The sequence below is a fragment of the Medicago sativa genome, chromosome 6 (assembly GCF_051527215.1).
Source record: "Medicago sativa cultivar Bolivia chromosome 6, Bolivia_mono, whole genome shotgun sequence".
Taxonomy (NCBI): Eukaryota; Viridiplantae; Streptophyta; class Magnoliopsida; order Fabales; family Fabaceae; genus Medicago; species Medicago sativa.
In genome coordinates this window covers 38,460,881-38,532,969 of record NC_140754.1, presented here as the reverse complement: position 1 = coordinate 38,532,969, position 72,089 = coordinate 38,460,881, and the positions used below count along the sequence as shown (strand labels likewise).

At 33.7% G+C, this 72,089-nt stretch overlaps 1 protein-coding gene, 1 long non-coding RNA gene and 1 pseudogene across 3 annotated transcripts; 1 reads left to right on the top strand and 2 right to left on the bottom strand.

Annotated features, from left to right (window-relative positions):
• Window positions 1-33,735: 33,735 nt before the first annotated feature.
• LOC146915004 (kunitz-type trypsin inhibitor-like 2 protein) lies at window positions 33,736-34,644 on the bottom strand (annotated as a pseudogene).
• Window positions 34,645-60,102: 25,458 nt separating this feature from the next.
• On the top strand, window positions 60,103-62,715 carry LOC146915003 (uncharacterized). Of its 2 annotated transcripts, XR_015014460.1 has the most exons (4): window positions 60,103-60,467; window positions 62,071-62,133; window positions 62,221-62,334; window positions 62,490-62,715. It is a non-coding gene; the product is annotated as an uncharacterized LOC146915003 (long non-coding RNA). The 2 variants fall into 2 exon arrangements; XR_015014459.1 differs by having other exon boundaries at window positions 60,116-62,133.
• A 4,917-nt stretch (window positions 62,716-67,632) lies between these two features.
• On the bottom strand, window positions 67,633-71,069 carry LOC146915002 (transcription factor bHLH18-like). Its single transcript, XM_085717589.1, has 4 exons — window positions 70,931-71,069; window positions 69,981-70,484; window positions 69,513-69,881; window positions 67,633-67,960 (listed from the first exon to the last, which is right to left on the bottom strand). Exons 1-4 carry the CDS (start codon window positions 70,991-70,993, stop codon window positions 67,880-67,882), a joined length of 1,017 nt encoding a protein of 338 aa, XP_085573715.1. The 5' UTR covers window positions 70,994-71,069; the 3' UTR covers window positions 67,633-67,879.
• Between the last annotated feature and the right edge of the window lie 1,020 nt (window positions 71,070-72,089).

Sequence of the window (72,089 nt, the reverse complement as noted above, 5' to 3'; positions counted from 1 at the left end):
GATTAAGTTTGAACCTTTTTAACCTTTGATATCTCATTTTTTCTTGGGAAGGGAAAAATAAGAAAAAACCCTTGAGAATCGAGGTCCGAGAGTTGTTTTCGCTATGGGAAGGTGTTAGGCACCCATAACGACTATAGTATCCTATAGGAACCGTCTTTACTTTCTATGCGCGCGCTTTATTTTTAAATGCTATTTGAAAAATGATATTTACACCTAAGAGTTTACTAAGTCAAGAATTGGAGGGAGAAGAATGTGTTTGAATTTTGTTTTATTGGACTTGGAGAGGCTTTGGCCTCTTGCCTACATACCCTTTTAAGGGATCAAACTCCATGTAGTTCTCTTCCAAAAAATGTTTTTGTTTTTGTTGGTTGATTTTAATTTTGAAAAATGGAATTTTGAAGAATAAGAGAGAGAGGCCTCAAGGGCATAAGATTTGGAAAATGTGAGGTGGAATTAGTTATTTTGCAAAAAAGTCTAAGTATGATTAAAGTTCATTAAAGTTTTTATTTAAGAAAATAAATGGAAAATTCAATGGGATTTTGATCCCAAGGTTTCTTTGGAAAATTATTTGAGTGAAGTCGTTCATATTTTTTGGAAAAGAGAATTTTTCTAAGTATCGTGATTCCTAAGCATACATCTAAAGCATACATTCCCTAAGCATACATCTAAAGTATCCGTGTGATGTGTGTGCACGTGTCGGTGCTTGTGTCGGTGTACATCATTAGAGTCCATTGTCCTTTACATATGCCCTAGTTTACATTCTATGGTCTTGTAAGAAATTAAAAGCACAAAGAAAATTACAAAACCCCTAAGTCTTTACATTCTAATTCTTTGCAAGAAATATAAATTGCAAGAAAGTTAAACCTAGAGAGATGGGATGAGAATGCTATGAATGAACTATGAATGAGAGAGTTAGTAGCATAATATGGCATAATAGAATAGAAATTATAAGCAAAAGGAACATTAAACAAAGTGGCAAAAACTTGACAAAAAGGTGACAAAACTCTTAGCAAAATATACCTAGAATTTATCATGATACCAAGACAAGTGTATGACCTATAATTCCTATATCATGACAACTTTCAAAGGTTTTTATCACAATCAATAATATGAGAATTATAAGAACACATTCAAGTCAAGAATCATGATATATTTTAGACATATCTGGCACTTTATTTTCACAAACAATATCCACATAACTTGCAACACAAGAAATTAACAAATTGTATTCACAAACAGTAAAAAAGGACACAAAACAGAGGCAAACATATCACAAGATTGCACAACAAGTACCAATATCAATTTGACAAAATATCATATCAAAAACATAGCAAGGATTCACAAGAATTTAACAAGAAAGATAAACAAATCACAAGTGATACCATATACATTTTTTTATCAATTTTTAATATGTAATACATTCACAAAAACATCAAGAAACACATTAAAAGCACATAGGAATTTTTTAGGGATTTTTATCAAAGTTTTGAGGCAATCAGTGGTGTAAAAATCAAAGCACAGTGTTGAAATAGCAAAAAAAAAATGGAAACAAAGCAGTTGCAGCGAAATAAAGGCCCAGGCCCAAGCATATTGGTGGACCTGGATCATCCAAACGCTCCAGGGGCGTTGAATTGATCCAGCTCCATCAAAACCCTAGATCTAACGGTTTAGAGCGCGCAGCACACAGCATCACAAGACAGGCACACCATAACTTTGAATCTGGAGCGTACACATCATCACAAGGTAAATCAAACGGTGCAGGTTGCAAGAAAGCTGGTCCAGAGGTGAACCAGACTGGTTCAAACGAACCGGTCCGGTTCACACTCCTTTATAAGCGTAGAGGACCGGTCCAAAATCATTCCACACTCTTCTTTCTCTCTCTTCTCTCAAATCTAGTGAGAGAAGCTCTCACTTCTCTCTTCACCGGCGTTCTTCCCTTCGCCGGTTTCTGGAAAAGAACGGCTGAGGAAGATGAAGATTCATCGGAATCTTCATCGTCACCGCCGTGAATTCCAGATTCCGGCAACACTTCAAACAAATCGGTTTGTATGAATCTAAACCCTAATCCACTTGTTTTTTCCCATAGATTACGAATATGAACTCAGTTCTTAAAAATAAACGGTGAATCTTCGTAGATCTATGTTTTAGGGTTCGGTTTAAAACTTTTTCAACTCTTTTCAAAGTTCTTTCTAAGGAAAGTGTTTCTAAGCCACCGATCTATTCTGATTCACTGTTTATTTGTGTTAATAGACCTTCGTTGAGCTTTTTGCGATGAAAAACGAGGAAGTTTTTGTGGTTACCTGGATTGAACTGGAGATTCGAACAAAGATCCTTTAGAAAGCTTCTGATTCTTCTGGTAAGTGTTGAACCGAAAATAAATCGGTGAGACTCTTCTTCCTCTTCACCGGTTCAAAATTTTGCTTCGATCTTTCTTCTTCTCACCTCAAACTGTGATCGTACAAATTCGTCTTTTGGTGACGAATTTGTGATTGAATTGCAGTTATTCTAGTTCGATGATGAAGATTCAAGTTCGAAGCTCTGAGAACTGCGATGAATTCGCTTAATTTTTCTTCAATTTTTGGTTCTGGAAATTTAGGGTTTGATGAATGTTCTTGGTGTTCTTGAAAACGGTTACGGTTTTGATCTTTTGGGAGAAGAAAGAGAAATGATGAATGTGTTTGTTGAGTTGGCGTATTGTGATTGATGATCATCCTGTTGCAATGATTAGGTGGCCTTATATAGGCTGCCATGTGTTCTGATGCTCCAATAGGACGTTGACACCTGGATTGGGCCTTAACAAACTCGGCCTTGGCTTAAAATTGATTTGAGGACCTTTCTGCAATTTTTGAGACTTGAGGGACTAATCTGCAATTCTGGTACAAGGACTGAAAACAAATTTTAAAACAAAAATGGACTGGACTATAATTAAAAAAAAAAACTAACAAACAATTTTTAAACCAAGAGGACTTAAATGCAAATTTTAAAAACTTCGAAGGACTCAAATGCAAATTTTAAAGACCTTAAGGACCAAGATGCAATTAAAAATAAAATTGGGTGAAAATGTAATAACGTAAAGTGAAACAAATAAAACACAAAATGGACTAAAATGAACCAACTACATAAATGAGGTACTTCAAAGTAACCTCTCTCTGTCAAAATTTCATGTGATATGACCAAAATGCCCCTAGGGACCAAACTGACTCAAAATGACTCAGATGCAATTTTTGAAATGGATTTTAACATGGAATTAAACAAGAATTTATTCAAACCAATTGAAAGGACTCAGAGACAATTTTCAAGGACTAAAATGAGTTTGAATGCATGAAATGACTAAAATGCCCTTTTTCATGAATTTTTGCAAGTGACATTGAAATAAAATGCAGAGAAATATGCAATTGATCAGAGACAAATTCAAATGGATTGACATGCAAGAAAAATATTTTGGATGACTTGAAATGCAAGAAAGCATAGACAAATTCACAGATGAAAAGATTTTTAAAGCTAAATTGGAGGATAAAGCAGAGTAAAATACCAGTGTAAAATAATAGCAAATTGGCAATCTTTCAAGAGTAATAGACACATGTCAAAGATAGAAAAACATTTTGAGCAAGTATTTTTAGGTCCAAAATTAGGGTATAACAATTGTGCCTGAATAATTGTGGAAGGTTGAGAATGATGTTTATCATAAATTGTTGTCTCATTCCATTTTACTTGATTTATGTGATGTAAATGGAAATGAATTGTAAAAGGATGTTGATGAATGTTGATGAATGTTGACGAATGTTGATGAATGTTGATGAATTTTATGTGAGATGTGATTGTTGAATATATGGGCATGATTCTTGATAATGCAATGATGTTGAGTTGTTGAAATGTAAAAGGAGGTGTACTTTTACATTGTTTTGATAGTTGTTATGTTGGAGTTGTGCATTATCGAGTCATTGCTATATGTCCATGCATCATACCATATTGTTGTTGTTGTTGAAATGTAAAAGGAGGTGTACTTCTACATAGTAAGAGGAGGTGTACTCTTACTTAGATGTTTTTGTGGCATCTATTGTTGTTGATCTGGTACCACATGCATATATGTGTCAAGTTTAGGCGCATTGCATAAATTGAAATGTCAGATGGTTGTGTTTGTGGTTGTTAATGATGGGTGGTAAGTGTGGACTTGTATTGCTTGTATGATTGAATGTTGATGTTGAACATGCATGCAAATAATTATGAATTCTTTTATAATTATATCTGTCTGTTATGATTTGATTATGATTAATGTAATACTTACCCCTAGTGGTTTCGACCGCCTACCTATCTGTATGGATGGGTAGACGTTGTGCAGGACTAGACGCTTGGTGAGTTTGCTAGTTGGATGTTTGGACGACGGGTGCTTTCACCGTTGTCGTGTCAGTGTCGTAGTATCTAGGCTCTGATTAGGCTTAGTGTCTATTTGTTGTTTTTTTGGATTCTGTTGCTATGTTGTTGCTATTGTCCACTTGTCGGACTTGGATTATTTTCATATGAGGATATATTTTGACCATGGCATGTATATGTTGAAGTTTATGATTTGAATTCCGCTGTGACCGTTGAAATATTATATGTATGCATGATATTAGTTGGTTTGGTTTTGAGACGTAGCATCTATTTCTAGAATATTTCTGATGTATTCGCGCGTTTTACCGCTTAATAGAAATAGGGTGTTACATAAAGCCCCCAACAACAAGCACCTAACCAACATTTGACCTCAACAACTAGCTCTGATCAAGTCTTTACACCTGCCCCTGATCATACATACCTGAATATATTGTTCCCGAACAATATGTTCCTGATCAAATCTTAACACCTGCCTCTACTGAAACCGTCAGTGAATCTGACTTCATGATCAAATCAGATGCTCCTGAAGTAGAGGTTGAGCAATCATCCTTTACTGTGATTGAGAAGTCTGTTCCTGATAAACCCGCATCTAGCACTCAAACTCCAAACTCCACTGTTATACCCTAATTTTGGACCTAAAAATACTATCTCAATTCTTCTTTTCTTGCATTTTAAGTCACTCAAAATATCTTTCTTGCATTTCGAGTCATTTGAATTTATCTCTGATCAATTGCATATTTCTCTGCATCTTATTTCAATGTTATTTGCAAAATTCATGGAAAAGGGTATTTTAGTCATTTCCTGCATTCAAATTCATTTTAGTCCTTGAAAATTGTTTGTGTCTTTTCATTTGGTTTGTATAAGTACTTGCTTCAATCTCATGTCAAAATCCATTTCAAAAATTACATTTGAAGTCACTTTGAGTCAGTTTAGCCCCTAGGGCATTTTAGTCATTTCCAGTGTTAAAGCTCTATTTAATCTCTTAAAATTGTCTCTGAGTCTTTTCAATCTGTCTGAACAAGCTCTTGCTTTAATTCCATGTTAAAACCACTTTAAAATTGCATCTGAGTCATTTTGAGTCGTTTTAGTCCCTAGGGGCATTTTGATCATTTCACACAAAATTTTGACAGAGAGAGGTTACTTTAAAGTACCTCATTTAAGTAGTTGGTTCATTTTAGTCCATTTTGTGTTTGTTACTAGTTTCACTTTACGTTATTGTCCATTTACCAATTTTAATTCAATTTTATTTTTAATTTTCATTTTAAGTCCTCAAACTTCTAAAATTGCACTTTGGTCCTTTTTCTTCCATTTCAGTCCTTAAAAACTTTAAAGTTTGCATTTCTAATTCTTTTTTTTCCATTTCAGTCCATAAAGTCTTTGTCAGTTTCAGTTTTAGCCCTTTAAGTTTTAAAAATTACATATTGGCCTAGTTTGTCAAAATTGCATTTTGGTCCAGGTACTTTCGAAATTGCAGGAAGGTCCTTGAGCCAAGCTCAGTCCAGAACAAGTCCAAGATTACGTGGCAGTCCCACATTGGTCCAGAACATTACACCTGGCCTATAAATAGAGGCCAACTCATCAATGCACAGGGATATACCATTCAATCATTGACACATCATCGCAAAAGTTCTAACAAACTTTCTCTCTCTTCTCCAAACCCTAACCACCGTAACAAACCTTCCACCACCACTTCCTCCACACTGTAACAGAATCAGAAACCACCCTAACCACCCCAATTCATCACAAATTCATACCAATTTCACCACAAAAACTCAATTCAACAATTACTACACAAAATTGATTCGAATTCATAGAAGATTCTCAGAAAAGTTATCATCACTGAATCTTCACCTTCGCAATTCAAGCAAAGATTCATCAAAGACGAATTTGCGATCATGAAGGATTTGGTGAGGGAAGAGAAGAAGAGGATCGAAGCAGAAACGAAGAAGGATCAAAGACCAGAAAAGTTCAAAAAAGACGAAGAGTGAGAAGACGGAGAAACTTCGATTTATTTTCGAAGTTCGAGTTAAAATATACATCAGGGACGAAGAAGAAGCTTCAAACATCTTTCTCACCTTTCTTTTGGTTCGAATCTCCAGTTTCTGACAGGTATATTCAAAGAACCTTCACGTTTTCGCTTACAATCATCATCGAGGGTCCATAAACAAAAGTAAACGGTGAAACAACGTGGATTAACAAGTTTAGAACTTGTTCTTTCGAAAAAGTTCAAAAAGATTCGAAAAGTTTGAAACGAAACCCTAAAGATGTAAATCCTCAAAGATTCACCGTTTCTTTTGAAAATCCAGGCTTATAATCATAATCAGTGGAAAAATAGCATAGATTAGAGCCTCGTTTCAAGAAGTTACGAAGAAGGTTCAAAAACCTAAAAACTGAAAAGTTTAAGTTCCGATCTACATAGATCTAGGTTTCTTTTGTGATTTCTGGCGTTTGATTCGTGTTTAGAATGAAAAATAAACGGTGAAAAGCTTTAGATCGTGAAGTTTTGGTGTGGTTAGGGTTCCGTCATCACCGGCGGTGGTCAATTCCGCCGGAGAAGACGATCGGAAGTTGCAGAGAACGAGAGAACTAGAGAGAGAAGGAGAGAGTTAGAGAGAGAAGGGAAGGGGACAAATGAGGCTGAACCGGCCTCTTTTGTTTATAAAGGGGAGTGAACCAGACCGGTTCACCTGAACCAGTCTGGTACGTCCTTGAACCTTGAGTCCCCACCGTCTGATCTAGGGTTTAGGAAGCTGGATCAATCCAACGCCCCTGATGCGTTTGGATGATCCAGGATCCATGCAGGTATGGGTTGGGCCTGTTGTTTGTACTGGACTTCGTTTTCCCTCATTTTTTTTGCTATTTTGACACTGTTTGTTGATGTTTGCACCCCTGTCTTGCTTAAAATTCTTGTAAAATTTCCATAAAATTTTCCATATGTTCTTGATATTTTTCTTGACATTTTTGTGATATTTTTATGTGTTAAAACCTGAGAAAAATATATGTAGTATTTCTTGCCAATTTGTTTACTATTTTGTTAAAATTTGTGAAGTCTTATGTGTTCTTAAGCTCAAAAATCCCTTAAAAATTCTAAAAAAATTTCATGAATATTTCTTGTTATTTTTGTGATGTTTCTATGCATTTTGTTTACTGAAAATTTTGTTAAAAAATATTATCACATTTTCTTGCATTATTTCTTGATTTTATGTGAAAAACCTCTAAAAGATTGCTCAATTCCATTCTATGTTCTTGATGATTGTTTGATACACATGTTATATGATTCTATGAATATTTGGCTACTGTTTGTACATAATTTTGATGCTTGTGTGTGAATCTTGATTAGTTGCTTGGTTTACAAGTTACATTTGTGAATGAATAATGCAAATATGCCTAAGTTTACTTTGTAAATGTCAAGTTCATCATGTTGCCTTAGTTCTCATCTTAAAACCTGATTCTAAACCTTTGAAAAATGTGTTAGAATGTGAGAATTTTAGGCAATAGGATTCTTGCATTTTGTGAGTAAATTTTAGTTATATTTTTGCACTTTTTGGCTTTATTTTGTAAAGTTTTCTTATACTTTTGTCTTGATATTTTACTTGCTTTATTTTCTTTGATATTACCCTATGCTACTAACATTCTCTTGTTTCATGTTTCATACATCATAAGCATACTCTCCATCACGCTTCCTCATCTCATTTCTTTACTTTTCTTTTGCTTTTAATTCATTTTATGTGAGGTTAAGTCCTCACAAGGAAAGTAGTTTGTATTTAGGTCAATGATGTAAAGGACAATGGACTCTAATGATGTACACCAACACAAGCACCGACACTAGCACACACCTCACATGGTTACTTTAGATGTATGGCTAGGATATGCATGTTTAGATGTATGCTTAGGAGTCGCGATACTTAGAAAAATTCTTTTCTCCAAAAAAAATATATGAACAATATCACTCAAATCATTTTCTAAATAAACCTTGGGATTAAAATCCCATTGTATTTTCCTTTTCTTTTCTTAAATAAAACCTTAATGAATTTTAATCATACTTTGACTTTCTTTTGCAAAACAACTAATTCAACCTCACAATTTCACAATCTTATGCCCTTGAGGCCTCTCTCTCTCATTCTTCAAATTCCAATTTTCAAACCTTAAAATCAACCAACAAAAACAAAAACTTTTTTTGGAAGAGAACTACGGTGGATTTGATCCCTTAACCGGGTACGTAGGCAAGGAATCAAAATTCCTTCAATTCAAATAAAATAAAAATTCAAACATTCTTCTCCCTCCAATTCTTCACTTAGTAAACCTTTAGGTGTAAATAACATTTTTCAAATAGCATTTAAAAATAAAGCGCGCGCGTAGAAAGTAAAGACGGTTCCTATAGGATACTATAGTCGTTAAGGGTGCCTAACACCTTCCCGTAGCGAAAACAACTCCCGGACCTCGATTCTCAAGGGTTTTCCTTATTTTTCCCTTCCCAAGAAAAAATGAGATATCAAAGGTTGAAAAGGTTCAAACGTAATCAATGTTTGACACCCGAAAACCAAGATAAAACATCCACAAATAGTGAATCATCATCCTTAGCTATCCAACCTGCTGTTCCTATACCCTCAAATATATATATATATATATATATATATATATATATATATATACATATATATATATATACATATATATATATATACTAAGGTGTACTCTCATATTCAATCTAATGAATCATTTTCCCTTTTTCACACTTTCTCAATATGGTATCGGTTTTTTCTTTCTCTCTCTTCATCATGAAAGAGAAAGTTTGTTATGATCCTTTTCTCGCTTCCGCCATTGTTGCTTGCTTTGCAAGATTTCTTTATTACTTCGTTCTTGCTTGATTTCTTACAGAATCCTTTGTGATTCTTCTTCTCCTTTCCTTGATTTGTCATAATTTTCATCTTTTAGTCTCTTTCTCTTCGCTTTCTTTGGTAAATTGAATTTTTTGGAATTTTCATTGCATCCTCTGTTTTTGCTTCATCTTCTTCGTTGTTCTTTCATCATGCCGCCTCGCGTTGCTCTGATCATTGTTAGCAACCTAACACTAATTCCATTTGTTATGTCCATCCTAGTGAAGGACCGAAGTGAGTTACGGCTACACCACTTCTTACTGGTTCTAACTAGCTCGCATAGAGTCGTTCTATGAAACACGCTCTTGGCACGAAGAACAAATTTTCTTTTGTTGATGGATCTGTTCCAATTCCTCCAATGCACGATTTGAACAGAAATGCATAGGAACTTTCCAACAATTTGATACATTCTTGGATTATCAACTCGGTTTCACCGTAAATTGCTCAAACGATTGTGTTTCATGAGTATGCTATTGATGTTTGGATTGAATTAAAAGAAATTTTTTCGAAGGTAGATCAAATTTGTGTTGCTTCACTTCGTTCTTCAATCAACAATTTGAAACAGGGTGATAATTCTGTGCTTGATTACTTCACATAGATGAAGTCTCTTTAGGAGGAGCTTAACTCTCATCATCCCATGACTATGTGTACTTGTCCTTATCCATGCCGTTGTGAATCCATGTGTGCTGCTCATAACTTTAGAATGGAAAATCAAGTTATTCCATTTCTCATTGCTCAAATGATAATTTTTCAGTTGTGAAGACTTAAGTTCTTCTCATGGATCCTCTTTCATCCATAAACAAAGTGTATTCTATGGTGGTTCAGGAAGAAAACAATAATGTTGCACCTACTCCACATGTCTCGACTGAAGATTCTAGTATTTTGCTTAATGCTTCAGATGCAAGAAAACCTTTTATGCGTGGCAAAGCTTATGGTGCTCCTCAATCCATGAAAAATTCTAGGTATTGCACCTTTTGCCATAAAAACAACCATATTGTGGAGTATTGATACCAAAAACATGGAGATCCCAATACAAATAAACCTGTTGCTTCTTCAAATGTTGTTAACTCTGAGCATGCTATGGATTCTACTACCTCTAGTGAAGGAACTTATTCTGTTTCCCAGACTAGTTTGACTCAAGAGCAATATGTTCATGTTGTATCCTTGCTTCAACAATCATCTTTGGTGCCTTCAGCAACTACTCTAACCCTGCTAGCACCAATCATATTGCTACATCATTCCCTTCTTCAATTGATTTCACTTCAGGTATAAACACTATTTTCTCTTGCTCTTTACATGTTCCATCTGATCATTCGATCATTGATTTTGGAGCCAATGAACATATTTGTTCCTCATTACATTTGTTTCATTCATATTATAAAATCAAACTTATTAATGTCAATTTACCAAATGGCTCATCTGTGCTTGTTCATTATGCAGGTACTGTTGTTTTTTCACCTCATTTTCACATCACTCATGTCTTATATTCTCTTTCTTTCAGAGTGAACCTCATATCAGTTTCTAAGATTTGTCAATCTTTACCTTATCATGTTCATTTTTTGATCAATACATGTGTCATACAGGATGTGAAAACACAAAAGATGATTGGTTTGGGTAATCTCTGTGATGGTCTCTATAGATTGTATCCTTCTGCTCCTGCTTCACCTCAAGCTCATTCCATTTCTTCTGTTGTTTCTCCATCAAATAAAGTGTCTTTGTAATCTTGTAATTCAGTTTCTTCAGATAATCATGTTTCTAGTATTCCTTCCAATGCAATCTGACACTTTAGATTAGGACATTTGTCTAATCAAAGATTGTCCATGATGTATAGTTTGTGTTTTTCTATTAATATTGATAATAAAGTTGTTTGTGACATCTGTCATTTTTCCAAACAAAGAAAATTGCCTTACAATTTGAGTACCTCTATTGTTTCTTTTGAATTTGAATTATTGCTTTTTGATATTTGGGCCCCCCTTTCTGTTACTGTTGTTCATGGCCACAAGTATTTCCTTACCATTGTTGATGATTTTAGTAGATTTTTATGGGTCATTTTACACAAAAATAAATCAGAAGTTTCTAGTCATATCAAAAATTTTGTCACATTAATTCATACTCATTATCAAATTACTCCCAAATACATAAGATCAGACAATGGACCTGAGTTCCTCATTCCTGAATTTTATGCCTCTAAAGGTATTATACACGAAAAATCATGTGTTGAAACTCCTTAACAAAATGGTAGAGTGGAAAGAAAGCATCAACACATCCATAATGTTGCTAGAGCTTTACTTTTTCAATCTAAACTTCCCAAAAAAAATTGGTCATATGTTGTGATTCATGCTGTTTTTTTAATCAATAGAGTGCCTACTCCCCTTCTCAAACAAAAATATCCTTATCAGATCTTGTATGGTTCCTTACCTGACATACATTCCTTCAAAGTTTTTGGTTGTTTGTATTTTGCTTCAACACTTCTTGCTCATAGATCAAAACTTCGATCTAGAGCAAGAAAGTCTATTTTCTTGGGATACAAGTCATGTACTAAAGGCTATGTTCTCTATGATCTTGACACTAGAGCGATTTCTCTCTCAAAATGTTTTTCATGAACTTATTTTACCTTACAACTCTCCTACTCCTTCTTCTACATCAAATTGGAACTATCATTCACCATCACCTTCATTACCTTCTATGATTGAACCAGTTCCACCTTCATCATCTCCTTCCATATCACCTACTCAACCTACTGACCACACCATCCACCTTTTACCATCATCCACAACTAACTCATCTCCTACTCTTAGAGTCTCCTCTAGAACTAGGGGTGTTCAAATCCAAACCGATCCAAAATCAAACCGCAAACCGATCCAAAAAAAACCGAAAACCACAAAAAACCAAATATTTTTTGATGTGTTTGGATGTTGTTTTGGTAAAACCGATATGATCGGATCAGATTTCGGATTGCCTTTTCAAAACCGAACTGAACCAAACCGAACCGCAAAAGTAAATTTTTATACTTATTTACTATTTTATTACTATTATATATTGGAACATATTGCTTATTGGTATTTAATCTTATATATTGCATTAATTTAATTTATATTATTACTACTTCATCTATTTCAAATATAATAAATCATTTTCATTCTGTAATGTTAACTTTTTAATGAATTTGTGTCATATTGTGTATCAAACCTATTATTTTATTGTGTATGAGTAATATTAATATTAATAAAAAATTACAGGTTACATTTTGGATATCCAAAAACCGATCCAAATTAAACAGCATATATTTAGATCGGATCGGTTCGGATTTTTTTAACATAATTATCCAAACGGAACCGAACCACATGTTATTTTTATTTTTGATCGGTTGATTTTTTACCATAAAACCGATCCAAACTAGACCGCGAACACCCCTATATAGAACTAAGAAAACTCCATCTTATCTGCAAGACTATATTTGTCCTCCTTCTATTGTTTCTGCTTCTCATGTTAATAAAACTTGCAGTTCATATCCTTTATCCAATTTTATTTCACATACCAATTTATCTAACTCACAACATATATTTGCTTTGTCTCTTGTTTCTCAAATTGAACCAAAATCCTATGCTGAGGCAATCAAATTTGACTGTTGGAAACAAGCTATTCAACTTGAACTTAATGCTCTTGATCAAACTAGTGCTTGGACAATAGTGGATCTTCCTTCACAAGTCAAACCTATAGGGTGCATATGGGTTTATAGAATCAAGTATAATGTTGATGGTTCGATAGAGAGGTATAAAGCCAGACTGGTAGCTAAAGAATATAATCAAATTGAAGGGTTGGATTACTTTGACACTTTCTCACCAGTTGCCAAAGTTACGACAGTCAGGCTTGTAATTGCTTCAGCTTCAATTAATCATTGGTTTCTCCACCAATTAGATGTGAATAATGCTTTTCTTCATGGAGATCTTCAAGAATATGTTTACATGAAGCTTCCACCAGGTTTATCCACATCTAAACCAAATCAAGTCTGCAAATTATCCAAATTCTTATATGGTCTCAAACAAGCAAGTAGAAAGTGGTATGAGTAGCTTACCACTCTACTCATTTCCAATGGTTACAAACAGGCTGCATCTGATGCTTCTTTGTTCATAAAATCAACTTCTGAGACCTTCACTGTCCTCTTAGTTTATGTTGATGATATAATTTTAGCTGGCAATTCTCTTTCTGATTTTCATATCATCAAGAATGTCTTACATCAAGCATTCAAAATTAAGGACCTTGGCACTCTGAAGTATTTCCTAGGCCTTGAGGTTGCTCATTCACATAGTGGGATTTCTCTGTGTCAGAGAAAATATTGTTTGGATTTGTTAAATGATTCAGGTCTCCTTGGTTCCAAGCCTGTCTCCACACCTTCTGATCCTTCTGTCAAACTTCAAAATGATACTTCACCTCCTTTTACTGATGTTTCAGCATATAGAAGACTCATTGGCAGATTGATCTATTTGAATACAACAAGACCTGACATTACTTTTATTACTCAGCAATTGAGTCAGTTTCTCAGCAAACCAGCTCAAACTCACTATCATGCTGCTCTTCGAGTCCTCAAATACTTAAAAGGTTCACCAGGAAAAGGCATCTTCCTCCTAAGAGCTTCAAAATTGCATATTCAGGGATATACTGATGTAGACTGGGCAGGATGCAAAGACACAAGGCGCTCTATCTCAGGCCACTGCTTCTTTAATAATTATTCCATGTCAATTGGAATTACAGTTGAGCATCATGTTCCTCATGTACATACACAAAATGGTTTAGCTGAGTCATTAATCAAACATATTCAACATATTACTAGACCTTTAATAATGAGAACTAAGCTACCAGTTACAGTTTGGGGTCATGCAATTTTACATGCTGCAGCACTCATACGTCTAAGGCTAAGTGCTGATCATAAACATACCCCTTATCAACTTGCTATTGGTAAGGAACCAAATATCTCTCATTTAAGAATTTTAGGTTGTGCAGTATACGTACCAATAGCTCCACCACAAAGGACAAAAATGGGTCCTCAAAGAAGGTTAGAAATATATGTGGGGTATGAATCACCATCGATTATTAGATATCTTGAACCTTTAACAAGTGATGTTTTTCAGGCAAGATTTGTTGATTGTCATTTTGATGAAACAAAATTTCCAACACTAGGGGGGAGAAAATAAACCATTGGAAAATGAAATATCATGGCATGTACCACATTTATTACATTAGGACCCATATAATAAATCATGGGAAGAAAATGTAAAGAAAATAGTACACTTACAAGATTTAGCAAATCAACTGCCAGATTCATTTACTGATTTGAAAAAGGTGACAAAGTCACATGTACCAGCTGTAAATGTCCCAGCTCGGATTGAGATTTCAAAACTAAATGATGTAGCAAGTACATCTAAGGCACGCTTAAAGCTTGGCCGGCCTATAGGTTCCAAAGACAAAAATCCCCGAAAAAGAAAAGGAACAGAAAAGGTGAATATGATCGAAAGTGATCTTGAAAAGACACTAGATAGTGATAAATCTGACAATGAAAAGTGTGCTCTTGAAAAGGCACAAGATGATGATAATGAGATCATTGATAATGAAACTGAAAATAAGAATGATCTCGAGATTTCAATTAATTATGTTAATACGGGAAATTTGTGGAGCCAAAAAGACATAAATATTGATGAATTTTTTTCATTCTCCATTGCATGTGAAATTGCAAATGAAAATGATGATCCTGAACCCATAACTGTTAATGAATGTCGAAATAGACATGATTTGAAAAACTGGAAAGATGCAATAGATATTGAATTATATTCTCTTAAAAATCGAAAAGTATTTGGGCCTATTGTGGCTATACCTGAAGGTATGAAACCTGTTGGGTATAAGTGGGTTTTTGTAAGAAAACGAAATGAGAAAAATGAAATTGTAAGATACAAGGCATGTCTTGTTGCACAAGGTTTTTCCCAACGACCAGGAATTGATTATGAGGTAACATATTCTCCTGTTATGGATACCATTACTTTTCGTTATTTAATTGGTTTATCCGTATTTAATAATCTTGATATGTATCTTATGGATGTTGTTACTGCTTATTTATATGGCTCACTTGATAATGAAATATACATGAAAATACCGGAAGGACTTAAGATGCATGATACATCAAAACCACGAGAAATGTATGCAATTAAGTTACAAAGATCATTATATGGATTAAAACAATCTGGACGCATGTGGTACAATAGGCTAAGTGAATATTTGCTTAAAGAAGGGTATGAGAATAATCCAATTTGCTCTTGTGTTTTTATAAGAAAAACAATATCCGGTTTTGTAATAATTGCTGTTTATGTTGATGATTTAAATATCATTGGAACTACTAAAGAAATTAAAGAAGCAAGAGAGTACTTAAAGAAAGAATTTGAAATGAAAGATCTGGGGAAAACTAGATTTTGCCTTGGTTTGCAAATTGAGTATACTAAAAATGGTATATTGGTACATCAATCAAATTATACAGAGAGAGTGTTAAAAAGATTTAACATGGACAAGGCAAATCCTTTGAGTACTCCAATGATGGGAAGAACACTTAACATTGAAAAGGATCCTTTTAGACCTAAGGAAGATAATGAAAAGGATCTTGGCTCTGAAGTGCCATATCTAAGTGCCATTGGGGCACTCATGTACCTTGCTAACTGTACAAGACCTGATATAGCTTTTGCAGTAAATTTATTGGCGAGATTCAGTTCATGTCCTACAAATAGACATTGGAAAGGGATAAAACATATATTTCGATATATACGAGGTACATCTGAGCTTGGTTTGTTTTATTCTAACAATACAAAACCAGTTTTTCTAGGCTATGCAGATGCAGGATATTTGTTAGATCCATATAATGCTAAATCACAAACTGGATATGTATTTACATATGGTGGCACTGCAATATCAAGGAGATCTCAAAAGCAAACACTTGTAGCAACTTCTTCAAATCATGCTGAAGTAATAGCCCTTCATGAAGCAAGCAAAGAGTGTAGATGGTTACGTTATGTTTTGCAACATATCCAAGGAGCGTTTTGTTTAACAGTTGATAAGAATCCAACAATCTTGTATGAAGACAATGCTGCATGTGTTACTCAAATGAAAGAAGGTTACATCAAAAGTGATAGAACCAAACATATCCCTCCTAAGTTCTTCTCATTCACACAAAAACTTGAAAGAAACAAAGAAGTGGATATCCAATATATTCGTTCAAGTGATAATGTGGCAGACCTCTTCAAAAAGGCAGTACTCCCTACATCAGTTTTCAAGAAGCACATATGAAGTATTGGAATGCGTCAGCTTCGAGATCTTTAAAGAAGAATAATATGTGTTTGGTTGAGGGGGAGCATAATGTTGTATTCTTTTTCCCTTATTAAGGTTTTTATCCCAATGAGTTTTTCCTAATAAGGTTTTTAACGAGGCAACATATGTTCCAATCAAATTATCCTCAACAAGACTTCAATGGAGCACCGTGATAGATATTTGAAAGGGGGAGTGTTATATTAAATTATATAAACATAATTATTATAGCTTTTACTATTTAGGTTGAAATATCTATCAATAATTATCCAAATTGTCAAATTATAATAGTAATAATAATTAGTAAATGCCAAGTTAGAATAGTAAAATAAATAATTTGACACTTGTAATAGTAATAAATTTAGTAGTATAAATACCACACTTTGGTTCATGTAAATGTACACCATTTTTGAGAAATCAAAGCATATCATCATACTTCTTTCTCTCTAGATTTTCTTACTTCTTTCTCTCTAAATTTTCTTAGTTTAGAAAATTAGTTTCTTCAAAATATCTAAATCTTTAACATAAATTATTTTTTATTCAAAAAATGTTGAGATGTCACACCACATTTGATATTCCATTTATTTACTGGTCGGCCACTACCAAGGTTAGAATAATCTTGAAGTACAGTTTGTCAAAAAAATAATATTGAAGTACAGTAAGTGGACATGTTGAATTTTCTGTTTCACCAAGCCTGAATTCACTACCACTTACTAGGAACAACGGGGTTCCCATATATATCCTTGACGATAAGATCAGCTTGTGTAAAGGGTAATGGAAAGTAGGTGATGAAGGAAAAGAGGAGGAAACAAAGGGTGGTAACTAATGTAGGCTTCATGGCAATTTTTTTGTTTGTGTGTATTTGTGTTGCAATTATTGTATCATTGAAACCTTTATTCATAGACTTGTTCTAAGAAACCATTCATGTTTATCACATGCATGAAGAAAAAAAAAATATTAAGGAACCCAACAACGTTCATGTTTACATATTCTCTTTAAACTATTATTTTTTATTTTATTTTTATTAAAAACATGTTATTCATTAATTTAAGATTTGTGCTATTTGAACATCTATTAATGTGACAACCACATTTTTACAAAGAAATGTATGTATTGACACGAAAACAAAAATAGTAGTGACAGAAACTAAAAATATAATGTGAGTATGACAGAGAAAGTTGTTACAAAAGTTGTTATGTACAAATATCATTTCTCTTAATTTAAATTGATAGAGTACATCCATACAATACAAATTAAAAGTCACTAAAAACAAAAAAAATGAATCTGCAAACAAACTTCCAACATCCATATTAATAGCATAAAACATCAGAGTACTTTTTATTTATGCCAAAGATAAATATATTAAATAAAACAAAAAGATACAGAGACTGGGGGGACATCAAACCTGACCCAGGTACAACCCAATTGGGAATTCATCGTGATAATACAGACCAAGTGGACTAACTCTAATCAATCCTAACAAATCAAACACTAATCACAGGCGCAACCCAGCGAACCTGCGTACGGGCGCGAAATCAGGTTACAAAAAAGATGAAAAGTGAACGTTGTAAACGGATCAAGAAGAGTTTTAAGTTGGCGAATGGATCGACCGTCAACACGGTATCAAAATCCACGTACCAGCAACCCCTGAACAAAACAACAGGTTTAGGAGCTCTTTCGAGCGTAACAATCCGAGATCAGCCATAAAACTGAGACGGATAAGAATACCGGAGAGTGGAGGTAGACCTGTCACCTTGAGACCTGCAGATCTCAATAGACCTAAAATAATCAGAGAATATATATATACTATGGTCTACTTTCATATTCAATCTAATGAATCATTTTCCCTTTTTGACACTTTCTCAATATATGTTATATGGTATTTAACCAGGATTAGTTAGTTACCAATTCTTTGGTTTAGCTTAGTTTATTACTCATGTAAATAGTTATATATATAGCTTTACCGGTTTTAATAAAATGAAAACCTTCATTTCCCCTAATAAGAGAGACTCTCGGACTCAGTCATCCTTACGGTACATTTCGCTTTTGACGATATTTCACACGTAACCATCTCTTTTACATACTGACTTAAGCGTTGGAATGTTAACGTGTCTGCATACATATTTCTCATCTATCAAGATGACTCACCCTCCGCCATGTTGGGTATTTGTGTTGGTTGCATTGTTGCTAAAACAAATATCCTTGTTCTGTAAGTTGGAACCAATGTTCCAGCATGTGGTTAGGCAACTCTGTAAGATGTTGGATACAATGTTCCAACATCCTGGCACGGTTCAGTGTGCCTGGGTTTTTGTCTTATCTGTACGCGCGTAGTTTATCGTTTAAGGAAACCATATTTCCTTTACTTACTGACCAAGTAACGCACATATCTTATAAGAATCAGATGTGGAATATTACTAAAATAGATATTTTATTTTAGGAAATATTTGTTACGATATGGAATGTTTCTAAATAGGTTCCAACATATTAGGACTTTCCAGAATTGTCTCTGATTCTGTTTTGCAGGTTTGCTGAACCGATCTGCAAGGCCCAATGAATTATTTAGCCCAAGCTGCTTCAGTATAAAAGGAAGACTTGAAGACCAAATTGCTCATTCAAGCCGTCGTTCTAAAAAGTTAAATTTTTAAGGTTTGAGTCTTCATGTATTCTGTTCTTGTATCGTTTGTGATGCAAGTCTAGAATCTTTACTGTGTGCCTTTCTTGTGTCGTGTTAGATACTTGTTTAGGACTGAGTTTGTGAGTATTGATACTCTTGTGCACCAAACCGAAGTTATGAAACAAGGTTTGGTTGTTTGTGTTGGAAGGTAACTTCTATTCTGTTGTGTTTGAGGTCCGATAGGTCACTGGTGCAGTGACTGACCATTAGGATAGTGAGATGGGATCTCAGATCTAGGAGTTCCTAGGTTGCAGTCTATACGGTTAGGTCCTAGGTCATATAGTGTAAACAAAGAGTTTGCTGAGAGCTATTGAATAAGGACTACACTAGTGGATTTCCTTCCTGGCTTGGTAGCCCCCAGATGTAAGCGTGTTGTGCTGAACTGGGTCAACAAACTTCATGTGTTCTTTACTTTTCTGCACTTTACTTTCTTGTTTTATTTCTGTTTATCGCATGATGTTGGAACATTAATCGGAACATCGCAAACGTTAAAACATCTGACAGAACATATTAAAACAAGTGACCTAGAATTTCAATTGGCATCAGAGCAGGCACCCTGCCTGTTTTAGGGTGAGCTCCAGGGAGTTCTATTTTAGCATCATGGACAAGGAAGGTGGATTTGTAAATAGACCCCCTCTGTTGGATGGCTTTAACTATGACTATTGGAAATCTCGTATGAGTGCTTTCCTTAAGTCAATTGACCGCAGAACATGGAAAGCAGTTCTGAAAGGTTAGGAACATCCTGTGGCACTTGATAAAGGTGGTAATAGGACAAATGTTTTGAAGCCAGAAGAAGAATGGACTGTTGCTGAAGATGAATTGGCTATTGGAAATTCCAAAGCTTTGAATGTTTTATTCCATGGAGTGGACAAGAATATGTTCAGACTGATTAAGCAATGCACTGTGGCTAAGGATACTTGGGAAATTCTCAAAATTGCTCACGAAGGTACATCTAAACTGAAAAGTTCAAGACTTCAACTTCTCACTACCGAGTTTGAAAATCTAAAAATGATGGAGGATGAGAACATACAAGATTATTGCATGAACATTCTTGACATTGGTAACTCATTTGACTTACTTGGAGAGAAAATTTCTGATGAAAAATTCGTTAGAAAAATCCTCAGATCTTTACCTAAGAGATTTGACATGAAAGTCACGGCCAGTGAGGAAGCCCACGACATTAGTAACATGAAGGTGGATGAACTAATTGGGTCACTTCAAGCCTTTGAATTAGCTATCAATGATAGATCTGAAAAGAAGAAGAAGAAAAACATAGCGTCGTTTCCAACACTGGTAAGGAAGATGTTCAATATGAAATGGAGACTGATGAAAATACTTTAGATGCAATTAGGCGTCTTGGTAGAGAAATTAACAAAGTCTTGGAGATGATTGAAAGAAATTCGAAACCAAATGTTCAGAACATCTCGTCCAACATCAGCAGAAACAGTGAGTCTCAAAGAAGGGATAAAATTGATGAAAATTCCAATCATGTGACAACATTAACAGGAAGATATGACTCTGGTGAAGAATCAAGTGATCAGGAATTGACTTATGAAGAACTTGGTGCATCCTACAAAGAACTATGTACCAGAAGTGTAGAGGTGATTAAGTCAGAAAAAGAGCATAAGAGAATCACAGCTCAACTGCAGGCTGAAAAGAACAAACTATTGTCCGCTAACTCTGAACTTCAAAATGAGGTAACTCTTCAATCTTCTATCATTACTGGTCTACAAGAGGAAAACACCTTGCTAAATTCCAAATTAGAAAACATGACCAAATCTGTTCGGATGTTGAACAATAGTTCTAATGTGTTAGATGAAATTCTTCAAGTTGGGAAGACATCTGGAAATATGAAAGGAATAGGCTTTGACTATGGCACTATGAACAAAGAAATCAAAAATCCCACAAAGAAGTTTGTTCCTCCTAAAAAGAAGACTGAGTTTGTAATGTTGGATCAAATGCCTCAACATCCTGTCCGACATCTGAACCCCCAACCAAGAAACAAAAAGAAATCACCTTGGATATGTCACCATTTTGGTAAAAAGGGGCATATAAGGTCGTTCTGTTTCAAGTTGTATGGGTATCCTCAGCCTATGTCCAACCAAAGGTCAGTGGTAAGATTGCTCAAGTTAGGAAAGAATGGAAACCTAAAACTCCAAATGTAAGTTCTTCTGTGACTTCCTCTGTGTTGATTAGTGTTCTACCTGTTTTAACTAAGTCTAGCAACCTTGTTAAGTCTATGCCTGACATCTATAAACCTCATTCCATGTCAAAGTTTCATGTTGAACCTCTCAAAAATCCTAATGTCGAACCAAGTGTTAAATCAACTGGTATGGTTTCTGTTGTTGCTGATAATATTAATGAGGAAAGTGTTTTTGTCACCCCATCTAAAATTGTTGTTGTTCACCCTCTTAAGGAAACTCTGACCCAACCTGATGTTGCATCAGATGTTACAACATTCTTAGCTCAACCTGATCACATAAAATTTGAGTTTGAGTCTGAGTCAGCCTTTGATATTGGAAAATCCCAATGTAAGATGGTGTCTGTTTGTAATGACAAGGATGAATCAGAAAGTGATGGCCAAAGTTTGTGGAGTTTTCTGACTAGTTTGTCAGAATTTATGGCTAAAAAGGGAGAATAGATGTGTATGCCTGCCTGTATAGATATTAGAACATTCTATTATCTGATGCTGAGCTAATGTGCCAAATGATGTTGAAACATCTATCTAATGTTTTCTTGAAGTTTACCTACATAAGTATGTACTCCTGAGTGATGTTTGGCATAATTTTGTGGCTAAAAAGGGGGAGAAAATGGTATATCTATACTCGGTATGTCTGTCTGTATATGTATCTCTTTATGTCTGCATTAATCCTGGGACATGTCTAAGAAGACTGGTGTAGATGTTAGCACTTGTGCTAGAACATCTCTATGATGCTTTTGAGAATCTACTTTTCTCAGATGATGTACATGTTCCCTGCAACTGCTCAATAAAAGGTTGGAACATGTCTGTGAGACTCTGTGCAGATGTTGGCACTAAAGCTGCAACATAAGCTGCAACATCTTGCGGTAATTCTGAGAATTTATTTTTCTTAGAATTCTTAGTGTACATGTTCCTTGCTACTTCTTTATATTATGGAACATGTCTGATGACTTCTTGAAGTCTAAGCTCTATGTGTGACCTTTGATAGGTCTGCTAGCATGTATCTGCTGATGGTTGCTAGTTTGTGAATATTCCTTGAATGTCTATGTCCAGATCCTGAATCTTGTATGTCTATGCATTAGGAGTTTATCTGTTCAGATTTTCTGTATGCATGTATTCAGGGGGAGTAATGGAATATTCCTGTAAGTAGTCACTCATGAGATCTTATATTCAGGGGGAGTGATACTTCTATGTGTGCTTGTGATTAATCCAAGCTGGGTGAAGGATGTTCAGTCAGAAGTTTAAACATATGTATCTATCACTTGTAAGTTTGGGAATTTGTGTTTCCTGACTTCTTTATGCTTCTGGTGATAGTTCTCTGAAGACATCCAAGTCTGTCACATGTAAGTATAGGAACTTAGTATTCTGTGCTTCTACGGCTGGTTGGTGACAGTACTCTGTAGGTATGGGAAATTTATTTTTTTCCTTGCCTCTATGTGGGGCAGGTTCTCCTGTCTGAAGTGCTGAAGGATGTTGGAACATCCTATGTCTGTAGCATTGGAAACTCGGTTTTTCCTCTGCTCTTGAGAGATCTTGCTTCTCTCCACTTATGTGTTGGAAGTTATCTTCCTTGACTGTAGCACAAGAATTTATTTTTCATCTGCTCTTAAGAGAACTTGTTTCTCTCTCTATACAAGAACTTATGTTCCCTAGTTGTAGCTTAGGAATTTATTCCTTAGCCCTTGAGACTATGCTACTGATCTGATCCGCTGCTGCATGTCTCTGATCCAGTGTAATACCTCTGCCAGCTTAAGCTGAGATTGAAGATACGTGAGGTATTCTATGTATGCACACTTTTCCTTTCTCTAGAGTGATACTATCTGCTACTTCTTCTTCTTGAATATGTGTTCGTGATGACTTGAGGAAGTGTATCTATGGTGTCTATTTGGATTCTGTGTGCTTGTTGTTTCTTCATTGTTGTGTGCTCATGCACTTGGAGGAATGGTATTTTTGTATCCCTCTGTTTCATAAGTATTGCCCTTGATTTGTTTTAGCCAAAAATTTGCCAAAGGGGGAGATTGTTGGGTATTTGTGTTGGCTGCATTGTTGCTAAAACAAATATCCTTGTTCTGTAAGTTAGAACCAATGTTCCAGCATGTGGTTAGGCAACTCTGTAAGATGTTGGATACAATGTTCCAACATCCTGGCACGGTTCAGTGTGCCTCGGTTTTTGCCTTATCTGTACGTGCGTAGTTTATCGTTTAAGGAAACCATATTTCGTTTACTTACTGACCAAGTAACGCGCATACCTTATAAGAATCAGCTGTGGAATATTACTAAAATAGATATTTTATTTTAGGAAATATTTGTTACGATTTGGAATGTTTCTAAATAGGTTCCGACATATGAGGACTTTCCAGAATTGTCTCTGATTCTGTTTTGCAGGTTTGCTGAACCGATCTGCAAGTTTACTGAAGCCCAACGAATTATTTAGCCCAAGCTGCTTTAGTATAAAAGGAAGACTTGAAGACCTAATTGCTCATTCAAGCCGTCGTTCTAAAGAGTTAGCTTTTTAGGGATTGAGTCTTCATGTATTCTGTTCTTGTATCGTTTGTGATGCAAGTCTAGAATCTTTACTGTGTGCCTTTCTTGTGTCGTGTTAGATACTTGTTTAGGACTGAGTTTGTGAGTATTTATACTCTTGTGCACCAAACCGAAGTTGTGAAACAAGGTTTGGTTCTTTGTGTTGGAAGGTAACTTCTATTCTGTTGTGTTTGAGGTCTGATAGGTCACTGGGCAGTGACTGACCATTAGGATAGTGAGATGGGATCTTAGATCTAGGAGTTCCTAGGTTGAAGTCTATACGGGTAGGTCCTAGGTCATATAGTGTAAACGAGGAGTTTGCTGAGAGCTATTGAATAAGGACTACACTAGTGGATTTCCTTCCAGGCTTGGTAGCCCCCAGATGTAAGCGTGTTGTGCTGAACTGGGTCAACAAACTTCCTGTGTTCTTTACTTTTCTGCACTTTACTTTCCTGTTTTATTTTTGTTTATCGTATGATGTTGGAACATTAATCGGAACATCGCAAACATTAAAACATCTGACAGAACATATTAAAACAAGTGCGCTAGAATTTCAATTGGCATCAGAGCAGGCACCCTGCCTGTTTTAGGGTGAGCTCCAGGGAGTTCTATTCTAGCATCATGGACAAGGAAGGTAGATTTGTAAACAGACCCCCTCTGTTGGATGGCTTTAACTATGACTATTGGAAATCTCGTATGAGTGCTTTCCTTAAGTCAATTAATAGCAGAACATGGAAAGCAGTTCTGAAAGGTTGGGAACATCCTGTGGCATTTGATGCAGGTGGTAACAGGACAAATGTTTTGAAGCCAGAAGAAGAATGGACTGTTGCTGAAGATGAATTGGCTCTTGGAAATTCCAAAGCTTTGAATGCTTTATTCCATGGAGTGGACAAGAATATGTTCAGACTGATTAAGCAATGCATTGTGGCTAAGGATGCTTGGGAAATTCTCAAAATTGCTCACGAAGGTGCATCTAAACTGAAAAGTTCAAGACTTCAACTTCTCACTACCGAGTTTGAAAATCTAAAAATGATGGAGGATGAGAACATACAGGATTATTACATGAACATTCTTGACATTGGTAACTCATTTGACTCAGTTGGAGAGAAAATTTCTGATGAAAATTTCGTTAGAAAAATCCTCAGATCTTTACCTAAGAGATTTGACATGAAAGTCACGGCCATTGAGGAAGCCCACGACATTAGTAACATGAAGGTGGATGAACTAATTGGGTCACTTCAAGCCTTTGAATTAGCTATCAATGATAGATCTGAAAAGAAGAAGAAGAAAAACATAGCGTTCGTTTCCAACACTGGTAAGGAAGATGTTCAATATGAAATGGAGACTGATGAAAATACTTTAGATGCAATTAGGCGTCTTGGTAGAGAAATCAACAAAGTCTTGGAGATGATTGATAGAAATTCGAAACTAAATGTTCAGAACATCTCGTCCAACATCAGCAGAAACAGTGAGTCTCAAAGAAGGGATAAAATTGATGAAAATTCCAATCATGTGATAGCATTAACAGGAAGATAAGACTCTGGTGAAGAATCAAGTGATGAGGAATTGACTTATGATGAACTTGTTGCATCCTACAAAGAACTATGTACCAGAAGTGTAGAGGTGATTAAGTCAGAAAAAGAGCATAAGAGAATCATAGCTCAACTGCAGGCTGAAAAGAACAAACTATTGTCCGCTAACTCTGACCTTCAAAATGAGGTAACTCTTCAATCTTCCAAACTAGACAAACAGAAGAAAACTATCAATGACTTTTGTTTGGAAAAAGAGAAACTTATATCTATCATTACTGGTCTACAAGAGGAAAACACCTTGCTAAATTCCAAATTAGAAAACATGACCAAATCTGTTCGGATGTTGAACAATAGTTCTAATGTGTTAGATGAAATTCTTCAAGTTGGGAAGACATCTGGAAATATGAAAGGAATAGGCTTTGGCTATGGCACTATGAACAAAGAAATCAAAAATCCCACAAAGAAGTTTGTTCCTCCTAAAAAGAAGACTGAGTTTGTAATGTTGGATCAAATGCCTCAACATCCTGTCCGACATCTGAACCCCCAACCAAGAAACAAAAAGAAATCACCTTGGATATGTCACCATTTTGGTAAAAAGGGGCATATAAGGTCGTTCTGTTTCAAGTTGTATGGGTATCCTCAGCCTATGTCCAACCAAAGGTCAGTGGTAAGATTGCTCAAGTTAGGAAAGAATGGAAACCTAAAACTCCAAATGTAAGTTCTTCTGTGACTTCCTCTGTGTTGATTAGTGTTCTACCTGTTTTAACTAAGTCTAGCAACCTTGTTAAGTCTATGCCTGACATCTATAAACCTCATTCCATGTCAAAGTTTCATGTTGAACCTCTCAAAAATCCTAATGTCGAACAAGTGTTAAATCATCTGGTATGGTTTCTGTTGTTGTTGATAATATTAATGAGGAAAGTGTTTTTGTCACCCCATCTAAAACTGTTGTTGTTGACCCTCTTAATTAAACTCTGACCCAACCTGATGTTGCATCAGATGTTACAACATCCTTAGCTCAACATGATCACATAAAATTTGAGTTTGAGTCTGAGTCAGCCTTTGATATTGGAAAATCCCAATGTAAGATGGTGTCTGTTTGTAATGAGAAGGATGAATCAGAAAGTGATGGCCAAAGTGTGTGGAGTTTTCTGATTAGTTTGTCAGAATTTATAGGTAAAAAGGGAGAATAGATGTGTATGTCTGCCTGTATAGATATTGGAACATTCTATTATCTGATGCTGAGCTAATGTGTCAAATGATGTTGAAACATCTATCTAATGTTTTCTTAAAGTTTACCTACATAAGGTATGTACTCCTGAGTGATGTTTGGCATAATTTTGTGGCTAAAAAGGGGGAGAAAATGGTATATCTATACTCCGTATGCCTATATGTATATGTATCTCTTTATGTCTGCATTAATCTTGGGACATGTCTAAGAAGACTGGTGTAGATGTTAGCACTTGTGCTAGAACATCTCTATGATGCTTCTAAGAATCTACTTTTCTCAGATGATGTACATGTTCCCTGTAACTTCTCAATAAAAGGTTGGAACATGTCTGTGAGACTCTGTGCAGATGTTGGCTCTAAAGCTGCAACATAAGCTGCAACATCTTGCAGTAATTCTGAGAATTTATTTTTCTTAGAATTCTTAGTGTACATGTTCCTTGCTACTTCTTTATATTATGGAACATGTCTGATGACTTCTTAAAGTCTAAGCTCTATGTGTGGCCTTTGATAGGTCTGCTAGCATGTATCTGCAGATGGTTGCTAGTTTGTGAATATTCCTTGAATGTCAATGTCCAGATCCTGAATCTTTTATGTCTATGCATTAGGAGTTTATCTGTTCAGATTTTCTGTATGCATGTATTCAGGGGGAGTAATGGAATATTCCTGTAAGTAGTCACTCATGAGATCTTATATTCAGGGGGAGTGATACTTCTATGTGTGCTTGTCATTAATCCAAGCTGGGTGAAGGATGTTGAGTCAGAAGTTTAAACATCTGTATCTATCACTTGTAAGTTTGGGAATTTGTGTTTCCTGACTTCTTTATGCTGCTGGTGATAGTTCTCTGAAGACATCCAAGTCTGTCACATGTAAGTATAGGAACTTAGTATTATGTGCTTCTACGGCCGGTTGGTGACAGTACTCTGTAGGTATGGGAAATTTATTTTCTTCCTTGCCTCTATGTGTGACAGGTTCTCCTGTCTGATATTGCTTCTCTCCACTTCTGTGTTGGAAGTTATCTTCCTTGACTGTAGCACAGGAATTTATTTTTCCTCTGCTCTTAAGAGAACTTGTTTCTCTCTCTGTACAAAAACTTATGTTCCCTAGTTGTAGCTTAGGAATTTATTCCTCAGCTCTTGAGACTATGCTACTGATCTGATCCGCTGCTGCATGTCTCTGATCCAGTGTAATACCTCATCCAGCTTAAGCTGAGATTGAAGATACGTGAGGTATTCTTTGTATGCACACTTTTCCTTTCTCTAGAGTGATACTATCTGCGACTTCTTCTTCTTGAATATGTGTTCGTGATGACTTGAGGAAGTGTATCTATGGTGTCTCTTTGGATTCAGTGTGCTAGTTGTTTCTTCATTGTTGTGTGCTCATGCACTTGGAAGAATGGTATTTTTGTATCCCTCTGTTTCATAAGTATTGGCATTGATTTGTTTTAGCCAAAAATTTGCCAAAGGGGGAGATTGTTGGGTATTTGTGTTGGCTGCATTGTTGCTAAAACAAATATCCTTGTTCTGTAAGTTGGAACCAATGTTCCAGCATGTGGTTAGGCAACTCTGTAAGATGTTGGATACAATGTTCCAACATCCTGGCACGGTTCAGTGTGCCTGGGTTTTTGCCTTCTCTGTACGCGCGTAGTTTATCATTTAAGGAAACCATATTTCCTTTACTTACTGACCAAGTAACGTGCATATCTTATAAGAATCAGCTGTGGAATATTACTAAAATAGATATTTTATTTTAGGAAATATTTGTTACGATTTGGAATGTTTCTAAATAGGTTCCGACATATTAGAACTTTCCAGAATTGTCTCTGATTCTGTTTTGCAGGTTTGCTGAACCGATCTGCAAGTTTACTGAAGCCCAATGAATTATTTAGCCCAAGCTGCTTCAGTATAAAAGGAAGACTTGAAGACCTAATTGCTCATTCAAGCCGTCGTTCTAAAAAGTTAGATTTTTAGGGTTTGAGTCTTCATGTATTCTGTTCTTGTATCGTTTGTGATGCAAGTCTAGAATCTTTACTGTGTGCCTTTCTTGTGTCGTGTTAGATACTTGTTTAGGACTGAGTTTATAATGCCCTATCTCTATTAAAGCGATAAAACACGCGAATATAACGAATATTCAAGAAATAGAGGCTACGTCAAACACAAAATCCAAAATCCAAACATACATGAATATATATATATATATATATATATATATATATATATATATATATAAAATAACTCAACAGTCACAGCGGAATATAATTCATACATCTCCCAAATATATATATGTCATGGTCCAAATACAACATCATACAAAAATACTCCAAGTCCGACACGTGGACAAATCTCAACAAGATAAAATAAAACCAACAAGACATAGCAAGACTCTACAACCTAATCAGAGCCCTAAGCTACGACACCAGACGATAACGGAGAAAGCTCTCGCTATCCAAGCGCTCACCTCAAGCAACTACTCCTGCACAACGTCTACCCATCCATACAGATAGGTAGGCGGCAAAAACCATTGGGGGTAAACATTACATTAATCATAATCAATAAATAATAATTGACATCAATAATCCAATTCATTTCTCAAATGGCTTGCATGAACAGTTAATCCTCAATAATTACATTCATATAACAAATTCAAACATCACAACTAGCATTCATCAACATGTTCATCACCAACAAACATCGTTCACATATCACAACAAGACACCATTTTAATATGCAATGAGCCTATACTCGACACATATATGCATGTGGTACCATAACAACAACAATAGATGTCAACTGAACATCTAAGTAAGAGAACACCTCCTCTCTTACCAATCACCTATATAAGAGAACACCTCCTCTCTTACATTTCACATATGACTCAATATGATCATGATGCATGGACATACAACAAGGACCCGACAATGCACAATTTCAACATAACAAATACAAGAGTACACCTCCTCTTTTACAAATCACCAATGTAAAAGTACACCTCCAATTACATTGACTATCTCAACAACAATTGCATTATCAAGTATACATGTCCACACATTCAACAATCACAATTCACATAAGAGTCATCATCACACACATCAACTTACCAAATATCACAACAATTCCATATACTTTTCATAAACCAAGTAAAATGGCACAACACATCATTTCATGATAAACATCATATCCAGTCATCAACCATCTCCCACATACCCTCAATTAACCATATAGAACTATCCACAAAAGATTTGCCAAGTAATTGGACTTCAAGATTATTTTCGACAAGTTCGTTTCTAGTTTCACCATTTTAAAATAATTGAAGCAATTAAACCAAAACCAAGTAAACAAGATTCAATGCATCAACTAAGTATACCTCTAGGCTACTTATAAGTACAGTAGAGGATACAATTTCGTTTCACCGGCCAAATGCGACGAAATCATGAAAATCACAAAATTCGTCTCACTTTATCACTTTTCAAGAAATTTCCATTTCATTTCAAAACAAGTTAGATCCATCACACCATCAGTTGAAATACCATTAAACACCTTAAATGAACTTAGAGAACATAAGTTTGAAGTTAAGAAACATTCCACAGAGTTTGGGTTGACTTAGAAATAGTTATGTGGAATTTTCGTAAATTTCCCTAAGACCTCCTTGGAATATTTTCCTCATAACTCTCAAACCAAAAATCATTTTCAAGTCAAACCAAAGCCTCTGGAAAGCTAACAAAATTCTCTACAACTTTCATGTTTACGTCGAAAGCCAAATTAAAACAAAAATGTGAGAAAAAGATGCAAGAACACAGAACATGTGTGCTGTATGAACAGTAGCGCTTCTGAAACAGTGCTCCTGAAACAGTGCTTCTGAAAACGGTAGAGCGTGAACAGTGCTTCTGAAAACGGTAACGCGTGAACAGTAGCAGTTTTTTTTTAACCTTCACGTTTTCGCGCATAAAAACCAAACCGTTAATCCGTTTTCGATGCCGTTTTCGCCTACATTCTCCTAACACTTATCTCTATCATAATCTACAGAAAAATTCAAGTTTCAACCATCCCAAAATCGTTTCTCCCAAACCTCACATAATCATTTCTTTTGCAAAAACGCTTAAACATCGATATTTCACACGAAAAACCTGTTTTCTCCCAAACGACTCGACTAACACAACCACCACATGAAAACAGAAATTCTACCAAGTCCAATTCAACCAACAATATCAAAAACACAGCCAACAACCTCATATTTCAAAATTTCATTTGGGTCCTTCACATGAACAACTTAACATAAACTTCACCAATTTGAACAACAACAACAACAAATCTCATCATAATTCATCATTTCAATGATACCCATTGCATCAATTCATCAACAACACATGTTAAAGCAACAACAACAGCATTTGAACATGAATTCGTCAACAATTCAACAACCACAACTTCATTCATCATCAATTTCATACAAAAACATATCATGTTCATATCAACCCATTTTGACATACAAATTCAACAACAACACAATTAACATTCAATTCATGTACATAATCATGTCAACAAAATTAAGCACGAAATTCTACAATCAAAATCAAATTAAGCACTTAACCACAATTATGCAAAGAATTAGGGTAGAATTTAAACTAAAGGATTATGATTAAAGTTTAACCCCCTTACCTTAATTCTTCTCAACACCAACTAAGGCTTCACTTTAGCTCCAATACTAGCTCCAATCCTTGAAGCTTGACCTCCCCTTAGCCTTCTCTAGATCTCCTCTCCAAACCCTTGTCTTCTCTCTATCTCTATCTCTATCTCTTCTCAATTGAAAATGAAAATGTTGGCAAAACCCTATTCCCTCTACCAACTAGAGCTTATATAGGTTCACCTAATTGGGCTTAACTCACCACACCTTAATGGGCCTAACCCATTTCTATTCTAACCCATAAATGTTACTACTCACTTAACGATAAATGTAACACTAACGGTCAACTACCGGTAATCAAAAATAAATTACTACAACTCCCTAGCACTTAGTAAAATAACTACTCTTACTAAGTACTAAAAATAATCCTCAGCAAAGTTACAAAATTACCCCGACTCTCAGCATGACCAAAATACCCCTAAGTCCAAAATGACTAAAATACCCTTCTAACACTGAATTCTACAATTCCCGACCAAAAATACACATAGAGGCAATTAATCACATAAGAGCACATATAACACACAAATAAATAATAAAATAACTCTAGCGAAAAACGGGCTGTTACAGAGTTTGTGAGTACGGATACTCTTGTGCACGAAACCGAAGTTGTGAAACAAGGTTTGGTTGTTTGTGTTGGAAGGTAACTTCTATTCTGTTGTGTTTGAGGTCTGATAGGTCACTAGGGCAGTGACTGACCATTAGGATAGTGAGATGGGATTTTAGATCTAGGAGTTCCTAGGTTGAAGTCTATACGGGTAGGTCCTAGGTCATATAGTGTAAACGAGAAGTTTGCTGAGAGCTATTGAATAAAGACTACACTAGTGGATTTCCTTCCTGGCTTGGTAGCCCCCAGATGTAAGCGTGTTGTGCTGAACTGGGTCAACAAACTTCCTGTGTTCTTTACTTTTCTGCACTTTACTTTCTTGTTTTATTTCTGTTTATCGCATGATGTTGGAACATTAATCGGAACATCGCAAACGTTAAAACATCTGACAAAACATATTAAAACAAGTGCGCGAGAATTTCACGCCACACCAAAGATCCGTGAACCACCGTTCTTTAACCGTGATCACCAGACATATCAATATTAAAATTGAGAAATAATTGCGAAGATCACTAAAACTCATTACATTGAAGAAAAGAACAAGAAATTAAACAAGAAAAATAGAAAAAACCAAGACTAAAAACAAGAACAAAAGTAAAGAACAAAATAAAAGACAAAGAGAAACGACTCTAAAAAAGGGGAATAAAACAGTTATTACATCGATTTAAAAAGTGTTGAACAGTACTTAGCAACCATTGCATGGTGAACGATAGATAATTGCAACTCTGTTAACGGAATTTTAGGACTAAAATAGTGATTGGACCGATTTTAAAAGTGTCGACTACTTGTTAACTTTTGTTGTGTGATGAACGACAGTTATGTTCAACTATCTGCGAACGGTATTTTAATTTTTTTAGCAAATCAAAGGTGTCCGAAGAGCAACCTTCTTGAAACTTTCAATTTATGAATCCAAAAATGTTAAACACCGTAAAAAATGTATACTTCATCCGTCCCTATATGTAAGTCCCCTTTGTATTTTTAACATTTCTTAAGAAAAGTTGTCAGTGTAATTAATGTGTCTCTTTTGTGTGTTAATATTACCAAATTGTCATTTGTTTGCATGTGTATTAAATTTAACTTTTCATATTTCAAGACAAGTTAGTAGTATTAATTAGAGGTATGTTTAGGAAAAAAATAATAAATGCATCTAGTAATTTGAAAAAGAGTTTACATTTAGGGACAAAAATAAAGTCAAATGGATTCTTAGATACAGGGAGGGAGCAGTTTATAGTATTTACACCTTCAAATTCAATCGTGACAATCACTCTCGTCTAATTGAATAATCTTGAGAGATTTAAATCGAAAACAACAAAAAAAATAGCATTTTAAAAAGGTAGAGTGTGGGAGGAGAAATTTCTGACTTATTTAGATAATATTTTTTCAGAGTTTAGATAATATCTTTGAAAATACAAAAAAATGAAAACTTTTTAAAAAAATTAGAAAGTATTTTTCCAGAATTATTTTTATTAATATTTTTAAAAAAATATAAAAGAATTTATATTATTTTGTTAAAAATAGTTTTTAAAAAATAGCCTCAAATACCAAGTGTACCCATACAAAATGAAGAAAATTAATTATATAGTCAGCGCACCACATAATAAAAAAAGGTGACTCAACGTTCCATGTCACGGGTATTTTGAAGAATATTTATTTTACAAGAACGTCGGAATCTAAACAAACAAAAAAATCTGGAGAAAAACCGAAAATAACATATATTACATGTGCCCTTTATTGAAATTGAGATTCGATTACAAAGAGTACTTAGACTCATTACATGGATGAAGAGAACAAGAAACAACAAAGAAAAATACAGAACATTTCAAGCAGGAACAGAAGAAAACAACACAATAAAAGACATAGAAACGGGCAAAAGAAAACACACATTCACTCATTCAGATCATAGGTAGCGTGAATGCGTGCTCCTTCTAAAGTACTGATGATTTTCGAGCTCTAGGAACATCATCAACGTTAACGAATACCGCTGCTAAGTAATCACCATCTTCAAAGACCAAACGCATTCCATTTTTGTCATTCTTCCTACTAATATAACGACACTCACCTTGTGTATAAGATAACTTGTGACAGAAATAGATAAGGTATCCCGTTCTCTTATATCCAATAAGTTCAAACCAGCCATCATCATAAGCATTCTTTCCAGTACCATCAATAGCCAGCCATGGTGTAGGGAACTCATTTTTTGCTTCAACCACCAACCAGTTGGAGGATTTTGCACAATCTGGCTTGTTTTCGAATGCAATGTCTATAAGCAAGCCTAAAGTGATAGGATCATCACTACTTGTTTGAATTTGTGGGGTAAATTTTACTGGTAGGCCACGACCAAGGTTAGAATAATCTTGAAGTACAGTAAGTGGACATGTTGAATTTCCTGTTTTACCAAGCCTGAATTCACCACCACTTATTAAGTAATCAGGCCAAATATAGTAATCAGGCCAAATATATATCCTTCACGATAATATCAGCTTGTGTAAAGGGTAATGGAAAGCAGGTGATGAAGGAAAAGAGGAGGAAACAAAGGGTGGTAACTAATGTAGGCTTCATGGCAATTTTTTTGTTTGTGTATTTGTGGTGCAATTGTTGTATCACTAAAACCTTTATTTATAGACTTGTTTTAAGAAAACAGTCATGTTTATCGATATATAAAAATGAATATATACATCACAGGCATGAAAAAAATAAAAATATTAAGGAATCCAACAACGTTCATATGGTCCCCCACATAATTGCCGGCCATAAATTCACAGCTTCTCTTTAAACTACTATTTTTTATTTTATTTTAAAAAAAACCAATTCATTAATTTAAATTGATATAGTAAATTGATACAATACAGATTCAAAATCACTAAAAACAAAAAGATGAATATGCGAACAAACATACCACGTCTATATTAATAGTATAAAGCAACTCTATGAAGGGTTATGATAGAAGATACCTTTTGTGAAGGTGTCTTTTATCAAGTTACTCTATGAGCTTTTGCGAAAAGACACCAACTTACTTTTATGAAGGTGTCTTTTAGCAAAGTTATAACTAAAAAGTGAAAATCACACCTTAAGGTGTTGCTTGATAAAAGACACCACCAAAGGGTGTCTTGTAACAAAACCCTATATATATATATATATATATATATATATATATATATATATATAGTTACGATGCGGAAACGCTTAAAACTGCTCTTTGTTCTTCTGGGAAAACTAAGACAGTCAGATGCATGCGAGTTATGCTGGTAATTAAAGTATTGGTTTCAATTTGAAAACTGAAATAATTTCTAGGTACAAAATTAATGATATAAATACTGAAACTTATAAACATGATTTCATTTAAAAACTTAAAACTTACAATAATAGAGAGTTTTAAGGACTTAAAGATTTAAAACTTAAACTTACAAGAGTTTCAGAGCTCAGGGATCTAAGAGTGCTTGCAAAGGAATTTGCTTACAAACTTCGAATGCCTTAACAACTAAAAGACTTGCCTATTTATAGGCTAGATTGAAGTCCGGACTTCAAAATTATACACCGGATTTGAAAATAAAATTCATGGCCGTCACTAGCCGAAAGCAAAAGTACATAAGGTGGCCGACAAAGTAAAAGGCCTATATAGTAAAAGTAAAATTAATGGTCGACATGACCTGTAATCAGTACAAAGCGACAACTAACTTTTAATAAAGCAAAAGTAATATTCGCCATAATAATTATGACCAGATTTAATCAATAATTCCATAGCAATCGTCTTCATTTTCTTGTAATTGTTCTTCTGTGGCGGATTCGCGGTCACTTCCAGAAACAGTAGACATCGCTTCATGTAATTTTTCTAAGAATTTATTAGGATCTGAAGTAGAAGATAAAGAAGCAATTAATTTTGATTTAGTAGCTAGAAATGCAGATTCTTCTGGGACAGATATTCCTCTACATTTGTTGGGGTTAGCTTTAAACCAATCATCTAATACTTTGGTATCTAAAAGGGCTGGATTAAACTTAACCCACCACTTAATCTTAATTTTCTTCACTAATTCTTGTCCAGTACATTCGGGCCAGATTTGCTGGGTGGCAAAGGACCACGCGGTAATCCAGGTAATTCCAAAAACAGCACAAAAAGCTAAAAGACTTTTATGCCTGGGGCAAGTAGTTGCTTGTGAAAATCGTTCATAGGCTGGTAGAGCATAATCAGGTAATATAGTTTTGTTAAGACCGTAAACCTCAAACCATTGTACGAACCAATTTGGGAAGGATAATGAGATATTCTTGTTAAACCAAATAAACCAGGTATGTTCGAATGGTAGCAGGTGTAAGAAGGAACTCCAAGCATCCATATAATCAAAGTAGTTGTAATGTTGTGGAGAAAAAACCCTAGAAAAGGATTTTTTAGTGTAAGGAGCCATTCCCCAGTCTGAGGGAGATAAGACTTTATTAATTTTAAATTTAGAAAATTTAATAGATGAATTCTCTTTTTGATGAGTCAGAATAATAGAGTCTGAATCAACTAAAATGAATTCATAATATTCTCTAGTTTTTGATAAATCTTTTGGTAGAAACCAAAAGCCTGGTGGAAAGATTTTCGAAGTAATTTGCAATAATGAAGACCCTTCAGGGCAATAATGGGATTCCAAAGGAATAATTGGCAGAGCAATTTCTTTTGTAATAAAATTAGTCCTCTCCAAAGGAGGAGGAGAATAATAAGCTAATGGCGAACCAGATGACTTTTGTGAAGTCGTAATTCTCTGATTAAACTGTGATGGTGAAACCAGCACAGTTTGGGCTCCAGTTCCGGAGGAGGAACTAGGAGAAGAAATTTTTGATATGTAAGTAGGAGATGATCCTACTACAATCTGTTTATCTGTAGAGGGTAATGGAGGGCCATAAGAGTCTTTTCTGGAGGTTTTATCTTTTGAACTCATATTTTTCCCTGCAAGAATTCTCTTGTTAAAAAATCTGGTAAAGCGTTTTTAATACCTTCAATATGCATAATTTCAAAATCAAAACATGCAAGTAATGCCTGCCATCTAGCAAAAATATGTTTAGAAACTAAATTTTTAACATCTTTTTGTAAAACACTTTTTGCTGATTTACAATCAGTTTTTAATACAAATGGTTTTGAAAATAGATCATCTTGAAATTTCATAATACATAAAACAATAGCTAAGATTTCTTTTTTAATAGTACTATATTTTAATTGAGGTCCAGTCCAAGTTCCAGAATAAAATCTAACAACTTGTTCCTTTTCTGATCCGGGTAAAACTTGTTTTAATATACCCCCAAATCCTAAATCTGAAGCATCGGTTTCTACTATTAGACTAGCACTAGGACAGGGAATTCCTAGACAAGGTAATCTTTTAACAATTTTCTTAAGATTAATAATACTATAGTAGTCATAGTATCATCCCAAGCTGGAGGATTTTTCTTAAGTCTTTTAAATAAGGGACCGCAAATAATTCTAAGATTGGGTATGAAATCAGACACATAATTAAGACATCCCAAAAACCTTTGTAATTGAGTTTTATCGATGATCTTATCAGGAAATTTTGTGACAAATTCTAATGACCTACTAATAGGTGAATACATCCCTTGACTTATATCAAATCCTAAGAATCTAATTTTTGATTGGAAAATTTTTAATTTCTTTTCCGATAAAGCCAATCCATTAGATTTTATAATTTCAAAGAATTTATTCATGTGATCTATATGTTGATTAATAGAGTCTGAAAAGACTAATATATCATCCAAGTAGACTATAACAAAATCAGAATATTTATTAAATATATCATTCATTTTATTCTGAAATTCTGAGGGTGCATTTTTTAATCCTAAAGGCATGACATTCCATTCAAAATGCCCAAAAGGCACTACAAATCCAGTTTTATATTTATCTTCCTCTTTTAATTGAATTTGATAATATCCAGACTTAAGGTCAAATTTTGAAAAGACACTTTTATTTTGTAATCTGTTAATTAAATCCCTTTTATTAGGAATTGGATATCTAATCCATTGCAAGGCGGAGTTTAAGGGTCTATAATTAATAACAAGTCGAGGACTCCCCCTTTCTAATTCAGCAGCATTAACTACATAGAAGGCTGAGCAACTCCATGGGGATTTACTATGTCTAATTAGTCCTTTATCTAAATAGTCTTGTATTTCTTTTTTACAATAATTTAATTGTTGTTCAGTCATATGTATAGGTCTAGCTTTAGTAGGTATATTAATTTCTTTAAAATCAGGTTCATAGGGTAGAGATACCGTATGTACCTTTCTCTTCCAGAAAGCGTTAGGCTGTTCTGAACACAGATGTTTAATAAATTTATCTTGTATATTTCTAATTATATCTTGAATCTTGTTAGATTGCAATTGTTCATCTATTCTTTTATAATGTATTTCTTTATTTATGAAATTAATTTGTTTTCTTTTTAAATCTATCTGGTTTAATGCAGAGATATTATTTTCTTTTACTGAATTAATATCTTTTATTTTAGGTTGATGTATAAATTCAAACTTTACTGTTCTTCCTAAAGCTTCAGTAATTATTTCTTTATCATTAACCCTAAACGGATATAATAGGGTTAAAAAAGGCGTTCCTAAAATTATATTCTCTTTCATATCTTTAACTAATAAGAATGAAGTTTTATAACATATTTGGTCTTTGCAAATTTTTGCATTAGACAATTTATATGCTACCTGCAGTCTAGCCCCATTAGCTCCTGCAAGGACTTCTTTAGTTTTTTCGTAATATTGAGTAGGAATTAATCCTTCTTGTATACAATTTAAGTCTGCTCCAGAATCTATTAAGGCATCTAATACATATGTATGGTCATGGACTACTAATTCTATTTTAACATGCCATTTATGGGATATAATTCTAGCAATATTGGCTATGTAACCTTCTTCATTTTTAAAAGAATTAGATGTTTCTCCTTTCTGTTGTTGAGATATTATATAATTTCCTTGTAATTCTAAGAATTTTAATTCTAGATTATCACTTCTCTGTTTAAAATAGATGTCTGCTTCTTTTAATTGTTTAATTTCGTTTTTTTAAAATTTTTATTTCTTCATTCAAATCTTTAATAGTAACTTCCTTAGGGGGTTCAAACATTTTCATAATTTCTTTAAATTCTATTTTATGCACATCATTTTTATGAATATTATTGTCTTCTATAATATCTTTAATTTGTTTCATAAAAGCGTTTTTATTTTCAGAGTCTTCCATTTTATCTAGAATAGTAATTAATTTATCAGCTTGACTATTAGTAAGTACATTAATAGTTTTGATACAATTATTACAAGTACAAAAATCTAAACCAGAACACTCTTCTTCTGGTCGATCTTGGATGTTATCTTCCCAGGTTTCTAATTGATTAAGATCTTCAAAATCAGATAGGGAGTTATTAGAATCTTCTCCTGAAGAATGTTCTCCTACCAATTCTTCTTTATCCGATTCTAACATTAATTTTTGTAAAGTATTAACCAGACTTTCTTTTAATTCTTCTGAAATATCTAAACCACTAATTTGCTTAATTTCTTTAACTCTACATTTATTAGAATAATGCCCAAATTTTCCACATTTGTAACATTGAACATCTTTGGTATTTTTAGATGGTTTATGGGGTTTTTTGTAATTTTTTCCCGAACTTTTCTTATTATTTTTATAATAATCTTGATTATCTTTATCTTTATTTTTAATAGTTTTATAATGTTTGTGTCTGTGAGAACTCCTTCTTTTAGAATTAGAGTTTTCTCTAGTTTTCTTACTACTAGGGGCTCTTAAAGGAGGTGCCCCATACTGTTCGCAAAATGAACCCATTTCGCGTCTATTACTTCCTAATTCACTCTTAATTTTTCTTTGTATTTTAAAATTGGTGCAAACCTGCATACCGGTTTCTATAACGTAATTAGAAATTTCTCCTAAAGTTAAATTATCATAAGGAATAGTCCCATTATGAGCTCTCTTAAGATTTTCTTTTACTTTATCTGCAAATAATCTAGGTAATCCTCCTATAAATCTTTCTTTCCAGTATGACATACCTCCGTCTGACCTAAGACATAATTTTGACAGAAATATATCTCTGTACCATCGATAATCAGACATAGTTGGACAATAAAGGTTCATTAATTGATCAGAAGCTCTTTGTTGAAGTTTAAGAGGTTCTCCCACAAAGAATTTTGTAATTAAATAGAGAAGAGTAGTTACACAATTCTCTTCACTAATTCCATTCTCAGTTTTTACGGCCGTATCAACTATAGTTTTATCTTCCGGGGAAACTATGTTAACCCACCAACCTTTTAATTGACCAGTAAATCCCATAACTAACATATTTTTTGTGTTCTTATCAGAATTATTTTTAATTTTCAAGGCGGTTGCCGCCATGGTCATTTGTTGGATAACATCTAAAACATGTTGTTCAGATGCACCATCAATATTCCACTCGGTTATAGCTTGTCCACTATAAGAGTTTTCGACAAAATTAAACCTTTCTTCAAGTTGCACATCTGCAAATGAAGGGCGAGGATAAAAATTTCTAGTTCTAGGCTGAGGACCTGATCCTAATCTATTAATACTACTTTCTCCTTGAGAGAGAGTATTTATTGTGGATGAAGAGGCTAGATTCATTTTATTTAATTTTAAAATTAATTCATCTATTTTTTCTTCGGGTCCTAATTTCATTTTAGTTACTGTATTTTTAGAGGGAACTTCATACTTATATATCGGTCTATTAGGATCGAGTTTAGTTGTAACTTCCTCTTTAGGCACAGGAAGTATTCCTTCAATTCTACTTAATTGTTGTGCTATTGTATTTAATGTTTGATTTGTATAATTTAATTGGGTGTGTATGTGGTAAAAGTCTTTTCTAGTGGTAATCGCTGGTGGCTGATCAGGATTTTTAATTGTTTTAAAAGGTGCAGCTTCTAATTCCATATTCTCCACTTTTAACATAATAGGTTCTAGCGGTGGATGTGTGGAAATAATAATTTCTTTACTAGTAGTTTTCCACTGAGTGGTCATTCTAGTATTAGTGTCTAGAAACATTTTATCAGTATAAGGATTAGGTATTTCATACTCTAGGCAGTATAATTCAAACCATGTGAAAAAATTAATATTAATCTCGTGATAGTTCAAAAATTCATAAAATTCTTTTAAATAATGATTTGTTAATTCTTTATTAAAGGTGCAAAAATACCATTCTCTCTTAAGTTTATTATGGTCCCTCATAAAGTTGATTTTAATCCAATCTTTGTCTATTTCAAAAGATTCTTCTTTTGTTAAGATATTACAAACTTGAGACCTAGTAGGCGAAGGTGATCTGGATGGCGATCTAGGCCTTTCTTGTCTATATAAAGGAACAGGAACTGCTGGTTCAAAATTGACTCCAGTCAATCCTACCCTTATAGTCGAGTCCACTGATCGTCTAGACGCTGAAGGTTGCGTGCTAGATGATGAGCTGATACTGCTGGACCCATAATATCTATGAGACTGACTTCTATTCATTGTAATTATGACAGATCCTTCTCTATCTTGGATAGTATGACTAATAGATCTAGATTCTGGATTGTCATTTTTAATTATATTTTGTAAAACCCATTCCTCTGGTAATTTTTCAATTATTTCTGAAGCAGTTAATATCTTAGGAGTTATTACCATAGTTTTATTAAGATTAGCTTCTATAATACAGGTTTCGTTTCTTGAGGTTGCTTTTAATGATTTAAAGTCATGATTAACCTTAGAGACTTTATAAGTAATTCTACTTATTACATCTAAATTAGCAACTCCTGGAACGAAAGTATCACCCTGAGTTACCACACAAATAGCTAATGAATTAGGGGTAAAAGGATTAGTTAGACTCATACTAAAATTGGGATGACAATTAAAGTATGTTGGTCCACTGTTTAAATTTGATTCTAATGTAGCTATTGTTGATTCATGAAAATCTTTAATTCTTGTATCACGTAGTACTAAGAGTAACGGGGTATTTAATCCTAACCTATGTAGAGGTTTAACTGCTATCTGGATTAATCCTAGATGAATATATTTATATCCGTCTTTTTGATGTTTATCAATTAATTCTTTCTTTAATGGTTTAATTACTTCGTATTTATTTACAACCGAAGTTGCAGTTTCAACAGTGTGAATTATCTTTTGAGCCTTAAACTCAAAAGTACTAAGTTTATATATTTCTTTTAGCTTTATTTCTGGTAAAGACCAATTAGCTAATTTATCTTCTATTTCTTGAATTTCTAATTCATGGTTTTGATATTCATCTTGATTTAATTCGTCTATATTAGGATTACTAGAGGTTGAAGGACATAATGTTCTATTATTAGTGCTTCTACGACTACTAGACCCTAACTGACTTAAAGCCCTTATTATCTGAGACATAATTCAAAATCTTTTAAACAAACTAGAGTTCTTACTTTTAAATTCTTATTATCTCTCTCTCTCTCTCCCCCCTTATAGTTTGTGCCTATTTAGCTTTTCAGTGTGCTAAACCAACGGGTTCACGGCCTACCCTTAGGACTTACTACCTGGACCACACACTAATAGTTGCAATAGGTTAAAGGTCAGGGTTACAAAGATCAAAAGATAATTTATAAAATAAAAGTTTGAATCTAAAATAAGTTTAAGTATATATATATAGGGTTATGATAGAAGACACCTTTTATGAAGGTGTTTTTTAGCAAAGTTATAACTAAAAAGTGAAAATCACACCTTAAGGTGTGACTTGTTAAAAGACACCACCAAAGGGTGGCTTGTAACAAAACCCATATATATATATATATATATATATATATATATATATATATATATATATATATATATATATATATTCTACTACTAACAGTATCCAACTTATAAAGATCACACACACACACACATATATATATATATATATATATATTCTACTACTAACAGTATCCAACTTATAAAGATCACACATATGTCTATACAAGATCCTGTGTATGTCCTGAATTTGGTAATTCGCGTTAGTAATCGACTGTAGCAATCCGTATCAGGTGTAGAATCAACATGTCTAATTTCCTTTTTTGATGGTGGCTGATAAAATATTACTTCCCTACTGTAATGGTTCTAAAAAACCATGGCCTCCATTGTTTGTTTAACCAAAAATACAAAATAACCAAAAAAAAAAAAGGCACCGATTGTGTGACTTTATATCTAACCTTTTTACTATTGTGGATAATAATGGGATTGTATATAAGTTAACTAGATGAGCTGTTTTTCATACGTTGTCTTTATAAGTTGCAATTTCCCAAAAAAAACAAACACATTTTTCCAAACACAAATACGACAACATGAGTACTTGTAACATCCACGACGTGGCTTTCGATATCCCGCCAGTTGGATACGAAAGGTTCCCGCCAGTTGGAACGGGCACTATCCGTAAGGATGACCCCACGTTAATAAGAGGAACCGAATCACATCGGAATGAAAGGGATCCAGAGGCCGTGTAGGTATGGGACTACATGGTTGAAGGAAGGCTTATAAGAATTGTTAGGTACTACCCATATCAACAAGATGCATCTTCTTTTCGGTAGCTCATTCCATAAGAACTCCACAGTTAAGCGTGCTTGACTTGGAGTAGTCTTAGGATGGGTGACCTTCCGGGGAGTTTCCCGGAAAGCGTGCGAGTGAGAACAAAGCACGCTGAAAAGACTCGTGTTGGTTTGTGAGGTTAGTCGGCAATCCTAAAAGCAGTCTGGGATGTTACAAAATGGTATCAGAGCAGACCTTTCCCAGAACGGTGTGGTTCGGGGACGAACCAGGCGGAAGCTGGTGGGCATGTAACACCCACGACGTGGCTTTCGATATCCTGCCAGTTGGATATGAAAGGTTCCCGCCAGTTGGAACGGGCACTATCCGTAAGGATGACCCCACGTTAATAAGAGGAACCGAATCACATCGGAATGAGAGGGATCCAGAGGCCGTGTGGGTATGGGACTACATGGTTGAAGGAAGGCTTATAAGAATTGTTAGGTACTACCCATATCAACAAGATGCATCTTCTTTTCGGTAGCTCATTCAATAAGAACTCCACAGTCAAGCGTGCTTGACTTGGAGTAGTCTTAGGATGGGTGACCTTCCGGGAAGTTTCCTGGAAAGCGTGCGAGTGAGGACAAAGCACGCTGAAAAGACTCGTGTTGGTTTGTGGGGTTAGTCGGCAATCATAAAAGCAGTCTGGGATGTTACAAAATGGTATCAGAGCAGACCTCTCCCAGTACGGTGTGGTTCGGGGACGAACCAGGCGGAAGCTGGTGGGCATGTAACACCCACGACGTGGCTTTCGATATCCCGCCAGTTGGATACGAAAGGTTCCTGCCAGTTGGAACGGGCACTATCCGTAAGGATGACCACACGTTAATAAGAGGAACCGAATCACATCGGAATGAGAGGGATCCAGAGGCCGTGTGGGTATGTGACTACATGGTTGAAGGAAGGCTTATAAGAATGGTTAGGTACTACCCATATCAACAAGATGCATCTTCTTTTCGGTAGCTCATTCCATAAGAACTCCACAGTTAAGCGTGCTTGACTTGGAGTAGTCTTAGGATGGGTGACCTTCCGGGAAGTTTCCCGGAAAGCGTGCGAGTGAGGACAAAGCACGCTGAAAAGACTCGTATTGGTTTGGATGTTATAGTATTATACCTCACCTGTCAAATTTTGATTGATTTAGGACAAAAATTAAATTATACCTCACCTGTCAAATTTTGATTGATTTAGGACAAAAATCTTTAAAATCGACCTTTTAATAAACTGACTTAAAAAGTTTAAAATAAAATAAAATAAATAATGAAACATTGGTATCTTCAAAATCCAAAAGGAAAAATTATTCTTCAACCATGGTATTTATGTCCAAACTATCAAGATATCCCGATAGTAAAAGCACAAATTAGATGGTGCGAAGAAACAACTTGGTATTATCTAAAGAAGATTTTGATTATTTTCTTTTTAAAGAATATACAGAAGTAGCTTGGGTTTTAAAGAAAGAACTCAAAAGATTAGCTAGATGAATCATGGATTGGTTAATAAATCCATTTGGAAAAATAATACCACAACCATTCATATTAAATCCTAGATATAACCAAATAACTAGAGTTAAAAACCAAATTAATTGGTGTAGAGAAATATCATTTTGGCTTCTAATAATTGAAGATGATTATCCTACATATTGGGAGTATGAAAATCTAGCAAACCTTTTAAGCCATAGAATACAATAATTAACACATGGCTAATAAGGGATTAGGAGAAAAAATTCAAGATGTTTTTGAAAAAAATACTAGTTTTGCAAGAACGACTAGAAAAAACAGTTTCTTATGTAGAAACTTTAACTGAATATGGAATAGATAAAAAAGAGTTTATAGAAAAACTTAATGATAGATTATCCAACTTAGAAGATAATCAAAAAAGTTTGGATGAAAAACTTTGTATAAAAGAAAAATGTCTAACATTGGAGGATCTCCAATCCTTTTTTAAAGTTTACTACCTGAAAGAGACAAATGTCTAACATTGGAGGATCTCCAATCCTTTTTTAAAGAAGGGGGAGAAGATGAAAAGTTAAAAGAAAAAACCTCACAACAAATACACTTTTCTGTTCCTAAATATTAAAATGGACGAAACAGAGGAAGAAATAGCTAATCAGCTTAGTGAACTACAAACATTAATGGCCTCTTTAGACATTAATGAAAAACAAAAAATGATCGAAGAATCACACGAAGAAAATAAATTTGTCTATGACTTTAATTCAAAAAGTTCTTTCAGCGATGAAGATGAACAACAAATAGGATTGGTCAAAACAGATCAACCAGAAACCTCAGAAGCAGGAGCTAAACGAAAAAGGGAAGATCAAGAAAAATTTAAAGAACAAATGATAATACAAGAAAAAATTAATGAAAGAAAATATAAAAGTATACCATCAAAATATATTCCAATAATAAATTCCCAAAAAGAGGATGATGTTCTCAATCTTGACTGTATTACAGATAAAGGAAAAGAATTAAGAGAATGGTATCGAAAACATAAAATAAATGTTCAATTAGATGCCCAACTAAAAGCATTTAGCCCAAAAGATATCTTTAATTATCTTAAAACTAAAACAACAGGAAATGCAATGAAATTCATACATGAATATCCAGATTCAGAATTACCATCTACGGGAAACGAAACTGTAGATTATGTATATTATGTTCTAAGAGCAGAATTCATAGGTTATGAAAGCATCGATGCTGCTAAAGAATTAGAAACCATGTTAATTCATAAAATTTTTAATTTAAAAATTTGTGATATATGTCAAATAGATTCATTTATATGTGAATTTGAAGAGTATTACTATGGTATTCATCCAACAAAAAGAATAGAATACAATTTATTAAATCTATTCGACAATAAACTCCCAAGGGGATTAGGAATAAAAATGCAAATTTTTTTTGATGAAAAAGCGAATAGCGTAATGGGATTAGAAAATACCCTAGGAGCAAGGATAACAACACTAAAGCAGTGGATAACCAAACAGTGTATGGAAAAAATTGCAACAAAAGAAGCTCAAATAAAACTTTCTTGTAATCAGTTACAAGAAAAAGTCGGAAATTATGGTTGTAATAAACCAAAAAGACGACGGAAAAAGAAAATTTTTAGGAAAATAGATCGAGCAGAATATAAAAGAAAAAGGCGATATCCTAAAAAATTCAAAAAACAAAAATATTTTAGGAAGCAAAAGAAATTTCCTAAGAAAAACTCTTGCCCAAAGGGAAAGAAAACATGTACATGCTGGTTATGTCATGAAGAAGGACATTATGCAAATGAATGCCCAAAGAAAAAGGAATCCAAAAAATAAACTTTAAGATTAATCTGGCAGCTAGGGTTAGAACCTATAGAATCAGATTTAGACTCAAACTCAGACTCAGAAAGTATTTATGAATATACTACTGAAGAAGACAATGAGTAGGAAAATTCTTAAAAATGGAAATCCTAATGCAACCCTTATTCAAGTCATACTTGATAAAAAGAAAATAATGGGTTACATCGATACTGGTGCAACTATATGTTTTGGTAGAACATCCATTTCAGATAAATGGATAAAACTTAAAAAACCAAAAGAATTTATCATCACCGATAAAACAAAACACCAAATTTGGTATGTTTTGAAAAATGTATTTATAAGAATTGAACATAAAAGTTTTTATGTTAAATCAATATATAATCATGATTCAGGATTAGATTTAATAATTGGAAACAACTTCTTAAAGTTATATATTCCATTCATTCAAAAAATCGATACAATATCATTAACATGGTTTAATGTTAATAATCCAGAAGAGAAAGAAGTTATTACAACAAAGATAATAACTAAAAACGAAATTTTAAAAGTAATTTCAGAAAAACTAAATACACTAAGAAGTATTTGGGAAAAAAGAAGATTTTACTTAACAGTAGAACAAAGTTTAGAGAAAAATTTAAAACAAGTGCGCTCTGAAAATCCTTTGGATTCTGTAAAAAATAAAATACAGGATTTAATAACTATAAAACTAAAAGACCCAAAAAAAGAGGTTAAAGTTTTATATAAAATGCCATATTCCCAGCAGATAAAGAAGAATTTAAAAAATAAATTGCAGAACTTTTAGAAAAAGGATTAATAACACCTTCAATTAGTCCACATTCAGCCCCAGCTTTCTATGTAAGGAATCATAATGAGATAAAAAGAAACAAGGCTAGATTGGTAGTAAATTATAAGAAGCTTAACGAAGCAACCGTTGGAGATTCTTATAAATTACCTCGAAAAGATTATGTTTTCGAAAAAATTAAGGGATGCAATTGGTTTTCGTCATTAGACGCAAAATCTGGATACTGGCAATTAAGGCTTTCAGAAGAAACTAGGCCTTTAACAGCTTTTACCTGTCCAGAAGGACATTTTCAATGGAATGTTTTACCATTTGGTTTAAAACAAGCACCATCAATATATCAAAGATTTATGGACAATACCCTCAGAGGGCTTGATCATATTTGTTTTGTATATATCGATGATATTTTAATTTTTACTAAAGGAAGTAAAGAACAACATGTTAAAGATGTTACAACTGTTCTAAATAGAATTAAGGACAAAGGTATTATTCTATCAGAAAAGAAATCAATACTTTTAAAACAAGAAATTGAATTCCTTGGTCTTATTTTAAGAGAAGGAGGAAAACTTGATCTATCACCACATGTTCACGAAAAACTTCAACTTTTTCCAGACCAGCTTGTGGATAGAAAACAAATCCAAAGATTTTTGGGATGTTTAAATTATATTGCTAATGAAGGATTTTTCAAAAACTTAGCAGATGATAGAAGAATTTTACAGAAAAAGATATCTGAAAAGGTACCATGGGAATGGACACCAGAAGATACTGAGGCTGTAAAATCAATAAAAGAAAAATTAAAAATTTTACCACAATTATACAACCCAACAGAAAATGATTTTTTGGTTGTCGAAGTGGATGCAGATCAGTTTACTTGGGGAGGAGTTTTACGAGCTCTACCTAATGGTAAACAAAAATTGGGACTAGATCTCAATGGATATGTTGAGGGCATAACCCCACAACAATCTTATATCATTGATGGCGAAACCCATCAGTCAAAATCAGATATCCCTAAAGGGCGATCAGATATAAAATCAGTCTCAACTGATTCAAGACTTGATTATTCAAGCATTAACATCCGATTTAAGGATAAAGAACTTCTACTCTGTAGATATATTTCAGGATCTTTTAAGGATGCTGAAACCAGATATCATATTAATGAGAAAGAAACTCTCTCTTGTTTAAAAGTTTTAGAAAAATGGAAAATGGATTTAATTCCATCAAGATTTTTATTAAGAACTGATTCAACTTACGTTAGCGGATTTTGGCGCTACAATTTAAAAATTGATCATAAACAAGGAAGACTTGTTCGATGGCAAATGCGATTGCAACAGTTCTACCCTTATATTCAACTTATAAAATCAGAAAACAATTGTTTTACAGATACACTTACTAGAGAATGGAGCAAGCCTTAAAGGTGCTTCAAAATAGCTTAAAACAAAAAGATGAGCAGATCCAGCTGCATCAACAAAAGCTAAATCAGCTCTCTTCAGAAAGGGGGGAGATGATTAAGATGATTGAAAGCCTAACAAACATCATGAATGTTGAAATAAAAAATGATGTTGAAATAAAAAATGAAAATCAGAGTCCAACATCAATATCTTCATCAGGTTCTATACTAGAAGAAGATACAAAAAAGTCATGTGCTGATAAAGCCGAAGAAGAAAGTGAAGAGCCAAAAAATGGTTCAGACCAACCAAACGTTGTCGTCAATCCAATCATCGAACAACTAGGGAAAAAGGTGTATGTCATCTTTGATGGTCCAATGAAGGGCATTTACAGCAATTGGTCTATTGCAAGCCTCCATATCAACGGCAAAAATGTCAGGCATAAAGCTTATCCAACCATGGAAGAAGCAAAAGAAGCTTACACGGCTTCCTACAAAGAAATGACTATCGCCAAAGACATTGGTCAACCATCAAAAATGGAAACAAAAAAGAAGATCTCAGTAGGATCTATTATAAATCTCCAAAAAGAGAAAAATAAGCCAAAAACCCTTGATGAATTTATGGGAAAATGGAGGTGGCTAGCAAACTTCAAAGAAGAATTAGCACTTGAATGTTTTTACCCGGTCAACACCAAGTATGGGGTAAAAGCTAATACAGTTCCAAGTATATCCAAGGATTTGCTCAAAGAATTCTATGACTATGGAATGCTCAAGACTGTATATCTTGAAGAAAAAAAAGGTTGTAGATTTCAAGAACTCGCTGATTTTCCAACAGAAATTGGTGACACAACAAAAAGATTTAATGATCTTCTTGCTATAGGAAGAGAAATATATCTTCAGTTCGAACAAACATATCCATGGTTCGAAGAAGAAAACAACCAGATGGCTGTAAAACCAAGAACAGTCATAAAGATAGGCATTTCAAACAAAACCTATCTAGAACCAAATGCAACAAGTGTTGGATGGACGTTAGATTCATTCGTTCAACAAATGAAGCGTTTTTATGATTACCTGATTAAATATGGATCATCCATTATTAATTACAAGGTTTTATATGTCTCAGATTTTTGTTTCATGATCTGTGACTCAAAGAAGAAAGTCTCAACAGAGCACCTCAAACAAACATTAAGTTTTGAAGAATTATTCTCAGGATTCGAGAACGGTCTTTACCGGATCCCAGAGGAAGTACAACAGGAGTGTTGTCAATACTTCTCAGCTTACAAAGGGTATATCTGTAAATGGTGTGCAAAAGACAAAGTGCCGACAGTCCCAGCACTTGAAGACAAAGCAAAAGAAAGTGCTTAAATACGTGTCATGTAAATGATAAAAGCGTACAGTGGTACCTTATCATCTGAGTCAGATGGCGACCACTTAGAGATAAGAATCTTATCACTTAGGTGATAATGCATTTACTTTTTCTTTTGCGTGTGTTGATTGTTTTTCTTTTTAGCTGGCAGGAAAGAGACATGTGAACTACTTGTAAGTCTCTTCCATCTATAAATAAGAGCCTTGATGCTCATTTGTAATGACAACTAAAATCAATGAAGTACCATTTAGTTTGGGAAAAAACTTTGCAGGATTTAAGGTTGTCATTATTAAACCAAAAATACTAAACCAATAATCGAAAGATTATTTCAAGCTCCAAAATCAAATCGAAAGATTAGATACACCAACAAGCTTTGAAGCTAATACAACAACAAATTCTCCAAAACAAAATCAGGTATAATTTTAAATACTTCATATACTACAATTTGTAATATTTTATAATGGAATTTAGCGAAATAGAAGAAAACATATCAGGCTTTTCAGCTGATATTTTGATAGATCATATAGGAAAAGTTGATTTTTCCCTAAAACCTGAAGAAAATTTTAGAGAAAAACAAAAAAATATTTTATCCTTAATAAAAGATAAAATATGTAGAGAAAAAATACTAAAATACAGAATTATGGTAGGAGAAGTACCAGTTCCAATGGAATCAACAGACGGATCTCTTGTGATATCCATAATTGATAAAAATCAGATAAATAATAGATTAAAAAATTTATCATTAGAGAAAAGACAAAAAATAGGATATATTCATATATCAACTATTCAAGTTATAATTAAAAGTACCTTCATAAATGGTATAGATTCAGAACTAGAATTATGCATTGAAGATGCAAGGTTAAATGAAAAACACTCAACAATTGCTAGAGGTACTGGAAATTTAAAATTTGGAAAAATCAAATTTGATATAAATCTACAAATAGGATTACATTTGAATGATATAGATCTAAATAGATCTATAGTAATTCATTATAAATTAATAGACCAATCTCTTATGAGACCTGGAAACCATCCTTTTACAGTCTGTTATAAGATAAATTATGCACTCAGTAACTCTCATCATAGTATAGAGTTTAGTGGACGAGAAAAGATTCAAATAGATGAATTATTTGCATCTTTAGTACAGTTGGAATCACCAATATTAAAACCTTTGGAAAGGTCAAAATCAATTATGTCAATTGGTAGAACTCCTTTACTACGGAGTAGTAGTTTAAAACCAGGTCAAAAATCATTGACTAAGTTTTTTGCCACAAGATCTTCATTCGAAAATGAAGAAAAAGAAGAACTTAAAAAAGCTATTTCAGAATTAAAATCAGAAGTTTCAAATATTAATAAGAAACTATAATGTCTGGAATAACAATAAAAAACGAATTAAATATATTTAAAACAAAGTTAAAAAGTTTAGCTGATAAAATAGAAACAAACTATATAAGATTAGTTATGAAAGAGACTCTTTGGAGAACTCGTGATTTACTACTCTTACATATTTCTTATGTTAAAGAAATGTTAGAAGAATTGGAAGAAACAGAAAATCTTTCTATTCAACAAAAAGAAAGAGCCGAAACCCTACTATGGCCTGCTCAGAATTTAATCCACCTAGAAAGTCTTTTGAAAAAGGCTGAAGAAAACTCTACCAATAACTCTGTGTCTAATCGATAATGCACGGATTAAATCTTAAACAGAGTTAAAACTCTTTAAAAAGAGACTAGAAAACATAATTTTTGAAATAGAATTTTATAATAAAAGAATTATGTTAAGACAAATTCTTTTTCATGCTCAAGATCTAGTACTTTATCATATAGAATATGTTGACAATTTACTAAAAGAAATAGAAGATTTAGAAAATCTTACGAATATACAACAAGAAAGAGCTATAACACTTTTAAAACCATTTCAAGGTTTAAATAAAATCGAACAAATGTTAAAACAAGTTCGAGAAACTTCCACTGGCGATTCTGCGCCAAACCTGGTATCAGAGCCAGTAATACAATCCTAAGGGATAAAAATGAAAATAAAGATAAAAGTAAAAATATTATTTTTCCAAAAAAGACAAAAGTCTTCTAAAATCGCTTTTTTAATTAACCGATTTAAAATGACAAAACATACGGTGTCGTATTCTTGTCCAAAAAAGTGTGTCCAATTATCACACCTCTTCCCAATTTTTGTGGATAGCCATATAAAACTAAGGTTACTAATATAAAATGAATTTGCTCTATTTAATTAAACTCCCTGGATAGCCATATACTAGTAAAACTAAGGTTATTAATATGAAATGAATTTCTCTATTTAATTAACTTCCCAAAAGTCACAGTTTCATGGATAATAGTACTATGTAGTTGATTTATACATTAGCAATTAATTTTGACTCTTCATGTCCATAAGCCATCTGTAAACTTAGACATTTTTTTTTACAGAAACAAAGGATATTCATTCATTCATATTGATAGAATACATCAGAGCCAATAACATGATCAATATCGCTAAAAAAGTAAAGGGTGAATCTGCGAACAAACTCACAGCACCCAAGTTAATAGCATTCAACGGCAAAATGGCTACAAATAATATGATAAAATCTAAATCACCAGAATACCCATGCTTCTGGATCTGCAACGTTGACGCCCAAATCATTGATTGAATGTGTGATTGTCTGAAGTTGATCTTTCAATACGAAGCAAACGAACACCACACAACAAAAGATGCGAAATCAAACAACGCCGCACAAGACGACGAACAACACAACGTCGCACAAGACGAAATCACGAATAAACACAAAAGAAAAACTTGATGTATGTGGAGATCACTTATTTAGATTGAAAGAAAGGGGAAAAGAGATGCAGAGGGGTGATTCTAGGTGAAAAATTGACCTAAAATCACCCCTCCTCGATGTGTGAAAGATGAAGAAAACTTAGAGAGAAGACAGAGTTTCTCTCACTAAAAAATTAGGGGGCTACGTTAACTAACCTTTTTTATCTGTAAACTTAGACATATTGAGCCTTGCAAAATATTAATTGTTACATTTACATTATTTCTCGAGACATTAATTTTTTCAAGCGTGAATTTTGGCTAACAATGACCCTTTAGTTTCTCAACATTGCCAATGCTCATATATATTCTTATCGAGCCATTCAACACAATTAATTCATTTATGACAAGCAAGTTTTGGCTTAAGGAACTTGAGTTGAGATCATCTCCATTTATAAAAATAAATGGAAATTGCAATTATGAAAGAAATACACACAAAAAATAGATCTAAGATCCTCTCCATTTTGTATTCTCTCCATTTCATCCATTTGGAGAGATATATACACAAAAAAACCTTGAAAAACTAAAAAGTAATTAATGATGGTGGGACCCACTTAATAGTGGGACCCACTATCTATTTATGTGTCTATCTCTCTCCAAATTGCATACTCCATTTATTATACAAAATGGAGAGGATCTTTACCCCAAATAGATAGGTGGTGGATCCTATCATTAAATGAGGCTCACTATGATTAATTATTTTTAAGATTTTTTGTGTCATTATCTTTCCAAATGGAAGAAATGGAGATGACCGTCTGCGGTAATAATTTCATTTAAGTTTCAACGGAGGCAATTTTCCATATATGTCTCTTTTGCAATTACAATTAACAAGAGTCAAGAGCAGTTGGTCCAAAATGTTGGATTATATCTTTCAACATCAGTGTTTTCACATGATCAACTGTATGTTCCAATGTCAAGAGTTACTTCAAGAGGAGGTCGAAAAATATTGACATCAAATGAAGATGGTAATGATACTAACGTGATTTCAATTATGGTTTATTGAAAAGTTTTTTAGAATGTATGATCATTATTGTCACCGGTTAATTATTGCCATTGGATAATTTTATGTACACTATTCAATCAACTTATATAATTTTCTTATATTATTTACTATATTTTAATGTCATAGTTATAGTAAATGGACCCGTGCATCGCACGGGTGGAGTTCGTGTGTGTGTCTATATATATATATATATATATATATATATATATATATATATATATATATATATATATATATATATATTCTACTACTAATATTTAGATGGAATTTCCATATAATTATGATGAAGTTAACACCAAATAAGCAAATATGTATTCATATAGCCGTGCTAAACTCATGTAAGAAATTTGTATATTTTTCTCAATTCTCGAATTTTAGTGATTTTTTTTTATATCCATCCAGTATCGCTCCATCGCACATTGTGGTAAGTGGATCACTTTCATAGTCGACCTCCTAAACACAAAACTAAATTGATTATTAGTAGCTCTATTCTATTTTCTTAGTCTCCGTTCAATCACTCTTGTCCATAACTTTATGGCATGACTAATAATTTTAATTCCTTTAAAATTTGCACAATTTTGTGTATCCTCCTTGTTCTTATAATTATAATTAAATTGTTTTTCCCCATTTATCCGACATTCGCTTTGACCTCATAATTTCGTTAAATTTTTTGGCGAGTCACTCGTTGTCTCTTTCTCCAAAACTTTCCCACGATCTAACCGGTATGTTTGCAGGCCTAACTTTCTTGCCATTACTCATGTTTTTCAACGTTTCTTTTACCTCGTATTCTTGAATACCACAATAGTAGTTATAGTTTCGATCCTCCTATCAAATGTCTAGCATGATAGAGTTTGGTAAGATCTCATAACCTTCATTAAATCAATTATGGAAATAATTCTTCCATTATTCTTTATCGAAATCTCTTGTCTTTCTTTCTCATCCCTTAGCAAGACTATATATAGATTTTTCTCCCTCCTTGGTGCCTAAGGATTGGTATAATCCATCAAAAGAACAACAGCACAACAAAATAAGAACAAGTACCGAAAGTAATCCATTACCATTCGAGTTCAAACAGGAAAAAAAATCAACGAATACTAGTCCGGACAAGACTGACCACGATTCTGATACCAACTTGTAACACCCTAGTTCTATTAAAGCGATAAAACAAGCGAATATAACAAATATTCAAGAAATAGATGCTACGTCTCAACAAAATCCAAATCAACATGCATATATAAAAATATTTCAACAGTCGCAGCGGATACAATTCATATATCCCCAACATATACATGCCATGGTCAATATACATCATCATATAAATTCTCCAAATCCCGATAGTGGGTCAACTCAACATAACATAAAATAAATCCAACAAAACAACAAGACACCGACAACCTAATCAGAGCCTAAACCTATGACTCCAACCGATAACGGAGATAGCTCCCGCTATCCAAGCACTCACCAAAAGCGGACTAATCCTGCACAACGTCTATCCATCCATACAGACAGGTAGGCAGTCAAAACCACTGGAGGTTAGCTTTACATCAATCATAATCAACAATAAACAACTTGACATACATAGATCAATTTCAAGCCTTCACTGAATCATCATGAACATTAATTTCTACTTACGCATTCACATAACAATTCCAATCATCACAAGCATATATTCATTCATCATAAACACTTATCACCAACATTCATCATTCAATACAACACTCAAACTCATGCAAATATGATATGCGCTTATACTCGACTCATATATGCATGTGGTACCAAGTCACCTCCAGGTCGTCACCCATGATGCAACAAAAACATCATAATCACCTCAATTGGATATAAAATCCGCCACCATCAGTCATGAATGCATGAACATATGACTCGACTACAAATGCATATGTTCACACAAACAAATCACCACACCATCACCAACATTTAGTATATATGCATTCAACAACAAATCACCACCACTTAACATATATACAATCACCAACGACATTCACCATTCAATCAACACATAATTGTCACATATATACATCATCAATCATCTCCACATAATTATATCAACTATCCATAAAGGATTCATAAGATAATCGGCTTTAAAACCATTTTCAACAAGTTCGTCTTTCAAAATCACAACATTAGAAAATAATTGGCAATTGAACCAAAACCAAGTAACCAAGTTCCAATGCCTCAACTAAGTATACATTTAGGCTACATATAAGTGCAGTAGAGTATACCTTGGCGTTTCACCGGCTAAACACGACGAAATCATGAAATTCACAAAGTTCATCTCACTTTATCACTTTTCAAGAAAAATCTCATTTTCAAAGCAAAACAAGTTAAGACTTGATGAAACCAATCACAACCATTTTTAGAAATCATATAAACATTATACAACCTTAACCCTACCTCAATTCCATGAGAAAAACGAGTTTCCGGAAAATTTATGTTTTGGACCATTTTTCAAAAGTTAAGTGAAAATTCACGAAATCAAGTCCAATTCAACTCATACAATGTTCCAGTAGGTTTAAGTATACAAACAGGGGCTAAACATGTCAAAAGAAACATTTTAGAAAGCTCGGATTGTCCCCCAAGTGTACGAAGCGAATATTCAAAAATGGTAGAACTGGGAGCTGCACGCTTAAGCGTCCTCAGCACTCTTAAGCATCCAACTTCCAGTAGCTTCTGGAGGTTGCTCGCTTAGAGCACGCTGGCGGCTCGCTGGTTAGCACGCTTAAGCGTCCTCTGCATGCTTAAGCGTCCTACACCAGAACAGTTCAAAAAGTTTCGGGTTCCAACCCCTTTTTACCCCAAAATCCCAATTTTGATCATTCCAAACCCAAAAGTTAACCCAAAACGTGTTTACAGGTCATATACACTATGGAACACTCAAACATACACAAGTTTTGAGATTACAACATCAATTCATCAATAATTCACCAAACTTCCACAACTTTCAACAACAACAACAACAAACTCATCATCAATTCACCATTTCAATGATACTCATTGAATCAATTCAACAACAACATATGTCAAGACGACAACAACAACATTTGAACATGAATTCATCAACAATTCAACAACCTCAACTTCATTCATCATCAAATTCACACCAAAACATATCATGTTCATATATACCCATTTTGACATACAAATTCAACAACAACAACACAATTATTATTCAATTCATGTACATAATCATGTCATCAAAATTAAGCACGAATTCTACATCAAAAATCAAATTAACCACTTAATCAAAGATTTAGGGATAAACTACAAATATAGATTATGCTTGAATTCTAACCCCCTTACCTTAATTCTTCACAATCACCAACTAGGGCTTCACTTTAGCTCCCAAAGCTTGAATCTCTAGCCTTATCTAGCTCTCTCTAGATCCTTCTCTTCAAATCCTTATCGTCTCTTGTCCATTCTCTCTCTACCTCTTCTCTCCAAATGAAAAATGAAAAATGATGGTGTAAACCCTATTTTCTTCAATGAATAGAGTTTATATATGCTCTATCTAATTGGACTCAACTCACAATGCCTTAATGAGCCTAACCCATCACTTAATCTAATTCAAAATGTTTCTACCCACTTAACGGTAAAATGTAATAATAACGGTCACCTACCGGTAATAAAACAATTCACTACAACTCCCCGGCACTTAGTAAAATAACCACTCACACTAAACACTAAAAATAATTCTCATCAAAATTACTAAATTACCCCTACTCACAAAATGACCTAAATACCCTGAGTCCAAAATGACTAAAATACCCTTCTAACACCGAATTCTACAATTCCCAACCAAAAATACACACATAGGCAATTAATCACATACGAGCACATATAACACACATAAATAAATAATAAAATAAATCTAGCTAAAAATCGGGCTGTTACAGCCAACATGATTCACAACAAGTAGAATCACCTCAAAACGTTTCTCTTTCTGAGAACATTGAACAGGTTGAATCTCAGCTCACTTATCTTCCATAACCAAAAACTCAAGTAGCTTCCACAAGATCATCTGTGATTATAAACCCCACTCCCATCACCACCATTAAACGATAACCAACAAAAACCACCAAAACTTTCATTTCCACTCAAACAAAACTACAAATTAAAAAGCCTTCAAAGCTCTCTACTTCTTCTACCTTCAGAAGATCTTATAGACTTCAAAGTCAAGTCTAAATATCCTCAAATAAAACCAATTCACATTTCCCTTGATTAAAGAGATGAGAAATAAAAATTCCCAACTACCTCTTCAAAAAGCAAACCCTCTAAATAATATTACTTCTTAAATACCAAAAGCAAAGGTTAAAACGTTTTCCTCCAAAAAGAGAAAGGTCCCTGGGTGGATATTAGAATAAGAAGAAGAATAGAATTTTAAGAAGAACCTGTGAATTGGAAAAATGGCCATATCGAGAGTTAATGATTTTGAGAGTATTTTTATTGTTAGATGGAATATCTTGGAACTGATAAACCACAAGGAGTGAACCAAGGTGATGCAAATCAAACAACCATATTATACCAATGTTTTTAGGGAATTCTATGGGGATGATTCTTCGATGAGGACAAGGCACGCCTCTAAACATCTCTTAGGTGGGGATAAACATGGAAATCACCACTTACACATCTCAACAAGATTACAAAGCACTACTACAAAATTGGGAAAATATAGAGCCTCATAAATAGCGCTTTTAACACTAAAGCGCTATAAATTAAAACACGGAGGTCTTAGCTAGCGCTTTTTTGAGAAAGCGCTATCTATTCTTTTAAGTCTATATAGCGCTTTGTATTGAAAGCGTCAGTATAGGTTAAATAAAAATAATAAATATTTTTAAAAAAAAACATGATTAATTGTATATGACGCTTTTGATGGAAAGCGCTATAAATAAAGCAACCTTAAATAGCGCTTAATAAGCGCTACTGTATGCTTGAGAATGATAGCGCTTATAGGTTAAAAAAAGCGCTATCTAAGCGAACATAAGCATTAACACTATAACCTTCAAATCCCTTGTTCGATTCCCTATGCTGATATTTTATTTTGTTGTTTTTTTTACGCTTTGAACTAATGGTCCCCTGTTCGATCCCTGCATCACACATATTTCGGATTTTTTTTCAATTTTTATGAAAAATTAATTGCTGTATCAAAACACATATTTTTTTAATATTTTTTTTCATATATATCACTTAAAATATTATTTTCTCCAAACATTTCCAAAAAAGATATCTCTCCCTCCAAAAAATTGGTTTCCTACTCCCTAAATCCCTTATACCCTAAAAAAATTACTCCCTCCGTTCCTTTTTAAGTGTCTTTTCAGAAAATTGACACCAAAATAGCGATGTGTATTTTTTGCACATTTTCTTCCTATTATACCCTCATTTTAATCCACCAATAATTTCCTATATTTTTGCACACACTTTATCTTTCCAATAAATTTAATATGTTATTTTTCTCTCGTAACAAACAATTGTCAGTTATTATCTTTTTCTCCAACAAATTCCTTTTCTTTCTTGCGCACTCTCTCCCTCATAACAAACAATTGTCAATTTTCTAAATATCGTGCACATCTTTTTAATTATTTTAAGTCAATATAAAATTTATTCCAACTTCACGTTAATCAAAAGTTAAGAAAAAATTAACTTCTTTCCAACTCCTTTAATTAAAGTTAAGGCTTCAACTATGGTTTCAACCAATGCTAGAGTCACACTTGAATTTTTTAACAATTGTTATTCATCTTATTTATAGAATTTTAACTTTTCTTGGAACCATTGTTTGGAACAAATTTTAATTTTTTTTGAAGATAATAAGAAACAAACTTTGTTTAAAAAACAAACAAACTTTAAAAAAAAAAAACAAACTTTAGTTTTCCAAATAAATAACATTAATTAGTTTTATTAAAAAAGATAAAAGTAATTGACAAAGGGTATAATGGACAAATTGTACCCTTAAAATATCAAAAAGACAGTTAAATAGGAACGAAAAATTCACCCTAAAAAACACTTAAAAAAGAAGGAGGGAGTAGTTTTCAAAATCAATTGACTCTATCCCCAAATCTCACTCTCTCTGCGATTCACAAATCACAGACCCAAATTCACGAATCGAAGACTCCACCATACACACAAAACCTCCTCATGGAAGCCGACAGAATCGACATCATCGTCAGCTCTTGACCACTAGGTTATTCGTCCTCCGCCGGAAACCGTAACTTCCGTCCAGGTATCCCCTCTCTCTCTAGATTTTCCTTCCCTTCTTCTTTCGTCGTGAGCTCTAGATTTGTGTTGCAGCGGATTCTAGTATACCAATTTAATTTCGTTATTTTTGGTTTAATTTCACTGATTTTGATTCCCTGTGTGTGGAAATTAATTAGTATATTGGTTATGTGGGGTTTGAATTTGCTTATTATTTATTTAATATTGCTTAATTTCATTATTTTTAGTTTGATTTCTGTTAGTTTGATTCCTCTTGTGTGAAAATTAATTAGTATGTCGAGTTTTTGGGGTGTTAAGTTGCTTAATTTCGTTATTATGGGGTTAATTTCGGTGAGGAGGATTTCTTGCAGTGTGAAAATTAGTTAGTATATTGGATATTTGGTGGTTTGAATTTGAACAAATTTTTAGCTAATTTGGCAGAATGATATTACTTAATTTCGTTATTATTAGGTTAACTTCAGCTAGCTGAATTGAATTCCTTGTGTGTGGAAATTATTAGTATATAGGTTATTATTTGGATATGCTTAGTAATGTGATAAGCACTTGAGGGGAAAACTCCAGGACATGAGTTATATAAATAAACTAGAAAAAATTGCTTGACAACCGATAATGACTTTTGCAATCAACATGAGTTATATATTTTGGCACGTGGTGATGTCTCTATAAAATATGGTATTTGGTAGTATCCTTAAATTTCATTCTTTGGTGCAGAAGTAACATTCATTCATGCTCAAACATGGTATATAGTCATATAAAATTATTTTTCTTGTGGTTTGTTTCTATAAAAGTTCATTGCCTACTTTCTAGTTATTTGCTTATGATAACAAATTTTTATATAAATTTGATGAAAATCAAAATAATGTGAGAAAGATGGTCTTTATTCGGACATAATAAAAAATACATCTATTTTTGTCACAAGTATTTCCTAGTTAGCTCATCTCTCTCAGATATCTCCCACTCCCTCAATTTTAAAGCTTGTTATAACTTACTGCTCTTCAAGCCGTTCTGTTTGTGGCTCTGATGGTTAATTGATGTTCCTAACACATAGTTGGCAGTAAACCTTGTGAGGATCCCGTGGTTTGTGGCTCTGATGGCTTCATATTCAAGCATGATAATTATTCTTATTCAGTCTGTGGTGCAATGACCTTTTTATTTTGATACAAATTTGGTCAGTAGCAAAATTTGTTATTCAAGTGCATTTAGGTTCTTCTCGTAACTGTATTGTACTTCTGGTAATAGGGCCTAACCTTGCACTGGTAATTTACTCTGCACGATATCCCTGAGGTATATGATGTTATTTTATTTTGTTCTTAGCACTTGTTGTTGAGATTCATATTTAGACTATAGGATGCTCATTTAGGTTCTTCTCATAACTGTGTTGTGCTTCTGATCTTGCGGCAGAGCTTGTTTAGACTATAGGATGTTATTTTATTTTGTGATATTACCAATGATGGAAAACCATAGATCCTTATAGTCCTTTATAGAATTTGATGTCATGTGTAAATATTTTAGTTTAATTATTTGTTTTAATTGTACTTTTTTTAGTTTCACATAAACAATTGTAACGACCTTCAAGCGCTTATGTTGCTTTTATGTTTGGATCTCTCAAGTAACAGAAAGGGATAAAATAGAGTAATTGGTACTTTGTCTTCACTTGCTACATTCCAAAGCTGGTATGTTATTTTTATATTAAAGTATAATATTTGTATATAATTAAGTTTATTAAGTAACATGGTTATATTTTGTTATAATATATGCAGTGCATTGATGGTTTCAAGTGTGTGACATACTCAAAAGATAAACTATGAGAAATCCAAGAAGAATGGTGTCAGTTCATGATGAGCTTAAAAGTTATATGATATTTTTATGATAAGGTGGGTTTCATGTTTCTAAATATATATGCAAGAAGTGGTAGTTGTTTTAATTTATAATCTTGCTTTAATTTGTACTCATGATCAGTAGTACTTTAAATTTATCTTTAATATAATACAGTGTTATTGCTTAATGGTGTTTTCAGGTATATATTCAGGTGGAGGATTCAGGTGGAGGAGAGTGAACGAAATTTGGAAATGAATGATGATTTGCCTGCTTGTTTTGGATAAAAATGTTGAGAAAACCAAGAAGATAGATGAAGACACAATAGAAGATTTTGATATTTATGTTAACTAATTAGTTGTAACTCTTAAAGATATCTATGTTACCATATTAGAGGCTATACATTTCTGACTTTTATGCTATATATACATACATTTTTTAAGGTATGGTTAAGTTTTATTTGATAAATAAGTCTCAATTATAATGTGCCAAAATTATATATATTTCCTTTAAAATTTCTGACTTTATATATACTTTACTTTAAATTAATATAAAACGCTATCTGCAAAGGGAAAAAAAATTGACAAAAAAATAATAAAATAAATGCTTCTCCTAGCGCTTTTTTTCCTTTATAAAGTGTTATCTAAACATATTGTTACATAGCGCTTTTAAAACAAAAACGCTGTTTTTAAACTCGTCTTAGATGGCATTTTTTTTCGAAAGCGCTATCTAAGGAGAACCTTAGCTAGCGCTTTTTGACATAAAGCGCTATATAAACCCTGCTTTAGCTAGCGCTTTATACAAAAAAAAAGCGCTATATTACCTTTACCAGCGCCATTTACAGTAGCGCTTCAAAAGCGCTATCTAAAGCCAAAAAAAAGCGCTATATAAGCCCATTTTTGTAGTAGTGAAGGTACCTGATGTTAATGATGAGCTTTTTTTTTTTACCAAAACCTGGTATGATGAGGTCAAAGTTGATAAGAAGGAATTGATCTCCCAGATGAGCAAGGATAAAAGGGTAGAAATGCATCTCCTCCAACTCTCGATACATGCCAAAGATACTTCACAATTTATGCATCCATTCCATCTTTCCTAGGAAAGGAAGCTTTGAGAATGTTTTTAACTCTGACCTCAGTGATGTCTGTGATCTCATGAAGAAGTTTCCTCCGAGTCTCAACTATGTGATTCTACAACACATGATAGAAGCAATCAAGAAGAGATAACCAAGTTCAATAGTGCCTTATGGTATGTTTTTCACCCTAGTTCTTAAGCGTTCTAACGAGTGGAAAATGAAGCTTCTGAGGATTACTACCAGATATTTGAAAAAGATAAGGTGGTTAAGGTGAGAAACACTGATTTTGTGGCTATCAAAGTCAAGGGAAAGGAAAATAAAGCCCATTAGGAAATCCCTCAATAAGTGGATATATGTTCCACAATGAGGAAGTGATTCTATCAAGAGGAAGACGGTTATGAAACCTATATTATCTGATGAAGGTGCTTCCCTAAATGTGGTTGAAGTAGAAAAGAAGAAAAAGGAGAAGAAGCTTAAAGGAAAATAAGAAGAAGAAGTACAAGATTATGATTACGAGGAATCATCCCAATCTGAATAAGAGATTGATGATGAGGAAACTGAAGAAGAATAACCTTTTGATATCAACTCTCTAACTCAAGGTTATGATGTCCAAGTAGATATCCCTGGAATCTCTGACTAAGATAAGACAGAAGACAAGAAGGAAGAAACTTTTGAAAAGAATGAGCAAGTTGCCTGTAAAGTTAAAGCAACCATTATCTCTTATGTGCAAAATCTAGAAACTTTTATTGGTGAAGGATCCACTCTAACTCTATCTATTGAGATTCCTTAGAAAGAAGAAATTGATGTTGTCGACATCATAAGCAATCTCAAATTTGATGGAAGCTTTGAGAAAAATGAAGGTGATCCTGAAAAAGAAGAAGAAAATGGTAAGAAACATGAGTATGAGAATGACTTCAACTAAGATGAAGAAGAAACTGAAGAAGAAGTCAATGCTACTTACGAGGATGAAGAGAAAAGTTCTTCTTTGAAGACACAATCAGAAGAATGAAATAAAGATGAAGTTGTTGTGGAAAAAGACCCAACATAATTTGAGGTGAAAATCCCTTCATCTCTATAAGACTTCTTCAACAAAATAGTCTTTGAGAATCCTCCAATCATTACTTTGGAAACAAAGGTGTAGATCAATCAAGGTGAAACATGATTATTCAACTCACCTGTCATGAATACCCATTCTTAGACTCTTTAAGATGTGATCAGGCCCTTCCTAGTTTCTCTCCCCACTACCTCATCTACCTACTGTCTACAATCAATCTTAACTTGACATTTCTTAGCTTCCCAAAATTCCAACAAAAATTGGCTCAATTAAGACTTTCACCAATGAGCAGGGCAAGTATAAGAAGTTGTCGATTCCAAGCCAACTCCTAAAAAGCATGCACTTTAAAAGAATTAGAGAAAAATGAGGAACGACATCAATAAACTATTTTCTCAACAAGAAATCATACAGTAGTTGCTGCTTAGGGACATTCAAAATGATTTTGCTTGGAAAGCTTAGGTCACAAATGAGTTGCTCCAAATGTTGCCTTATCAGAACAATCCTATTGCATCTGACCTCCCCGTTGATTTTGTCCCCATACCAAGGCCTTCTACATCATCTTCATCAGATGACTCTTCTCCTTGCAAGTAGATTTTTTCTGCCAGTGCCAACTTTTTTTATTTGCTAATGATAAATGGGCGAGAAGTTATAAGATATAGCGTTAATTAAGTTTTTGATCCCTATAAATATTTGCAGTTTCGTTTTTAGTCCCTGTAAAATTAAATCATACTTTTTAGTCCCTACAAAATTTTTCGTTATATCTCTGCTGTTAAATGATATAGTAGTACATTGATTTATTAACAAACCCCAAATTCCACCTTCTTCTTCTTTCCATGGAAACAAACCCCAAATTCCATTTATTATTTTTTTTCTTCTTCTTCTTCTTCTCTAGAATTAATTAATCTTGGTTCCATTACTAAACAGAATCAGACTACAAAATTACTCTTGGTGATTTCACACCATCACCGTTTCAGATTTTGATTTCATCTTCTAATTCAATTTAGAATTTTGATTTCAGATTCAGACTTTGTTCGATTTCTGCGTGGCTTTTCTGTTTTCACGTTTTGCCTTCTGTTCGATTTCGGCGTGGGTTTATGTTTTCACGTTTTTCCTTCTGTTTTGTGAAGCAAAATCCCCAAATCTGGATTTTTAGAGTTTCTGTTTTAAGTTTTAATTTTATGTTATTTTAGTTTTTATAATTTAACTTTATCTTTTATTTTAATTATTGTAATTTAAATGTATAATAATAAAACAATTTTGACCAGTTTATTTATTTTTTTAAATAATGAAGTGTCAGTGCCACGTCAGCTCTGTTAAAGGTCATTTAACAGCAGAGACTAAAAGCTATAACGGAAAATTCTGTAGGGACTAAAAAGTAATTTAATTTTATAGGGACTAAAAACAAAACTGCAGATATTTATAGGGACCAAAAACTTAATTAACCATAAGATATAAGGGTTAGTTAGGATCAGTTTTGAACTCTAAATTAGAAAACATCTTAGGATATAAGTCTTAATCTGATCTAACTTGCTTGGCAAGCACCATGTTATATTGTTAGGAAAATTGATTTTGAACCATGTATGCATGAGATGATGCAATCCTGTAATTGTTCCATTTTTTTATTTGTGAGATTTACAATTATGCATGGTTCAAAGATTTACGCCTCAACACAATTTCTATCTCAATCATATATGCTCAAATTAAGGGGGAGTATAATTCATCCCATATTGTTGCATTGCTTAAATCAAAATAAAAAACTTGATCGAAATAAAGGGGGAGATTGTTAAGGAATATCAATAAATTTTACTTAAGTCGATATTTTAATGATAACAAGCTTCATGGAAATAAAGTTATCAAAATGATTCTGATATGTGTTGTTTTTTAACAAGTTTCTTTAAGTGTTCTTTAAAACATGATATTATAAAGGGTTAATTATGTTTCTAGTCCCTATAAAATAGCGACCTTGTAAGTTTAGTCCCTACTTAATTTTAATAGCATTTTTAGTACCTAATTTTGTTTTTCTGCACTGAGTATTAGTCTCTACTCAATTCAAATTTGTTTAATTTATGCTTAAACTCTTAAATTTTTGAACAATTTTTTGCAGACATGTTTAGAACATTACTAAAAGTTCGTCCGCAAAAAATTATCGCAAAATTTGATTTCTACATCCAGATTTTATTACTTTTTATCTTTAACTTTTGTCGTTTTAAAAAATTCATATTTAATTCATTTCATGTCAGAAAATTCATATTTAACTTTTGTCGTTTCAAAGGGTTATAATTCAAACCCCTTTCCTTGTGATCATTATTTTTACTAAAAGGGGTTTCATTTGGTAATTAGTTTGGTTGAATTAGCTTAAGGGAGAGAGAGATTAAAACGCAACTAGGTCATGCCAGACTCCCTTCTAAAACTGTTTGCTAATTACTAGTTAGGAATATACTTTGGACCAATTACTTGATTTTAAGTCACTTGAACAAAATGGTTAGGTCGATGCCTTGGCCACTAACAATCTTCATTTATTATGACCCCCAAAATGGTTAAGTGCTTGCCTTATATAGGCGCGTGTTTCCCTAAAAACTAGGGATATGTAACCCGCGACGCGAGTATATAACTGATGACGTGAGTGAAACAGAATGCAACACCTCGTCTTTGGTTCATATCTTGCGACGCGGAGCTCATTGCTCGCAGTGCAAGATATGCAATGGTTGAATCATGCAAATTCCATTCTGATTCTGTGATGCACAGCTCGTAGAACATGTCAAAAGTTAGGTAGAGGTTGAATCAAACTATCTTCTTCACTCTTTGCTCAAGTTCTTCTCACCAGAACGTCCGTAACGACTATGCCATAAGAATCACAAATGGTATACTTGTAAAAAGCATAGTAGGGTCACAAAGTTGTCTGGTTTGGGTTGATTTCCATGGCTTCAAGGTTATTTTCCTGCTTTTGTTCTTTCACGACGTTTTATCGAAACCTTTAGAAAACTCGAATAAAATACATTCAATCTACCTACTTTAATTCTAAAATGACTTCAAAAATCAACTAAAAACCCTATATGATTTTCTCTCATCACACAATACTTATTACGATGCGAAGGATCCAAAATGCTTTCTTATCAATAGCTAATTGAAGTACAAAATCTAACGTCGATGTGTTTATAACATCTCAAATCTAGCCTTGAGCTAATGGGTTCTCAATATATTGTTTAAATAAAAACTTGAATTACCATAAAATGACGATAAGAATATATAAAATTATTGTCATTTATCCCACATACACAGTACTATCTTAACTGGACTAAATAGAGATTTGCATCTTCACAAAGATATTTGTTTCAACACTTTTAGAAAATTATAAATAAAATAAATTTTAAAATGAGGTAATTCAAAGACACATTTATCCAAAAATAGTACACCATTAAGGAAAACATTTGTGACTTTTGTTTACTAGCAGCCAGCAAAAATCATGCTCCTGTTCATGTTATGATGACATAAACTTCAATGCTGCCATGCGTAGGTTCTTCACAAGTTCCTTTATGCTCATGTTGTAGCCTTCATCCAACTATAAAATAATTAAGATTAGTATTAAATACAATAGTCAATAATATAAAAATAAAAAACCAAAATCAAAAGACAACAAAATGATTATATCGAGCAATTATAGTGGAAAACAACCTAGAATAAAATACTTCTTATAAAATGATAGCAATTATAATAATTAAAAAATAATGGCTTAAATATGTTTTTCGTCCCTGCAAATAGGGGTCGCTTAAAATTTCGTCCCTGCAATCGCTAATCCTTTTTTTTTGCCCCCGCAAAGTTTAATCACTTAAAATTTCGTCCCTTGACCCAGTTAATCAATGCCACGTCATCAAATTAACATCTGATTTCACAGACAAACATGAAAGGACAAAAATGCCCTTGATTTCATCTTCTTTCTCCCTCTTCTTTCTCGTGTTCCATGATTGAAGAATAAACATGGCTATGAATAAACATGGCTTGTTCATTTTACACCATCATCATCAATCTGTTTTACACCATCAATCTGTTTTACACCATCATCAATCTGTTTTACACCTTCATTGTCCTACAATCCCATTCACCATTCATTTTGCACAATCATCTTCGGAAGCTGCTTTTTCCGTCATCGGTAGCCGAAAACTGCAACACGATTTCAATAAGCTTTCGATGATGTTGTTTTGCGGTTACCGGAATATGATTTTGATGTTGTGATGTTGTTGAATTAGTGTTGTGACTGTGTCGTGGATTGAAGTGTTGTGACTGTGTTGACATTGCCGGCGTTTAAGAGCGGTACCGGTGCTGGAGCAGAGGTTGCGTACCGCCTCAGATTGTTCAGGACAGGCAAGTGAGACAAGGCACACGACGAAGGCATGGTTGAGGTGACGGCAGGCGGAGTTACGACCGAGACCTGGCGACGGTGGCACTCTATCTTCTCTTTCTTCTCTTCTTCTGTGACCGTGTTCTTCAATTTTCTTCCTTTCTTCTTCATCCTCTTCTCTTCTTCTGCAACCGTGTCCCAAAACATCAAAACCCAACCACTAATTCATCTTGCAAAGAATCAAATCCACACTTGGTTTGTTAAGCTTCTGGTGATCGCATTCTCTTGTTGTTACTGTATTGTAGATTCAAGAGGTAGATTGTCACAAATTTGAGAAAATTTATTGTTGTTGCTATTGCTGTTGGTGGGGGCGGTGGTGGGAGAGAAGAAAGAAGGAAGAAGAAGGTAATGGTGGAGGAGCAGTAAAAGAGAAAAGAAAATGATAGCAGGGGTATTTTCGTCACTTCAAGCCATACTTTGCTTAGTCAACGAGGGTATTTTTGTCCATTCCCATGCCATTTTGCTAATTTGATGACGTGGCATTGATTAACTGGGTCAAAGATTAAGTGATTAAACTTTGCAGGGGCAAAAAAAAAGGATTAGCGATTGCAGGGACGAAATTTTAAGCGACCCCTATTTGCAGGGACGAAAAACATATTTAAGCCAAAAATAATTGTCAATATAATAGTAATAGTGATGGCACCAAAAATATAAAAATTGTGAGAAAAAAAAATGTTAGTGGCAATTTAAAGGTAGATAGAGAGATAGTTTCTACCTGAGCAATGATGGTAATGTCTACGATAGAATTTCCAAAGGGTAAGACACTATTATTGACAACAAATAGTTGAAACCTTTGAACCTCAACCATAATTTTAACTAGAAGTCCTTTGTGCTCTTGGCATTGGATCCGAATCAACATATATTTTCCTAAGATTCTTGCTTCCACTTGAAATGGTAAATCAACAACACAATCAATGCTCTCACGAGATGACGAGGAGTTGTCATCGTTGCAGAGGCCTGGTTTGGTCAAGACTGTCGGTGACTCTATTTTTGTTTTCTCATTTTGTTCTTCCAAAAATTTCAAACGCTTTTTAAGTTCTTTCAAGTATTTGATAGTGTCAACCAATACAGAATACTTGTCCACCTAACACATTTTTACGCAATCGATTAGTGAGTAGTGTGACACAAAATAGTAACCAAGATTATTTCATAAAAAGAAACATGAGAAAATTACTTATTGTACCTTTTTAAGGTCAGGAACAAGAGCTGCAAGGGCAATGAAGTTCTGGGTGAGTTTCTCTCTTCTCTTTCTCTCAGCCATGATATGATCTTGACCATGATGAGTACGAGACCTTTTGCTCTTTGAGGTTTTTGTTTCCAAGTTTTGTGAGGAATTAGTAGTGGGTGAATTTGGGGTGTTGTCCAAAGATGGAATTTGAAACTGAAAAGATGATTTAGATGGCGATGAAGAAAGTTTTGGTGAAAAGGTTTCATTGATTTTGTTGCTATGATCAATTTTTTTAAGCTCCATATTTGGCTTATCAAAATCAAAGTCGAAAGAGTCCAAATTTGTTTCATAACTTGATGAGTTACTAAGAGATGTGGGAGTGGACCCCGAAGTGAAACATTGTTGTTTGTTTTGTTCTTGGAATACATTACCTATGTCATGTGAGAGAAACTCTACCACATCTGTATCAAGGAAATTCAAGTTGCTTTCCTCAGCAAATAAATTATGTTCGTCCATTTCCTGAAGAAAAAAAAAAGAAAAGAAAATTTCATGAATTAAAGAATGAGAAATGCTAATGAAGCGCTCTTGTTAGGGCATTGTTTAGTAACTTTAAATAGTAAGTTTTTGGCCTTTTTAAAGAAATAATTTTTCATTAGAAATCATTAATGAGTACTTTTAGGACACTCGTTGGCAAGATCTTTAAAGAATTAATTTATAATGAAAAACATTTGTGGATTTAGAAAATAAGAAGAGTTAATCAAGTTGCTTGGGCTCCAGTGGCAATGACCTCCTTTCAAGGACGTACCCAGGGAATACCGGATTCGATTCCCAGGGGGAACAACGCTTGGTCAGTGGACATGCCTCTACGCATGAGCCAAATTAGTCGCTCACCTTTGATGGGTCGGAAATCGGTGCGAAAGAAAAAAATAAATAAGAAAAGTGAATTTAACTTTTGATTTTCTTACCAAATCAGATAACCAGCTGTTGGTTGATGATACGTTCATTGTTGTATTGTTGATTTCTTCCATTGTCTCATTCAAATTGGGTAACACTTGTATACTGAATTTAAAACAAGAAAGAGCAAGGCTAGTACTATTTGTGGTTGAATCAGAGTTTCCATTGTTAGATCTTTTATAGGACTAAATTTTAAGCACGTGTGGGGTATGTATCATTTATTGGCTACATGCTTTATTTTTATTTTTATTTTTTTGAGGGGTGTGCTATATCATTTACCCACAAGTGGAAACATGCTATATTTTTGTTAGGGGATGCTATAATTTTTTTTAATAAGTCAATGTACTACTATATCATTAAAAAAGGAAAATTAATAAGCAAATGGTGTAATTTTAAAAAAAAAAATTAAAAACAAATTCTATATATATTTATAAAACCTCTTTACTTAATTAACATTTTTAAATTTACTATCTCCAGTCACATTTATAAACAACTTTTATTTTTTTAGATTCATTAATAGCTGATATACCTGAATTATAATATACTCCACATATATCCGTTATTAAATGAATTTGTAAAAGCAACGGTAGCTTATAAATACGATCGAGGATACATGAGATAAATGAGTCAACAAATATGTCAATAAAAATTGATGTATTTGGTTTACATCATGAATCAAATACATCAACTTTAGTTGACATATTTGCCTCTTATAAAAATGATAAGAGAAAGTACTCCTTCTGTTCCAGACTAATTGAGCCAAAAGCTCATTTCACACGTATTAAGAAAAATGTATTGAAGGAGAGAGAAAATAGTTTTAAGTGCATTTGTTAAGTATTGGTGCATTCTTCACTATCATAAATGTAAAGTGAAATATATTGAATTGAGAATGATGAAAGTAATTAATTAAAGTTATAAAGGAACACCACAAAAAAAAAAGTTATAAAGGGAAAAAAGTAATTAATATTGTAATGAAAAGTGAAAGAGCTCGGTTATTTTGGAACACTTTTTTTTTTTTTTTTTTTCAAATGGCTCAGTTATTATGGAACGGAGGAAGTATTTTATTTGACCTAATACATCAATCCTTTTTGGCTAACTTTTGTTTAGGGCCAGTTATAAGGGCGCCGATACTCTAATGCTTAATAGGCCAAGTTATTCCACACTGTAAGG

What these genes read in the sequence shown, in the direction of transcription:
- LOC146915002 (XM_085717589.1), bottom strand. Translation starts at nt 70,993, where the DNA reads ATGGAAGAAATCAACAATACAACAATGAACGTATCATCAACCAACAGC. An exon ending in ACAGCTGGTTATCTGATTTG is followed by an intron (nt 70,485 to 70,930) that starts GTAAGAAAATCA and finishes TTTTTTCTTCAG; the next exon opens with GAAATGGACGAACATAATTT. An exon ending in ACATTACCATCATTGCTCAG is followed by an intron (nt 67,961 to 69,512) that starts GTAGAAACTATC and finishes ATTATTTTATAG; the next exon opens with TTGGATGAAGGCTACAACAT.